Consider the following 65,879-nt stretch of genomic DNA (forward strand, 5'->3'; position numbering starts at 1 on the left):
TGTATTTTAATCAGATTGACTGTGATTGTGCTAAATTGATTGCGCCAAAAGTCTTACGTTTACTTCACAATGCATTCATAGTTTTTATTTAAAACCATTAAGCCTATGATTATTTACATAGAACATATGTTGTGTTTTATCAAAATTTTAGAGTCAATTCGATGAACGAAAATTACATTAAATTACTCTGATGATGTGGAATGATAGAAACAAATTGTGATGTAGGGGTTTGATGATTTAATCTAATTACAGTACTGAAGAATTGCAGTATACACATATACAATCTGAACTAAAGATAAAAGTAGACTTGAGTGAGCACAGTAATCCCACGTCCATGTCCAATTAGTAATAAATGCATAGATATGAACCTATATTTGTTGCAAAGTTCTCTGCACATCGTTTATTATCCATATATATATTTTGAACAGCATGGACAGTTCTTTTATAAACCAATCTGTGCGAGAATGATCTTACCATTTTGTGTAAAAGTTTTGATATTTATCTAGTTTGACTAGTTCGCGTTATTAGCGTTCTTATCCAATCATTTCGGTCACTTCACAGGATCGCGTTCGTTCCGTGATAGTCTTCATGTAATTTTCAGCTTTTTGTCTTTTAAAGTTTGTTTTGTGGAGTGAGCTTAACAACATTTCGCATATTGTACGCCCCTCCTCGAGATCGGAAGGTGTTCCACGACGAATGAAACACTTGATGAGCCCGAATTGTCCTTGGAGTTTAAAGTGGTTGTGATCCTCTTCCATCTCAACTGCACGCTTGAAGTGCCTTCTTGCTTTTTCGATGTCGTGTTCAATGAAGAACCTTGCAACCTGTACGTGAAATCCTGGAACAGCCAGCCAATGACAGATGCGTCTCTCCTCTAGAAGTTTTTCCAGTTGGTTGGCATATTCCACTCCTTCTTCGTAATAATGCTCTTTGTCGTCCGGGTTTTCGGTGTTTGCTATTTTTGTGGAATAGCATTTGAGAAGAAGCTTCAAACACATGGCATTGTGATGAATACGTTGATATTCACTTACTTTGACAATCCCATAAGCGAAATACTTCGAGTCTGTTGCCATCAACATTTCTTTGTACTGGTCAATGATCCTGTCCAGGACAATTTTGTTGTCCTTCGCGTCCACTCTGCTCCTTTTCCGGTCTAGTAGGCAGTGATACAATAGCCCATTTCTTCGTGTGATGAGACTTTGAACAGAGAGAAACTGAGGATAATCCCTTTGCAATAATATGCCGAGAAGATATGCAAACCGCAGATCATTCCAGCACACCAGTGATAATTTGTGCTCTGTCTGACTTTGGTAATACAAGTTTCTGCCATTGTTGTACAGTATGATTATCATCATTTCCACAGTATATACTGTTCGTAGCATTTCAAGTGGCATCGCAAGATTATTTTCAAGCAGTTTCTCATAGAGCTCCTTACTCAGTCGCCCTTGCTGATATTCCACATGCTTCAGGCTCCCTGGAAAATTGGCGACTTTTCTTAGATGGTCCATTTCATGTTCGCTTCTTTTCGTTTGCATTATGATATCGGTTATCACATCTTCTTTAAGTGTTTTGGAAGCACTGACTAGACGTTCGTACAACTTTTCGACTCGCGAATCCTTCTTTCTGGCACTTTGTGTATGGTTTACATTTTCCTCCTCAAGTTCCATTTCTGGGTGAGAAACTTTTACCTTTTTGTGTTCTGGCCCTTCGGTTATTTGACAACTGGACGGATAGGCCTGGTAGTGTCCACTGTCCAAACGACAGAAATATTTTTTACTGTCATCAATATATTCCGTGCAATTCACTGACTCCCTTTCGTCGGTGTTAAAAATATATGAGTGTAGATTACGTTCATCAATGAACTCGAAACAGAGAGTCTTTGCTTCGTACAGGTGCTCGTTTGCGAGCAAGCCCTCGATACCACCAACACGGAACGTCACTCCTATCGCTGCATGGATAGCACACATTAGAAACGTTATTTCTTTGGTTCGTGTTATTTTAACCGCAGCAAGCGCAACTTTGGCAGCATGCGGGAGACATTCTAAATTGTTCTTGAAGGATTCTTTATGTCTGCAGTCAATGTTGATGATCTTGCAAAAGAAGCAAAGCAAATCTCTAATAGACGATTCTTTTTCTTCACGAGTCAGTCTAAGTCCTAGAACCAAAGCTGTCACTGCATGGATTGAGATGGTCTGTGATTGGTTAGACGATTCAATTTCACCAATACAGTACTTCCGAACGTTTGCTATGAAGTCGAAGATAACTGTGTCTTTATCTCTGTCATCGATGCTTTCTGGGAGAAGCTCCCTTAGGAGGCTAAGTGGAATTTCGTTATGATGCAGAAAAGGTATGAATCGTAGTAACGACTTCACGTGAACTGACGAAGACTCTACTTGTTCCACAGCCAACATCTGTGCTGATACTAGCCCTTTGTCGTATTCCTGTGACGTACATGCGATTAATTCTTCGACATTTTGCAGGAAATTCCCTTCTGAGAGAAGTTCTACATATTTCTTCACCGACATGCCCGTGAAAAATATGTACGAGTTCGCTAGAACTAAGCCGTAGGGCAGGTGTCCCATTTTCTCCGCTAGGTCCTGAATGTCTTTTTCAGAGTTCTTCATTTTGACGTGATCCTTAAAAAATTCTAAAACCTCTGATTGTGACACTCCTCCAATCTTCACAAAAACATCATTTTCTGTACACTGCTTGTAGAACTTGGCGTAGCTCGTGGAACATATAATATCTTGACATTTTTTTCCCTGTGAAATGAGTGGATGATGCCCTCCACGACCTTACACGTTGCCTCGGCCACGTCGTCAAATATGAACAAATACTGCCTCCCGGTCCTCTGTCCCATCTCGATAAGTGACATTGCAACTTCTGCCATATGTTTGATGTAGTCACTTTTTGCCTCCGTCTCTCTTTCAAATTCCATCTTTGACGACTCCAGGAAACTTCTAAAACTCGCCAAGAGATCATCATCTGTTTGACACATTAGTTTGCACGTTGTATGGTTTGCCTCTTTCCGAAACTTGGTTGCATACCAAATGCAGGTTTGAGATTTCCCTGAAGCGGATATTCCTGTAACAATCAGACGAATGCATTGTAGATATACGAAAGTTATGAAATTCTATAAACCAAATTATTCTAAAGTAAATTAAGAAATATCCACCAATACTTCATTTATAACTTCATTAAGAACAACAGTTATTTTTCAATCTAACCTGTGAGAATGGCCATCTTTTCAGCTATTAAACGCTGTTCGACTTCACGACACTTTGCCGTCTCTATGAAGTTTGGTACTAGTCCCTGCCACATCAGACTGTGTTTAGCTATAAGAGTAAATGTGTAGTGTATCAAATGCAAGCAAAATAAACTGTTCACATAATGTACTCGTACTGAAATTATAGTTTCATTATAGATCATATCAACTTTATTAACAAATCCACATGGAATCGGGTAGTCTGGTAGACCGGGTAACTTCTCACAGCATGCTATTAATTAGATTAAATGTGTAAGTAACAGTGTGTTGATTGCACTCAAAAGTCCCACAACCCCAACCCCCAATCCTCGGCCTTTTTTAGATAAATTCTTTTTGCAAAATTCTGTTTCGTTCTAGCTTGGGTTAACAGAATAAAATTTGCCTGAATACATTACAAGTTTGCCTCAACAGAACAAGTGATCAAGTAATGGTTTAAAAAGTGAAACAGAAACATAGAAAATGGCTAGGGAAATAATAATACATGTGCTTGGTATATTACCATTTATTCAAAATGCCGCACTCTTAACATAGCCAGTATATCGTACTTAAATTTTGTTGAAATGCTCCCGATTTATTATGAAAACATTATTTCAATATCAACCAAGCTGTATATCATAATGAAAATGACATAACCTCGATATCGCATGCGTTTTATTTTATATTGTATTTACCTGTGCTGATCTTTTTGTTCACATATCTTAACTCGATCTTCAAGATCTTTTCTCCTGATCTTTGACAGAAGTCGTTTGAGATAATCAAGGCGAGTGCGTCCCACTAATTCCTTACTCCTTAATGTCGATATGAGTTCTATCCCAGTAGTGATTCGTTCTCGTTCAGAACTTGGGATGTCTTCATTTAATAGGAACAGCATGCTTTTCACATTCTCTGAAAATTTAATTAAGATATATTACTATAATTATTTTTTATTTCTTTTCATACTTCATCCGACTTTTTGATTAGCAGATACTTTTGTTCATACACGATGGAGAAAATATCCGAGAATGGTGCGAAAACCCGACGTTATCATGACCTCACAATAGAGACGTCGACGTTGCGCATTGATTTAAAAATAAATAATCCATGGGAAAATCAATGGAATCGTATGTTTAAACGTATTCATTGTCATTACGTTGTCTGGAAAATTAATTATAAGCATCGATGAAACTCGTTTTTCTAACTTTTGTGAGAATCCGCTACGTGGATTCACACAGTTCCGGTAAAATCACAATTTACGTCAAATAGATAACTTTGAGTCATTTAATAATAGCTCAAAATCAAGCACACCCCCAGATTATTTTTATTAAATATTACAAAAAAGTTAGACATCAGTTTGAAAACAAAATTTCTTTCAAGTATTGTCGACATCAGACGGATGTTGTCACAGTTGTAACCATAAGACGGATGCCGTCGGAAATGTCGACATCACGCTTTTATCATTCAACCAATCAAATTAGGATCTATAATATGTGGCAATATCCTGAATCAGGTGTATCAGCATTAGGTTATAAATAGGACTGTAGTAGATGGTAGAGCTATTTTCATGAAGATCATTCTATTTAATGAAGGAAGTGAATGTTACTGTATAGTTACTATTCGTTGGGATTGACAATCGCATATAGTCGATATTCGCGGCAAAGTAAATTTCAACTCAAGTACTAGTGGATTAAATAGAAAATAACCCAGGAAAGATCATGTGGTTTATTTATGCTTTAAATTGACAGAACACAAACTCTATTCCCACCGCGAATCGGTGTCACAGAGAAACCGTGAGACTAATAAACTGTACAGTATATTAGGGCATACAATGTAAGTCTAGTATCTACAATGTTAAAGATGCTATACCGTTGACAAAAGGTATTTTTTCTCTATCAAAAACAGGGGAAGAGGAATTAGTACTTTTATTAGTTACAAAATTACTTACTTAAAACCATTCAAATTTAAGATAAACAAACTTATTAATTAAGTCCCGACTAAATTCCATGACACAACAGGAATCAGTTACTGATTGGACATGCATCAGAAGTAAAATAAATTATTTTGTATTATTTTTTTTTAATTAGTCATATATTTATATTATATTAAATATCGGTTATTGGTCAAAAGATGAGTATCATTTCTGCTCTGTCGGCATTGCTGAAGATCCAAACAACATAAAATAAGGCACAAGTTCGTTCCCCTTACCAACACCTTTCCTCAAACATGTCCAACAAAACAAAAAAGAACTGTTTTAATACCTGCCGTCAGTTCATCTGCCACATCGTAAAGGACCTCGTTATAGTCATCTCCGCGCTCTGAGTTCTCCATCTTTAGTTAAACTCTCTGGAAATCAATAACACCAATATTAATTTAAAGTGTTAAGTTAGTTCTATACCAGACTCTCAACGTTCCTATTTTGGCGCAATAAAATTTTGACGAGAACGTAATTTTGACCATTTTAGAGCAAAGATGAATTAGCACAATAAATACATTTTAGTGCAACATTTCTGACACGAAACTAATACTACTACCGCTAAAATGTGTACGTTTGCAGTATCTCATTCCTTTCCACTGGAGAAAATATACTACATGTATTACCTATCTAAGCCATTAATTTTCCTATTTTCAATGATTTTACTACAGTTAATACAGTACATCGGGTAGTAATTACCATTTGCGTATTTTTGTTATATGGCTATTCTAAACAAAACAAATCATTCTCGTTGGAGTTTGTAATGATTTCCATCGTCATTTATTATATTAAGATGATTAGAATTGAAAATTTTATTTGTTTTTGCAAAAATATTGTACATGAATCAAAATTATTTAGTGGTATAAATGACCATCAGGAAATATACGGTATACATGTTTATATCATATTTACACCTGACAAGCGAATGCGTCACATCAAAGGTATCAAGTATAGATTTTGTCTCAGGTTTTTAGGTATGGCCTTGTAGTTTACACAGTTTTAAATCTGTAAAAGTATAAATCACATGCAAATAGCGTGTTCGAGCGGTAAATGTATATGCCTATAATGTAGTTGGAAGACTAAGCTACCCGTCTCGAATGTCAAAATTACACTAAACATTTCAAAGTTGAATGATACATTATCTCGACGTCTTATTTACATAACAATACAACCCTCAAAATGCCAATTCAATCTATAGAACAGTCACGCTTACATCTTATATATGTATCAGGCATTTACATGTAGTCAGAGGTTTCAGAAGCTCAGCATTGTTTACTGACATGAAAATGCATGTTTTTTCTCTCTCTCCAATATCAAAATCTTTTTACTATTAGTCGCCTGCCGGTGAAACCGCAGGGGAATATAATGTTTTGTTAATCTGTCTGTCTGTCCGGATTAGGTTTCCAGATGATAACTTAAGAAGGAATTGATGATTTTTGATCAAACATTTTGAATACGCAATGGTAGTATATGGGGAAACCAGCTTGGGATTGAATTTGGGGTCAAAAGGTCAACTACAAAGGTCACTGTTACTAAAATTAGATTGTTTAAAATTCCGGACAATAACTTGACCAACAGAATGTGTTATAACTTCATACAATGATAGCAAAGGAGGTGACACAGCTTGGGAATGAATTTGGGGTCAAAAAGTCAACTATAAAGGTCACTGCTGCTAAAACGTTTCAATTTTCCAGACGATAACTTGATGAGAAAACATCAATGGATCTTGTTCAAACTTCATACAACGATAGCATAGCTTGGGATTGAATTTGGGGTCAAAAAGTCAACAAAAAATATTACTGCTACTTAAAATAGATTGTTTCACAAAATATAAGTTTCCAGACGATAACTCATCAAAAGATTTTGATCAAACTTCACATAATGGTAGCATATGATTAAAAACAGCTTGGGATGGAATTAGATGTAAAAAGGTCAGCTAAAAAGGTCACTTTTACTAAAAATAGATTATTTAACAAATTTTAGTTTCCAGACGATAACTCAAGAACCCATCAAAAGATTTTGATCAAACTTCACATAATGGTAGCATATGATTAAAAACAGCTTGGGATGGAATTAGATGTAAAAAGGTCAGCTAAAAAGGTCACTGTTACTAAAAATAGATTATTTAACAAATTTTAGTTTCCAGACGATAACTTGCGAAAACATCCACGGATTTTGAACAAACTTCATACAATGGTAGTATATGAGAAAACAGAGTTGAGAGGTCAACTACAAAAGTCAGTGTTACTTCAAATATATTGTTTAAAGTTTGTTATAGTTTCCGGACGATAACTTGAGAATACATCAACAGAATGTGTTCAAACTTCATACAATGATAGCATAACTAGGCAATAATAAAAACTTGCCATAGATTAGAAAATGTAATTGACGGCAGGGGACGTGTGTTGCTTGCGTATCATAATCTAAGAGCTCGTTTCACTAAACTTGGGAGACTTTGGACGGATATGTTTCGTTTTCTCAGTAAAGAATGTTAAAGAGCATGGATAAATGTCTAGTCTCCGTTTTACCAGCCAATTAGCGACAAGTTCTAAGTGACTGTCAAGAACAAATATCTCGGATATCCGGTATTACTTCTAATTTCTTATTACAATGTATTTTATTTCATTTCTTTTTTAGTGGGGTGAGGGGATCAGAGGTTGGATGTAAATCCATTTGGATAGCATTAGGATTTGGATTGCATGCTAGACTCAAATTGAAACTACAGAACAGCCTTTCGTCTCCAGCAAGTCATTTATATTTGTGATCTGTATCAGTCTGCCTGTAGTTCAGCAGGTCATTCGGTTGCAAATTTAATCAAGATTAGATAGAAACTATCTCCTAGGAGAGGTTTTGATCTTCCATGTGTATCTCACAAAGAAGTTATCGCGGGTACAAATAGGGTAACAACATGCTGTGTATAGATAAAGGGAATAACCCCGAAAAAAAACTCGTGATTATATGCTTTATAGTATAAGATATTCACACCTGATTTAATCTAAATCAATTTGAATCATTTTTTTCTAATTCTCGGGAAACAAGCATGGACAAATGTGTAAAAATTAATTAATCTAAATAAATTATTTAAATGAAAAAAAAAACCCGAAAAAACACGACACAATAAAAAAAGAAACTCCGAAGGAGTGTCTCCTTCATTGATGTACATGTAAAGGCATTTAAAGCCTTATATGGAAACCCGGTCAACGGAATGTATTGTGCTTTGACAAAATTGCGAAAAAATATGGTGACATATGCCACATATTAAAGGAAAATGACCCTCCTGTATATACTGTCTAATACATGCGTCACTGCTATTTTTTCTTCTAACTTCAGTGCAACCATATCATATTTGGTCCCAAAATTTTGATTATGTACAGCGATATTTCCAGTCTAAATTTCAGAGTAATAGTCTCGAAGGTTGGAAATACTCCATTTCATTTGATATAGAGGAAACTAATGCGGTAACCATACGTTTCCGTAACTTATCAAGTGTTTGAATTATTGTCATTATTATATAATAAGCTAACTTACTAGCAAAGAGAATAAACACATTTTCATTTCATCTTTATAAATGTTTACCATTAAAAGAAGAGATCAGCAACCATAGAATTAATGGTAACAGAGTACAGACTGTTGTTCAAATGTATCAAAGTAGACTATCCGAATAATTAACATATGACAAATTAAGCTATCTATATTTATATAAATGTGGCGAGGACATTTATTATCAATATACCTTAATATCATTGTATGTATATATTAGGTTTGATATGACGGTAGTAAATATTGTAGTATTGTAGTGATTGTTGAGTTCATGATTCCGGTGACACCGGATAATATTTAAAATCTTATGATATGCTCACCTATTTATTGATACACGTCTGTGGGTTTGTTGTTGTTTTATTTTATTTTTTTTTCACATAAATGATGTGATCATAGAGATTTTTATTTATTTGCAACTAATACAGTCAGCTCTCAGTGTTTCATATTGAGCATAGCTGTCCTTAATACATGATCAATACCAAATGTTACGTAAACCTCAGTAATAATGTGTTTACATTGTACCTGTCTGTTATATAGGAAATCTACTTAAATCGATGTTAAATAAATGGATATTGCAATGAGTTGACAAAATCTCAACATGGAGTTCATAGACACATGCATGACATTTAAGTAAGAGGTCAAATGTAATAGTGAATTGCAGTGAATTGGTTTAACCTCATTTCGTCTGTTATGGACACATCGTTTACATACCGGTGTCCTTTATAAAAGGTTTAATTACATGTAAAAATGATTGCACAGTCTAGTCCCAGTTTCATGAACATTCTTTACCTACATGTATAATGAAGTCCCCTTCACTTCAAATCCAAGACATTACATTAAATTATCAATAGCTAATCACAGCTTCTGTAATGTTTGCCTATGGCAAAACTTTAAATTAAAGAATTTCGTGACACTGGGCCATGCATGGTGAAGACTAAACTACCAGTGGTTACATATGTTCAATGATATACTTACATGAGGAGGATATGTACTGAAGCCGTGGATTAGAAGTTACATTCCCTGTATCAGAATCTCACTCATAACTGTTGGTGTGATGTCGTGAAATCACACATTACCACAAAAGCATTTCGTAAAAATATTTCAGGGAGAAAAATGGCCAAGCCATGGGTGTGGCAGACTTTTCTTGATTCCCTTCCTGTAAGTGTTTCCCGCTACACGATATCTATCCACCGCTAGTCCTAGTCCACTACATATTCCTTCTCTCCTGTTGTTTTAATGATATCTGTCTGAGTCGAGGTCACTCTATTTAACAATGAAGCCGGTCCATACAGCTTCCGTGTCAGTGTGCCATTTCTTACCCTACCAGGGTCCTAACCACACATGATGAACCTTTATGTTCTAACTATAGTGTGTATATGTGTCACACACGTGTGGTGATAATGTTACACCATAAACTAGTTTCACTTTAAATATAGCACTGATGTCTACACAATTGGACGGTCTGTCTGGACTGCGGTATAGATAAAAGTTGGTTCAAATTATTTAACCTCATATCGTGCAACATATGTTGTACATTAAAGTAAAATAGATTTATGTCACCATAAATAATTTCAAAAATGTATTTTGTTTCTATTACTTTTAACTTTTGTACAAACAAAGTATATTTCAAACGCTTTAAAAATATAGACGTATAGATGACCATGTTATATTAGGAACAAACTGTAAAGTAATCGCCGTTTATGTACATTCAGAATTCGGTACCTTGACGTCGACGGGAATAAAGCACTGCGAAAATACTTCCTTAAATTGATTACCCGATATATGTTTTTTTTATCAATAGCTTCAAAGGAATAGCAAACACTTGTAACTTAGAACGTGTGTTTCTACCTAAAATAAAACCCCAAGCAATTTCCGTTTGAGTTAGATGTAATACTATGCATTTACCTTCTCTGATATAATCTAGCTATTTAAACACTCTCCCAACAAAAGTAGAAAATTCATTCATTTGGTGGTATTAAATCAGATGTTCCCGTCCAGCTTTGGTTTAATGGAGGAGGGGAGCCTAGACACATGGCTGAGTATCTGTGGCTTATTAGGAATAATACATGTGTGTACGAAGTACAAACAAAGCCTGAAATCTAGACAACTTTGTATTTGTAGTGAGATAAGTTGACCTTCTTTATAGAGAGCTTTTATATTTAGAATGTGAAAATCACCGAACTATTTTAGGAAAAAATTAGGGTTTATATTTAGCTAGTATATATTTAGCCTAGGAGAATTCCTTAAAATCTTTCCTTAGATTCCATATGATTTAGATGTATGTAGGTTCTATATTTGTAAGTTTTATTTAAGTAGGTGTGGATGGCGTTAATGCATGAGCTTATCAATGAAGGAGAATAAAAACGGCTGTGGCCTTTGGACAATATGGAGTTTTTGGAGAGTTTTGATAGGGAGGGTTCTAACTTGAATCTTGACTTAACTTGGGATTTGGAGATATGTGTACACAGGCAATATTCACGTGATTTTTTATCGTGTGAAGAAATATTGTCTTTGTTCTTGTGATTTTGAGAAATCATAGATTTTTGGTGGGACTTCAAAAGATGACGAGTTAGAAGTCTTAAAATGTATCTAGCTTTTATTTAGAAATGGTTTTTGTCGCCTTGTACATATTATAACACTGTAAAATGTTGTAATTATTATGTAAATACTATTTTAAGTGACTTTGTCATGCTTCGCAAGAACGTTACAAGTTTTATCCAAATGAATATCTCTTTTTCCAGCTCATATCATATCCTACCAGGTATATTTACCAGCACAAAAGTCAATAATGTTTTTATTATATGGTCAGATAAATAAAATAAAACAACGCTTAATACATACGAATGTATTCTAAATTTATTCAGCTTTTAATAATAAATCTGCATAAATATTTCAAAACTTAATTTCGACGAAATATTTAAACAAGGTCGCATAGACTGTAAACATCAATATACAAAACTGTAATCACTATAGCCTTATGCTTTGTTTGTAAATATGTTTGTGTATCTATGTAGACATGTTTTACCTCCCCTGCATATTGTATAAATTTCAAAATAGGTAAAATATACCTTTGCAAACTACAGCCTATTTAGTCCAGTAAAGATAGGGTGTTACCCCAAAATAATTGCAACAGATTTTTTTTTTGTTTTTCATACAGATCTGACTTTGTTTTATACAAGAAAAAAAGTCGCCACATATAAAAATTTGGGAAAGTGTTTTTCTTGACCCCCAAAAAATCAGAAAAATAGGGATATTTGCATAATTTGCCAACTTTGAAGCCAAATATAAACTTACATGGTTATCATGAGATACTAGAAAATTACTGTATGGCAAGAATGTTATAAGGACAGCACAGATTGCCAAAAATCTAAGTTGAAATCAACACAGGGGAAAAGTATGACAGCATGAAAATTGCATAATTATGTCCTTGTAACAGCCAAATATGCTTTTGTTGGATTGTTAAGATAAAAAATTGTTTTTATCAACAATACCATTGATACTCATTTTGGTGGATTCTTTTTAAATAAAACTTGTTGATTAAAGGCTTTAAAAGTAAAACGTTTTACTTTTACTACCTGAGATAACATGGTTGCTCAAAGTTGGTATTTTGGCCTTTTCCAAGGATATTTTGAATTCCAAATTGAATAATATGTCTTTTTTATTCAATAATTATTCAGTAAGTACTGTCTCAAGTGTTTAGATAGTTATTAATTCAGATTGTATGTAGGCTAAACTCACCTAAAAGAGACAACTATATCACGATGAAAACAATTGGCCTTCAAGAAGGAGAACACTGATACCAAAATATAACGTATATATATCCTCATGCGCTGAAATAAAAAAAAACATCATCATGAAATACATTGCGAATATAAACAAACATTCACGCATAAGGTAAAGAGATCTAAACTTAAACTGTGATAATATAACCAGACGTTTCGGAGATACAAGCGTTAGGTCTGTCACCTGCGATACCAGCGATATAAATGTATACTTATTCATTGACATGAACTTTTCAATCTGCTAAGGTTGTGTGTAAATGAAGAAAGCCTTAGTCGACCTATTAAACATGAATTTTATTTACTTACATAAAAATAGAATGCAAAAAATATATATTTCATCAATATTGATCGCAGGAAAGCATACATAATACTTGTTTTGTTCCAAAATCCTCAACAAACGGCTTGATTGTTATTACATGTATTTAATCAATTAATTAACACCTACCTGAATGAATATTTTTCATTTTTTCTGTATATAGATTCAGCATTTCTCGAATTCTATTACAGCCACCGATATTTTCAAAACTAGACTGTAATTTCGAAACGTTGTGTTTGCTGACGATTTCTTTCCTAACGAAGAAATCCAGCACGTCCTTGCCCGTAGCACATCTCTCTAAACCCTCCGTCTCCTCAAGGTTGTCAAAAAAGCTTCTTCCAAGAAATTTCAGTTCATCACGTTTTTCTGCGTGTAAAAGAGCACATCAATGAATATTGAAATATCGACAGCATTGCGTAAATGTGATATTCATAACAGGTAAAGAGATTTAGAGACCGGATACAGCAAGCCAGCAATGCTTTTCGGGGTATTGTAATTAATCATTTTGGCGCTATCAAATTTTAGAGAAAACGCGATCTGGAACAGGTTAGCGCAGTGATGAATTCGCACAATCGATGTAATAATTATATAAAAGGTATACCGAAAATACGATTGGCGCAAAAATCACTAAAATAAGGTAACCGCTAAAGTATGCAGGTTTACAGTAAATAGGTTAGATAAGCGGTATTTTGTATTACTGTATTAAGAGAGCCACTTACTGTCTGTTAATTCGTTGCTTATATTTTGGAGCAATTCTTCGAAATCACTTTCTGACGGCATTTTGAATCGTTTTTCCTAGTTGAAGCGCTAGACCTGAAACAAAAGTAGAATATAATGTAATTCAATAGTTGAATAAATCGGTTGGTGACGTGCCTAATTCCATTTAAATAGTACACATGCACACACAAAAAACAACATAATCCTTTGTCCCAGTTTGGTCGTACTATTGCTTCAAATATCTTTCTACAGTTTTGAACAGATTTCACACGTGAGTGTGACGACAATTTCTACCGAGGATACGAAACCCGTAATAAAGTCAAGGTTATCAAAATTAAACGTCCAGAATATCCCACTAGGCTCTAAAATGCTGTTTGTTGTTCATTCAGTTATTTTATTTTTTATAATTTCTTGTTAATTTCTAGATGTAAAGTTTTCTTAATTTTTTTTTATTATATACTTCATTTTTTTAACTAGTAACTAATCTTTCTAGTTATTCACTATCAGATGGTAAGAAATCTCTCCTCGCTAGAGGGCTTAAGTTTGTCCCGGACAGGGTTAGGATAGACAAGCTGAAACTTTTAGCAGATTTAGGATGTTGGGAGAGGAGAATGCGGTTAAAAGAGTTTTTCTATGACCGTGAAAATGTAACAGAACCACATACGGAGTGTAGTTTATGTTTGTAGTGAAGATAACTTTACTCCAAATAAAGGTAGAGACGCGTGGCTTGATCTATACATAGAGCTTGTAAAGAATGGTATTGTTAACAATTTGAAGAAGAAAGATAAGTTGAACATTTCTCCTGATGAACAACAGTCATTCCATTATCAAGACCAGCAGACAAAGGCTCTGGGATTGTTGTAGTTGACAAGACTGAATATATACAGAAGTTGCAAGATGATATGGATGGTAGTGACAGTTATATAGAAGTGAGTACAAACCCGACCCAGCATGCATTTAAGTCAGTTAAAAAGTTGGTGAATAAAATGAGCAGGGATGGGGTGATAACCAAAGATATGCATCAGTATCTCATTCCGAAGCATGTAAATCCGGGAAGTCTCAAAGGGAATCCAAAGTTACATAAAGCAGGTAAACCGTATAGATCTATAGTCAGTGGGATAGGAACACCAACAGAGAGGATAGCACAGGTGATGGAACATGAACTTGAAGAATTCGTTAAAACGTTATATTTGGGATACAACTGATTTCATAAATAAGTTGGCAAGAGTTGAAACACTTTTACCAGATCTAGCAATACTATTTTGCTTTGATGTATGTAAGTTATACCCATTCATTCCCAGAGAAGAAGGACTCGATGCATGTGAAGAGGCGCTCAATTCAAGAACTGATGCGATAATAGGAGATTTCAGAAAAGATGGCGATGACGTCACACAAAGGTACATCCGGGCGCTCAAAGGTACAACTCCGTATATCTGTACACATAAACATGGTGGCAACACAGCCGCTTGGGATGTTTGTTTACATTTTATTGTAATAAACAGTACGGCAATCCGAGAACTATTGCGTTATTTTAATTTTTAAAAGTGTAAATAATAATATTTAACAATAATATATAGATATAAACATCTGGTATTCATATATTTCACTCTGTTTATACTCCATTTTCGACCGCCACGAGAAAAAAACAAGGTCGCCATTAGACCTACACATGTACGTATAAACATTGACAGAATATTAAAAATATCAGCTTGAAATTATCAATTTAATTCCAAGTTTCCCGAAATATCATACTGACATTTTAATAAGCGATTACTGTTTTCTAAGTCTTACTTGGTAAACACCTTACGATGTGTGATTATGACCAAACTAAAATTTACCCCAAGCGCACGGCAGCCATTACGTTCAGTACTGCCAGAAACATATATACATATGTATATATATATATATATGTATATATGTTTCTGGTACTGCCGAGATTCAGAATTTCGTCATTTTTCAGAGTCACAAAATTACGTATTCTGGATAACTTTTTCGTCAGAAATTTTGGAATTTTGTTAATGACATACAAATGAGTCAGTTTATAGTTACTTTTTATCATATTTTAAAACAAAACTTCGAGTAATTTAGGATTCTCGAAGCCATGCGCAATGTGTCCTGGTCGGCATTTACAGTACTACGATCTAGCTATATTGTAGTCTATCTAACATATATTCAAATTATTTAAAAGTAACATCACTTCAATGTGGGACTTCACATAGCAGCCCATGGAATAAAAGTGACTAAAAAATAAAAAAAAAAACCAAAAACACTCTACAGCATGAAATTGAACGATTTCACCATTTTATTTTTTCGAGATATCGGCAGCCATACTGTACGTGCACGTACATATAGATCTGCATTTACGTGTAACACAGTAGCTTATACCATTCCTTTAAAACAAGATATACATGGAAAATAACAAAATATATATTTTTACAAGTACTTATTGTGATATGTGTTGGTAATTACGTATTAATGTTATTAATTTCCCAACAATGGGCTGTGGCCTGAGGTGATCTACCAGCGAAGCCATGCACGAGCGGCCGTGGTCTGGCCAGGTGGTTCACATTCGTTATATTTATATTAAATAGTGTTGTGAATAGAAACAAAATACATTGAAATCAATTCTCTATTCATAACTTTTTTCACTACATGGATTTCTACGTGTGAACAAACAACGGGTACTTGTGACGGCCCGGCACCGCTTCGCAAGCTGGCTTCAACACTAAATCTACAGATATATTTAGCAAAAAACAATTGTAAATATAAAAATATAAATGTCTGTAACCTCTGAAACAATCAGAAAACATTCTAAAATCAGAATTTGCAAGTATGGAAGTGTATACTTTTGTCAACGTATCGATTGTGTAGCAGGGATGTACGTATCTGTTATTGTTTTTATTAGTCGCCATACTGTGTTTGTACCTTTGAGGACCCGGATGTAAACTTTCTGTGACGTCACGCCATCTTTTCTGAAATCTCTTATACCAACAGATCATGCTATGGAGATGATACGGACGGTATTGGCCAATAACAATTTTAGTTTGGGTGATAAAAACTACCAACAAACTAAAGGAATAGCTATTGGATCTAGATTGAGCAGGAACTTTGCATGTTTAGATATGCGTAAATGGGATGAACAGCTTATGAAGTATGAGAACCAACCAGAATTCTACAAACGCTTCATTGATGATGGATTTGGGATATGGTTAGGTAGCCCAAAAGAGCTGGAAAAATTCGGTCTGCACAAATGAGGATTGTATTTGATCAACCGCCGTTACTGGCATACCGTAGGGACAGCAATTTGTGTCATAGTAAAACCAAAGGTGAGATATATGTAGACGCTGGTTGTGATTGTGCCATATGCGATCAAATGGAGAAGAATGTTGTGTATGACACAAGCCGTTCATACGAATATAAGTCAGTATCATCAGCAAAATGTTCCACACAGAATGTTGTATATGTTTTGATTTGTAATAAGTGCAATGTAACTGTGTATGTTGGTGAAACCGAAACATCGGTGAAGGAAAGGTTCACTGAGCATTTACGGGATGTGCGGATATTAAACCAATAAACCGGCATTTCTGGAACCACAAACGAACTGATGAGAAGATTGCGATTTTGAAGACATTGTCTAAGAATATGAAAGAATACCGGCTTTTACAAGAAAAACAATGGATAAGGTTGTTGAACACAAAGACTCCAAAGGATATATTTACATATGCCCCTATATAGTCAACGGATGGGAGTTGCGTTCAAATTAGCGTAATCGCAATGACGTATGAATACTAACGCAGTATAGGTTCGGACTACTTCTAGTTCACGCTTCGATAAGATTTTGCGGATTTCAAAATAACAATAAAGAGTTTTTGTAAGATCCAATTAAATATTTATTTGACATCAAAACAAAAGATGTGTTCAAGCATTGTAACGGTAATAAACTACAAAATGAATCGCTGGTCGGAGCTACAACCGGGGGGTTTTCCTCAGGAATGTTCGGGGAATCCCTTAGTTACGTCAGATGTACATGTGTGTACGGTCACTCATCTCATCTAAATATACAGAATTTTTGATTGTCGGTGAACAATTCTGGGAGCGTCTAAGCGGTTTTTGTTTAACTTCGTTCTTTAAATAGTTAATATGTTGTACACAACTTTTCTGATATAATAATATTTTTATCAACAGGAACCATGCTACATACATGTACGGTTTGATAATTTATTTTATTACAAACCAACATAAACCAAAATTGTATAATTCTTAACCAAATATCGACATCTAATGAATATCTTTCAGTTTCTCCATATACCATAAAAAGTGTATCAAATTGTCTCTACTAGGATATGTTTCCTGAGGTTTACCTGTGCTCTCAGTGTATTGATAGTAAAACACACCTATTCCACCCTGGCCAACCTGTTACCCTACCTGTTTCTCACCTATAATCTCAAAAGTTGGCTAGACTGGAAGACACCAATTACTGCAAAACACTTCTATATATAGTTTTCTCTGTACACCAGAGCAATTACAAGGTCATCTAGTAATTCCTGCATTGGAATATACACGTGTCTGATAATGCATGGCTTCATATATGTATTACTTATAATTGTGTTTTATTCATAACTATACTTTGGAAAATCTAGATTCGATAATTTTCTAATTTTTTTTCTATATCTTAAATATCTTTTAGCATATAATTAAAATATAATAGTCAGAGAGTGCTATGTTAACACGAAGAATTAGGCGGTCGCCAGTGGCACGATAATTTAAAAGTTGCAAGGAGAGTAAAATAAAAAAAAAATACGAATAATAGGAATAATATGTGCTTTGCACGTAGTAAATTACTTTTCACCAAACAGATTAGCTATTAACTTCTTTCAGGAGTTTTAATATTTTTACACATGCCTTTTTACTTGTTCGTATTTTTATGAATGATTTTCAATTCCTTTTAAGTGTCCAAATTGAAATGTTGGTATATTTACATGACCTTTTTTGTAGTGAGACAATAGGTTTACGACGCGCAAAAAAAAAAACAACTAAAAATACTGAAAGGTTGTTTACTTAGCCCTGTATCCTATTTCCAGAAAATGGGGTATTTAATTTGAAAATACTCTGAACACCTCAAAAATCATCCGATCTGAATATTTTTAGCTTACATTGAAGACAATTCCTTACTGGTTACTATGGTATATGATATGATGAGATTATGGGCGAATTTGATTTCATATCGAAAGTTGAATTACGAGAATTCGTGTAAAAATCGTTAGTCGGAAAAGTACACGCTACATCCCCAGGTAACGATTTCCTAATGAGCACAGACCGAATAAAATCATCATCCATTCAACGAATGCATCCCTGAAATATTCAGATCGAAATTTTTTGTGGTGTTCAGAGCATTTTAAAATTAATTACCCCATTTTCTGGAAATGGGATACAGGGCTATTTTTAGTATTTTTTTTTTTGCGCAGCGTAAACCTGTGATGAGACTAAAGCAATATCAATCTTTCTTTTGTGACTGTGTATGATTTTTTTTTCCTTTTAAAAATCATATCATATTTTTGTAGTATATCCCATTACCACTCCAAAAATAAGAAATATAATAGGCGATATAAATTGCACACTGTAAAGCACTCAAAGCACGTGTTCCACATTATCCATAATGAAAACATTGATTTTGCTTGTTCCTTCTGTATGTAAACCTTTCAATACATACTAGTTTACCTCGACATGTAGACTAGTTTATCTTAGGTCCAGATAAACACATCTACAGTACGTGTGTAAACAACATTGTATATACAGAATCCCAAATAAGTAGATTTGGTTATTCAAACTGCAAATGTCACTTTTGCCATTGATCTTGAATTTAGTATTTACAGATATGTTTTGAATATTTACTCTATAGTTCATATCTTAACACATGCCTGGATTTAATGAAGAAAGGTTAACATTAGATGTGGGATATGAAGATAAACGATAACATGTCTATCTGTTATTACCCTTCAAATGTTCTATATAAAAATGTAGGACTGATTTGATATACAGTGTAACAATAACAAAGCTGAATTTACTACGTTGATCCTGTTTTCTGGTCGATGTAAAGAGATGTGTAGTCGCTGGTCGTGTTTAAGCGAGGGTAGTTTAATAGAGTTAAACTATCTAGAAATATGCTGGTGTCATCGTTTCGAACAGAGAGTCTTCTAGATACGTATATATATCTGGAGATAATTATTTTAGCACACAAAAACTAATTTGGAGACCATTATAATATAATGAATAATACGAAAACGTTGATATGAACATATTATGTATATTACCTTAATTTGTTAAATATAATAAAACACGCAATGGTAACAAATAGGAATTGTAGATGTATTAAAAGGTTAAAGAGCTAGTGAGACTGCCAAAAGGTTTCATCCTTTTAAGACATTACCAATGTGTGACTATCAAGTTCTTTACTGTAATGGCAATGATGGAATCTAATTGATATTTGCGACAACGTGTGATATACATTGTATGCATTATACATTATATATGTATCTTATTAATACTATTTAAGAGAATATACGAAATTTTTTTGTGTATTATCGTATCAGAATCGATCAAAACCATTTGAAAGCATGCCTACCCACCTGTGAAATAAATATTTCAGCACTTGTTACTTTTGGTAGATCATGGACTATTTCGTTTAAGTTAATCTGTACAGTCCATCGTTAGATTACTTATCTTATCTGAAAGTCAATGAAATACAAACCGAGGTAAATGATTCAAATTGGGATACTTAATGGTGATAAATGGTGAATTTCCAAGAAAAATACGTATTGTACATTCCGTATTCGGCAAATCCGAGTTTGAACTTGTGAAATATCCTTCCATTAAAATCATATGGTATTGTGTATTGGTTTTCCATGTTATTATTATCGTTGTACGGCTGATGACGTAATACCAGTGCTCGGGCGTTATGATGATTTCATCGCCATCGCCATCGCCATTAGTCCATTACATTAAGACTCTCGTTTTTGGTCTGAAAAGTAACGATAAATTTGCGAAGAAATAATAAGTAATTTAAGTCTGTACAGTACCTTCTACATGGTGTTGTATGGTCTCTGGTGAATCCTCACTTCACCTGCCTAGACAAGTTCATACTGTGTTCGGTCGATCAACGAGGTTATCTTTTACAAATAATGTAGTAAAAATCTCTTAGATTCGTGATGATAATGTAAGTCCAAAATCCATGCAAAGTGTGTTCGTCATAACATGAACGTCACAAGCTTTAATTTTATCTACTTCTGGTGTCAGAAATAACTCTAACCGTAACATCATACTTTTTTTTAACACATTGCTGCTTTAACGATGAGCTCTCACGTATTTCCATTTTCTGTCGTGTATGAGTTATGATACTTACGTTTATATCAAAGCATCAAGTACTTAAAAAGCATAAATTATTTGTATCGTTTTCTCAGAATTATTCAAATAAAAATAAAAGCATTATAAATAATTAGTAAGAAGTTTAAAATGCTGCAAGTGAAGTACTTTATAATTTGGTGTTAATGCAAAACTCTTTAACAAACCAGAAATAAAACCTGTTTGCAGAGAATGAAAATCAAGTAAGGTGTATGAATCTACTACCTACACAGAAAAGACCGTGAACCTGGGGGAGGAATCATTATTTATCGCAAAGATAATATAGTTATGAAAAGAAGATATACAAATGCTTTGGACTGAGGTTACCACAGGTGGTAATAAGTCTTTATTAGGTTGTATTTACAGACCACCTGGTAGCAATGTAGATTATGTAGCGTGGAAATTTATGTCACGCTTAGTTTTTATTAGTTGTTAAAGTTAAAGTTTATTTGTATTGTTAAAATAAGAGTTTTATGCTATTTAGTTCATAGTTTTAGTTTATATATATGCAGTATGTATAGTGTATATGGACAGTTAGGGGCCAGGTGGCCACGCGCACGTGCCCATCTGGGGTCGTTACGTATAAGGGAGCTAGGGCACCGCATTCCGTTTTCCATATAAGGAGTTGTTTACGACTAGGGCTGTGTATTAGGGTCCAGTTTGATGGACAGGTTGCGTAAGGTGTTCGTATTAATAGTAACAGAGAGCTAAATTTAGGTAGTGGTCACTCCGGCCAGCCAATTAGAGTTAGGTTGGGAGGGGGAATGGAAGTAGGTAGAAATACGTAATCATATTAAGATTCAGCCAATGAACGTGAGAATGAAGATGGAAGGAGCGAGGTTTTAGCCAATTAGAGGATAGTATGAAAGTGGTATAAAAGGGGGTGCACGTGACGAAACGAGAGAGGACATGGAAATTTTGGGACTTACTCCACGCATCTCGGGATAAGTTATTTTAATTCGGATTACTTTACTACACATGTATCAGTGATGTGATATATACGGATTACTCTATCATTCTTAGTGTGTGACCATGGGATTTATACTTGCATTTGGGATGTACTGAATACTTCGCAATTATGGATATCACCTAGCAGTGACAGTGTACCAGTGTGTGTGTTCCTAATGGATTTATTGTGAACTATATTACATTTTGCACGTGGATGTTTATGTGAATAAATTATGTGAATTTTAGAGTGATGTTTTCTAGTTTTCCCTGCCGTAGTCACTTTCCATCACGGACTTACGATATACAATAGCGTCTCGTCATAGCCTTAAGTGCTATCATATTTTGGAGAAACGCTACAATTATTTGGAAAATTTTGATACAATGTTTTGTGATATAACTAATAATATAAATTAGATATAATATTAACGGAGACATAAATGTGTGGATGGGTGGATGACTTGTGATCGCTATTTGCGAATGGACTTTTTTGGTCTGTATCCATGAGTGGAAGGAGTAACTTTCACATAAACAATTTTCACCTAAAAACATATATCGAATTATACATCATCTAATTTACAAACGTTGATTATCTAAATCTTCTCATGTTAGTTGTTCAAATACTATAAATTGATTTTTAAAAGAGTATATTTTGTATATAATGTTAAATGCATTGTGTTATCTGGGGAGAACCTGTTGACGCTTAGCCTAATGTTTGACCGCTTTTCATATTTTGTATGAAATAAAATTTTATCAAATTGAAATTATGAAACTCGTCTCGAAGTATCAATTTAGATTAACTCAATTAGGTACTAATTATATATAAATTTCCGTGATATTACTTACTTTTATAATTAATCAAATTGAGTTTTGGCGGATTGATATCCTATCTAATAGTTCAGTTTGGCCAATGACTGTGCCACTTTTAAAATATGCCCGGAAATTGCATGTATGACGTCATAATACTTCATACAATTTTTTCGGTCTATGGAAAAACAATATCTAACCAATAGAAATGAGTATAACATAAGAAATTAAATTGGTATGAAATAAACACTCGTTTTTGGTCGATATAGCGGAAATGGAAATCCTCTAGAACAAACGTCATGACGTCATAACCTGCAACACGATCTGTCAGATGACGGGAATACACAAAAGATGGCCAACTGCAACCGCTTCGTTTTCTTTAATCACACAGTTTTCAAAGTTTTCCCGGCGACAGAGATACTGTAAACACAAACTCCTACCGACCATGCATATCTTTATAAAGAAATAAGAAAGAACACAGATTTGAAAGGTATAGTACAGATCGTTTTAGTAAGTGCATTCTGTTTTTAAATATTTATACAGGTTTATTAAAAATTGAATAAATTCAGAACACATTTGTATTAGGCTTTGTTTTGTTTTACTTCTCTGGCCATATTATGGACTTTTGTGCTGGTAAATATGATGTGATATTCACCAGCACAAAAGAACATAATTGTATATTATTCAAATATCTATATCCTATGTATAAGATGTAGGTTTCAAACTCGCAACCAAGCGCTTTATATAGTGGAAAAAACTGAGAAAAAAATCAGATGAGCCTATATAACAGGGTTGGGTCTTTCAGAATGTTTACCTGGTCAAGTACATTTTAAATCTAATATAAGTAGTCCTTTATATGTCGTCGACATATACCTACGTATACAATGATTGAAGTCAATTGGTCATAAAGAATTACAGGCCCCATTTTACTATTCCATTCTATAGCTGTTACTCTTATGTCATAATGTCGCATAAAGTAGCGGCGATGTTATTTTTACAAACTTTTGGTACGAATCACGGAAAAGAATAATTTGTCAAATCATTGCTGGAACACATTTCGGTCTTCCTCTTGCTACTCTTCACTCTACACGATACAAGTCATTCATGTAATGGAACTGCAGAACTTAATTGCATTTTTCGGTACATAATAATTTTTCATTAACATCAGCTGTTCGCGAAAAAAGCGTCACATTTCCCCCTAAACTAGCAAAACCATATGCTTTTGGTATCGACCTCATCAAAATGCTTTCATTATTTACAGTCGTTTTGTGCTGGATTGTTTTTTAATCGTTTCAATGCTTATGAATAAACTTAAGGTCAGTTTAAGATAAACTTCGATATCTGAAATGACCATGCCCAAAGGAATCCCAGTAAAGTTTGATAAGTTATTTGATCACTTTCAGATTCCAATTATATTATATTCAAAATATATTTGGAAAATATCATTTTTTAAAAGTTTGTCTTGAATAAAGTAATAAAGTTCAATAATAAACTGGGAGACATTTACAACTTTATTGAACCACGTTAGTATAAAAGCAGCATAATATATTATCTTACATCAAATTTGCTGTCAATAAATATATTTAAAAAAATTACATTCATCAATCAATGTACATGTATATCAAAAGAAAATAGACTTTTGGTACCAAATAACAATAAGCGATAAAACTGTGAATCACTTATTAACAGTGTTACCATAACACATTATTATTTTATAATATTAAATTCAAAAGGAAACATTAGTTAAAACAAATATCTACATCATTATAACAAATATTCTTTTTTAAAATATAATTCCTCTCCGAGGTACGTAGCTGTATGTTCTGAGTCAATAAATATAATGTTTGTTTACCATTAGACGATATTGATACTAAGAAGTGTTGAAGGTATATGACAGGTTGATATTGTAGTGCAAATACAGTTGAAGAACTATAAAAATAGTCTTGAACGACAATCGTCTACCCTATATTTTTATCTTGTGATTATCTTCCGACGATTCAAAAGAAAGAATCTGGATTAAAGAGGTAGCTGTGACTCATCCATAACATAAGAATATCAGTGGGACACTGATTCGCTCATTACAATATCAGTAGATATATTGTTTCGTATAGTCATCTGTATGTGCCAATGCTTAGCGTTTGAACCACGTAAATAACTTTATACCGTCTATCGCAAACCCCTTCCTTCCTTGAAAGAAATAAAAAAAGGATATGGTTGTTATTACAGCTAAAAACAGTACGCTGACACATTCTGCCATGTATGTATCATAACACTCATTTTAAAAGAGATATAATCATAGAATTTATAGCAAATAAGAAGGTAAAAATTTCACTAACCAGGTGATTAAGCCAATCACCTTTTGAACAACCAGGCCCAGGTGGTAAGTTATTATGGTGTAGATGTTTTAAACCAAGCTTTTCTGCTCCAAGGCAAGTCATTCAGTTTCACTTCCTTCGCCTTCATGTACTACACGCCGCTTTTTGACGATCAGCCTTTTGACTTCATTTGAGGTATCCACTGCTTTTTGGTAAATTTTCCTGAAATTGGATTCGTGCAGAGATCTGACCAGCATCCCGCATATGTCGGCAGCCTCTTCGAGAGAAGTTTTGGTACCGCGACGTATGAGACAGTCAATCAGTCCAAATTGACCCTGCAGAGCAAAATGAGATAATCTTTGCAAATTATACTCTTTCTCCATCTTCACGGCAAGTCTGAAGTGCTCCTCAGCCTTTTCCGATTCATTTTTGAGAAAAAACCTTGCTACTTGGACATGGAATCCTGGAAGGGCAAGCCACCGACACATGTGTCTGTCACCTAGAAGTTTTTCCAGCTTGTTGGCATGTTTCTTTCCATCCTGAAAGTGACGACTTTTGTTCTCGTCATCAGCTGCGTTCGCTATTCTGGTAATGTAACACTTGAGGAGAAGCTTCAAACACATTGCGTCGTGATGCAGACGTTGGTGTTCGCTAACTTTAATGATGCCGTACTCATAGTAATTCGAGTCTTTTTCATTCAGCATATCTTCGTATTTGGAAATGATCGTGTGTAGGATATCATCTTTCTCTTTTCCTGATTCATTGACATGTTTCCTACTGACCAAACAATGGTACAAGATACCATTTCGTCTCGTGATCAGACTCTGCACGGATGGGAATTCTGGATATCGCTCCCGCAATAATTTCCCGAGCAGGTATGCCAGACGAAGTTCATTCCAGCTAACAAGTGATAACTGGTGATGTGATTTACTTTGGTAGTAATGGGCTCTGCCACTGTTGTACAGTATTGTTACCATCATTTCCACAACAGTTACTTCCCCTAGCTTATCTCGAGGCATCGCTTGTTGTTTGTCAAGCAGTTTTCTGTACAATTCATTGCTGAGTCGGCCTCTTTTACGTTCATCAACATGTTTCTTGTCTCCAGAAAACTCAGCAACTTTTTCCAAATGATCTAAATCATGAACAGTTCGTTCTGTGTGTATAACGATGTCTGGTATCAAGTCTTCAGGGAAGTCTTTCGCTACATTTACTAGATCTTGGAACATCTTTTTAGTTTGCAAATCTTTCATTTTTGCGTTTTGTCGATGCTTCTCCATCTCGCTGTCCCTTTCATCAGTTCCAGCATATTTGTTTTGTCTCGAATAGATGACAAGAAAACCTTTTCTGTCATCCTCAATGTATTCCATACCGTCTAATGCTTCCATTTCTTCTGTCGTTATCATAAGCGTCTCGGGATCAGTTTTGATTAGCTGAAACCCAAGTTTCTTTGCTTCGTTTAAATGTTCGTCTGCTAGCAAGCTTTCCACTCCACTCACTCGAAAAGTTACCCCAATGGCGGCATGAAGAGTACACATTAGAAACATGCATGCTTTCTTTTTGTCTAATTTCAATTTAGTAGCACACAGAACAACTTTGGTAGCGTGAGGCTGCAGTTCTAAGTTGCTGAGCAGAGTTAGATGAAGCCGGCAATCAATGCTGATATTTTCGCAAAAGAAACAGAGCAAGTCCCTGATGGTCGACTCTTTCTCTTCTCTGGATAATCTCAAATCTAATACCAATGCTGTCACAGCATGTATGGAAATAGCTTGCGTCTGGTGCTCAAATTGAATTTCACCGCTTAGACAATACTTTCGAATGTTCGCTATCAGCTCGAAAACGACAGTGTCTTTATCTCTGTCGTCCATGCTGTCTGGAAGTAGTTTTTTCAGAAGTCGGATAGGAATTTCGTGGTGGTGCAGGAAAGGTATGAACTGTAATAGCATCTTCATATGTACTGACGATGTCTTTTCCACTCCTTCGATTGTGAGCATCTGAGCAGATACTAGCCCTTTGTCATATTCTTGTGAGGTACCTCTCATTATTTTCTCTACTTGTTTAAGAAACTCTTTGTCCGTGAGTTTGTCTATGTACATCTTTACCGACATGCCAGTCGTGTACATATACGAGTTCGCAAGAACCAATCCGTAGGGTAGATATCCCATTGTTTTTGCCAAGGCCTGAATGTCTTTTTCGGAATTTTTCTGTTTGATTGGTTCCTTGAAAAACTTTAAAGCCTCTGATTCCTCAACTCCCTCAACATCCTCAAAAACATTTTCATTTTGAGTACACTGTTCGTAAAACTTAGAGTAGTTGGTAGAGCATAACATTCTGAGATTTCTTGCTTTGTGAATTTGATGAAATGAGTGAATGATTTGCTCCACTACCCCGCATGTCTCTTCAGTAACATCGTCAAAGATGAGCAGATATACTTTGCCATCCTTTTCGCCAGTTTTTATTAAAGATATAGCAACTTCCGCCATGTGTATGACATATTCACTTTTTCCTTCATTCTCTTGTTCAAATTTCATCTTCGAAAATTCCAAAAAGCCTCTAAAGCTCGTTAATAGGTCGTCTTTACTTTTACACAGAAGCTTGTATGCTATGTGTTTAGCGTGTTGTCGAAAGTCGCTTGCATACCAACAACATGTTTGGGATTTTCCTGCAGCGGGTGGTCCTGCAAGAAATAGTGTAATGTATAAGGATAAGTTAAAGACGACCGGAAAACACTTTTACTTACATATTTGTTGACTATTTTATCAGAGTAAGGTATGATAAGATATATAAATATCAGATCTGGTAAGCCAATTTAACATACCCCTGAGTATCGCCAAATGTTCTTTCTCTACACGTTCTTTCACGTTCTTGCATGTCAGTGTCTCAACAAAATTGGGAACTAGTTCTTGCCACATGGATCTCTCCTTGGCTGAAACAAACAGAAAACAATTGGCCTTCAAGAAGAAGAGAACATTGATACCAAAATATAACGTATATATATCCTCATGCGCTGAAATAAAAAAAAAACATCATCATGAAATACATTGCGAATATAAACAAACATTCACGCATAAGGTAAAGAGATCTAAACTTAAACTGTGATAATATAACCAGACGTTTTGGAGATACAAGCGTTAGGTCTGTCACCTGCGATACCAGCGATATAAATGTATACTTATTCATTGACATGAACTTTTCAATCTGCTAAGGTTGTGTGTAAATGTCGACCTTAGTCGACCTATTAAACATGAATTTTATTTACTTACATAAAAATAGAATGCAAAAAATATATATTTCATCAATATTGATCGCAGGAAAGCATACATAATACTTGTTTTGTTCCAAAATCCTCAACAAACGGCTTGATTGTTATTACATGTATTTAATCAATTAATTAACACCTACCTGAATGAATATTTTTCATTTTTTCTGTATATAGATTCAGCATTTCTCGAATTCTATTACAGCCACCGATATTTTCAAAACTAGACTGTAATTTCGAAACGTTGTGTTTGCTGACGATTTCTTTCCTAACGAAGAAATCCAGCACGTCCTTGCCCGTAGCACATCTCTCTAAACCCTCCATCTCCTCAAGGTTGTCAAAAAAGCTTCTTCCAAGAAATTTCAGTTCATCACGTTTTTCTGCGTGTAAAAGAGCACATCAATGAATATTGAAATATCGACAGCATTGCGTAAATGTGATATTCATAACAGGTAAAGAGATTTAGAGACCGGATACAGCAAGCCAGCAATGCTTTTCGGGGTATTGTAATTAATCATTTTGGCGCTATCAAATTTTAGAGAAAACGCGATCTGGAACAGGTTAGCGCAGTGATGAATTCGCACAATCGATGTAATAATTATATAAAAGGTATACCGAAAATACGATTGGCGCAAAAATCACTAAAATAAGGTAACCGCTAAAGTATGCAGGTTTACAGTAAATAGGTTAGATAAGCGGTATTTTGTATTACTGTATTAAGAGAGCCACTTACTGTCTGTTAATTCGTTGCTTATATTTTGGAGCAATTCTTCGAAATCACTTTCTGACGGCATTTTGAATCGTTTTTCCTAGTTGAAGCGCTAGACCTGAAACAAAAGTAGAATATAATGTAATTCAATAGTTGAATAAATCGGTTGGTGACGTGCCTAATTCCATTTAAATAGTACACATGCACACACAAAAAACAACATAATCCTTTGTCCCAGTTTGGTCGTACTATTGCTTCAAATATCTTTCTACAGTTTTGAACAGATTTCACACGTGAGTGTGACGACAATTTCTACCGAGGATACGAAACCTGTAATAAAGTCAAGGTTATCAAAATTAAACGTCCAGAATATCCCACTAGGCTCTAAAATGCTGTTTGTTGTTCATTCAGTTATTTTATTTTTTATAATTTCTTGTTAATTTCTAGATGTAAAGTTTTCTTAATTTTTTTTTATTATATACTTCATTTTTTTAACTAGTAACTAATCTTTCTAGTTATTCACTATCAGATGGTAAGAAATCTCTCCTCGCTAGAGGGCTTAAGTTTGTCCCGGACAGGGTTAGGATAGACAAGCTGAAACTTTTAGCAGATTTAGGATGTTGGGAGAGGAGAATGCGGTTAAAAGAGTTTTTCTATGACCGTGAAAATGTAACAGAACCACATACGGAGTGTAGTTTATGTTTGTAGTGAAGATAACTTTACTCCAAATAAAGGTAGAGACGCGTGGCTTGATCTATACATAGAGCTTGTAAAGAATGGTATTGTTAACAATTTGAAGAAGAAAGATAAGTTGAACATTTCTCCTGATGAACAACAGTCATTCCATTATCAAGACCAGCAGACAAAGGTTCTGGGATTGTTGTAGTTGACAAGACTGAATATATACAGAAGTTGCAAGATGATATGGATGGTAGTGACAGTTATATAGAACAGAGTACAAACCCGACCCAGCATGCATTTAAGTCAGTTAAAAAGTTGGTGAATAAAATGAGCAGGGATGGGGTGATAACCAAAGATATGCATCAGTATCTCATTCCGAAGCATGTAAATCCGGGAAGTCTCAAAGGGAATCCAAAGTTACATAAAGCAGGTAAACCGTATAGATCTATAGTCAGTGGGATAGGAACACCAACAGAGAGGATAGCACAGGTGATGGAACATGAACTTGAAGAATTCGTTAAAACGTTATATTTGGGATACAACTGATTTCATAAATAAGTTGGCAAGAGTTGAAACACTTTTACCAGATCTAGCAATACTATTTTGCTTTGATGTATGTAAGTTATACCCATTCATTCCCAGAGAAGAAGGACTCGATGCATGTGAAGAGGCGCTCAATTCAAGAACTGATGCGATAATAGGAGATTTCAGAAAAGATGGCGATGACGTCACACAAAGGTACATCCGGGCGCTCAAAGGTACAACTCCGTATATCTGTACACATAAACATGGTGGCAACACAGCCGCTTGGGATGTTTGTTTACATTTTATTGTAATAAACAGTACGGCAATCCGAGAACTATTGCGTTATTTTAATTTTTAAAAGTGTAAATAATAATATTTAACAATAATATATAGATATAAACATCTGGTATTCATATATTTCACTCTGTTTATACTCCATTTTCGACCGCCACGAGAAAAAAACAAGGTCGCCATTAGACCTACACATGTACGTATAAACATTGACAGAATATTAAAAATATCAGCTTGAAATTATCAATTTAATTCCAAGTTTCCCGAAATATCATACTGACATTTTAATAAGCGATTACTGTTTTCTAAGTCTTACTTGGTAAACACCTTACGATGTGTGATTATGACCAAACTAAAATTTACCCCAAGCGCACGGCAGCCATTACGTTCAGTACTGCCAGAAACATATATACATATGTATATATATATATATGTATATATGTTTCTGGTACTGCCGAGATTCAGAATTTCGTCATTTTTCAGAGTCACAAAATTACGTATTCTGGATAACTTTTTCGTCAGAAATTTTGGAATTTTGTTAATGACATACAAATGAGTCAGTTTATAGTTACTTTTTATCATATTTTAAAACAAAACTTCGAGTAATTTAGGATTCTCGAAGCCATGCGCAATGTGTCCTGGTCGGCATTTACAGTACTACGATCTAGCTATATTGTAGTCTATCTAACATATATTCAAATTATTTAAAAGTAACATCACTTCAATGTGGGACTTCACATAGCAGCCCATGGAATAAAAGTGACTAAAAAATAAAAAAAAAAAACCAAAAACACTCTACAGCATGAAATTGAACGATTTCACCATTTTATTTTTTCGAGATATCGGCAGCCATACTGTACGTGCACGTACATATAGATCTGCATTTACGTGTAACACAGTAGCTTATACCATTCCTTTAAAACAAGATATACATGGAAAATAACAAAATATATATTTTTACAAGTACTTATTGTGAAATGTGTTGGTAATTACGTATTAATGTTATTAATTTCCCAACAATGGGCTGTGGCCTGAGGTGATCTACCAGCGAAGCCATGCACGAGCGGCCGTGGTCTGGCCAGGTGGTTCACATTCGTTATATTTATATTAAATAGTGTTGTGAATAGAAACAAAATACATTGAAATCAATTCTCTATTCATAACTTTTTTCACTACATGGATTTCTACGTGTGAACAAACAACGGGTACTTGTGACGGCCCGGCACCGCTTCGCAAGCTGGCTTCAACACTAAATCTACAGATATATTTAGCAAAAAACAATTGTAAATATAAAAAATATAAATGTCTGTAACCTCTGAAACAATCAGAAAACATTCTAAAATCAGAATTTGCAAGTATGAAAGTGTATACTTTTGTCAACGTATCGATTGTGTAGCAGGGATGTACGTATCTGTTATTGTTTTTATTAGTCGCCATACTGTGTTTGTACCTTTGAGGACCCGGATGTAAACTTTCTGTGACGTCACGCCATCTTTTCTGAAATCTCTTATACCAACAGATCATGCTATGGAGATGATACGGACGGTATTGGCCAATAACAATTTTAGTTTGGGTGATAAAAACTACCAACAAACTAAAGGAATCGCTATTGGATCTAGATTGAGCAGGAACTTTGCATGTTTAAATATGCGTAAATGGGATGAACAGCTTATGAAGTATGAGAACCAACCAGAATTCTACAAACGCTTCATTGATGATGGATTTGGGATATGGTTAGGTAGCCCAAAAGAGCTGGAAAAATTCGGTCTGCACAAATGAGGATTGTATTTGATCAACCGCCGTTACTGGCATACCGTAGGGACAGCAATTTGTGTCATAGTAAAACCAAAGGTGAGATATATGTAGACGCTGGTTGTGATTGTGCCATATGCGATCAAATGGAGAAGAATGTTGTGTATGACACAAGCCGTTCATACGAATATAAGTCAGTATCATCAGCAAAATGTTCCACACAGAATGTTGTATATGTTTTGATTTGTAATAAGTGCAATGTAACTGTGTATGTTGGTGAAACCGAAACATCGGTGAAGGAAAGGTTCACTGAGCATTTACGGGATGTGCGGATATTAAACCAATAAACCGGCATTTCTTGAACCACAAACGAACTGATGAGAAGATTGCGATTTTGAAGACATTGTCTAAGAATATGAAAGAATACCGGCTTTTACAAGAAAAACAATGGATAAGGTTGTTGAACACAAAGACTCCAAAGGATATATTTACATATGCCCCTATATAGTCAACGGATGGGAGTTGCGTTCAAATTAGCGTAATCGCAATGACGTATGAATACTAACGCAGTATAGGTTCGGACTACTTCTAGTTCACGCTTCGATAAGATTTTGCGGATTTCAAAATAACAATAAAGAGTTTTTGTAAGATCCAATTAAATATTTATTTGACATCAAAACAAAAGATGTGTTCAAGCATTGTAACGGTAATAAACTACAAAATGAATCGCTGGTCGGAGCTACAACCGGGGGGTTTTCCTCAGGAATGTTCGGGGAATCCCTTAGTTACGTCAGATGTACATGTGTGTACGGTCACTCATCTCATCTAAATATACAGAATTTTTGATTGTCGGTGAACAATTCTGGGAGCGTCTAAGCGGTTTTTGTTTAACTTCGTTCTTTAAATAGTTAATATGTTGTACACAACTTTTCTGATATAATAATATTTTTATCAACAGGAACCATGCTACATACATGTACGGTTTGATAATTTATTTTATTACAAACCAACATAAACCAAAATTGTATAATTCTTAACCAAATATCGACATCTAATGAATATCTTTCAGTTTCTCCATATACCATAAAAAGTGTATCAAATTGTCTCTTCTAGGATATGTTTCCTGAGGTTTACCAGTGCTCTCAGTGTATTGATAGTAAAACACACCTATTCCACCCTGGCCAACCTGTTACCCTACCTGTTTCTCACCTATAATCTCAAAAGTTGGCTAGACTGGAAGACACCAATTACTGCAAAACACTTCTATATATATAGTTTTCTCTGTACACCAGAGCAATTACAAGGTCATCTAGCAATTCCTGCATTGGAATATACACGTGTCTGATAATGCATGGCTTCATATATATATTACTTATAATTGTGTTTTATTCATAACTATACTTTGGAAAATCTAGATTCGATAATTTTCTATTTTTTTTCTATATCTTAAATATCTTTTAGCATATAATTAAAATATAATAGTCAGAGAGTGCTATGTTAACACGAAGAATTAGGCGGTCGCCAGTGGCACGATAATTTAAAAGTTGCAAGGAGAGTAAAATAAAAAAAAAATACGAATAATAGGAATAATATGTGCTTTGCACGTAGTAAATTACTTTTCACCAAACAGATTAGCTATTAACTTCTTTCAGGAGTTTTAATATTTTTACACATGCCTTTTTACTTGTTCGTATTTTTATGAATGATATTCAATTCCTTTTAAGTGTCCAAATTGAAATATTGGTATATTTACATGACCTTTTTTGTAGTGAGGCAATAGGTTTACGACGCGCAAAAAAAAAAAAACAACTAAAAATACTGAAAGGTTGTTTACTTAGCCCTGTATCCTATTTCCAGAAAATGGGGTATTTAATTTGAAAATACTCTCTGAACACCTCAAAAATCATCCGATCTGAATATTTTTAGCTTACATTGAAGACAATTCCTTACTGGTTACTATGGTATATGATATGATGAGATTATGGGCGAATTTGATTTCATATCGAAAGTTGAATTACGAGAATTCGTGTAAAAAATCGTTAGTCGGAAAAGTACACGCTACATCCCCAGGTAACGATTTCCTAATGAGCACAGACCGAATAAAATCATCATCCATTCAACGAATGCATCCCTGAAATATTCAGATCGAAATTTTTTGTGGTGTTCAGAGCATTTTAAAATTAATTACCCCATTTTCTGGAAATGGGATACAGGGCTATTTTTAGTAATATTTTTTTTTTGCGCAGCGTAAACCTGTGATGAGACTAAAGCAATATCAATCTTTCTTTTGTGACTGTGTATGATTTTTTTTCCTTTTAAAAATCATATCATATTTTTGTAGTATATCCCATTACCACTCCAAAAATAAGAAATATAATAGGCGATATAAATTGCACACTGTAAAGCACTCAAAGCACGTGTTCCACATTATCCATAATGAAAACATTGATTTTGCTTGTTCCTTCTGTATGTAAACCTTTCAATACATACTAGTTTACCTCGACATGTAGACTAGTTTATCTTAGGTCCAGATAAACACATCTACAGTACGTGTGTAAACAACATTGTATATACAGAATCCCAAATAAGTAGATTTGGTTATTCAAACTGCAAATGTCACTTTTGCCATTGATCTTGAATTTAGTATTTACAGATATGTTTTGAATATTTACTCTATAGTTCATATCTTAACACATGCCTGGATTTAATGAAGAAAGGTTAACATTAGATGTGGGATATGAAGATAAACGATAACATGTCTATCTGTTATTACCCTTCAAATGTTCTATATAAAAATGTAGGACTGATTTGATATACAGTGTAACAATAACAAAGCTGAATTTACTACGTTGATCCTGTTTTCTGGTCGATGTAAAGAGATGTGTAGTCGCTGGTCGTGTTAAAGCGAGGGTAGTTTAATAGAGTTAAACTATCTAGAAATATGCTGGTGTCATCGTTTCGAACAGAGAGTCTTCTAGATACGTATATATATCTGGAGATAATTATTTTAGCACACAAAAACTAATTTGGAGACCATTATAATATAATGAATAATACGAAAACGTTGATATGAACATATTATGTATATTACCTTATTTTGTTAAATATAATAAAACACGCAATGGTAACAAATAGGAATTGTAGGTGTATTAAAAGGTTAAAGAGCAAGTGAGACTGCCAAAAGGTTTCATCCTTTTAAGACATTACCAATGTGTGACTATCAAGTTCTTTACTGTAATGGCAATGATGGAATCTAATTGATATTTGCGACAACGTGTGATATACATTGTATGCATTATACATTATATATGTATCTTTATTAATACTATTTAAGAGAATATACGAAATTTTTTTGTGTATTATCGTATCAGAATCGATCAAAACCATTTGAAAGCATGCCTACCCACCTGTGAAATAAATATTTCAGCACTTGTTACTTTTGGTAGATCATGGACTATTTCGTTTAAGTTAATCTGTACAGTCCATCGTTAGATTACTTATCTTATCTGAAAGTCAATGAAATACAAACCGAGGTAAATGATTCAAATTGGGATACTTAATGGTGATAAATGGTGAATTTCCAAGAAAAATACGTATTGTACATTCCGTATTCGGCAAATCCGAGTTTGAACTTGTGAAATATCCTTCCATTAAAATCATATGGTATTGTGTATTGGTTTTCCATGTTATTATTATCGTTGTACGGCTGATGACGTAATACCAGTGCTCGGGCGTTATGATGATTTCATCGCCATCGCCATCGCCATTAGTCCATTACATTAAGACTCTCGTTTTTGGTCTGAAAAGTAACGATAAATTTGCGAAGAAATAATAAGTAATTTAAGTCTGTACAGTACCTTCTACATGGTGTTGTATGGTCTCTGGTGAATCCTCACTTCACCTGCCTAGACAAGTTCATACTGTGTTCGGTCGATCAACGAGGTTATCTTTTACAAATAATGTAGTAGTAAAATCTCTTAGATTCGTGATGATAATGTAAGTCCAAAATCCATGCAAAGTGTGTTCGTCATAACATGAACGTCACAAGCTTTAATTTTATCTACTTCTGGTGTCAGAAATAACTCTAACCGTAACATCATACTTTTTTTTAACACATTGCTGCTTTAACGATGAGCTCTCACGTATTTCCATTTTCTGTCGTGTATGAGTTATGATACTTACGTTTATATCAAAGCATCAAGTACTTAAAAAGCATAAATTATTTGTATCGTTTTCTCAGAATTATTCAAATAAAAATAAAAGCATTATAAATAATTAGTAAGAAGTTTAAAATGCTGCAAGTGAAGTACTTTATAATTTGGTGTTAATGCAAAACTCTTTAACAAACCAGAAATAAAACCTGTTTGCAGAGAATGAAAATCAAGTAAGGTGTATGAATCTACTACCTACACAGAAAAGACCGTGAACCTGGGGGAGGAATCATTATTTATCGCAAAGATAATATAGTTATGAAAAGATATACAAATGCTTTGGACTGAGGTTACCACAGGTGGTAATAAGTCTTTATTAGGTTGTATTTACAGACCACCTGGTAGCAATGTAGATTATGTAGCGTGGAAATTTATGTCACGCTTAGTTTTTATTAGTTGTTAAAGTTAAAGTTTATTTGTATTGTTAAAATAAGAGTTTTATGCTATTTAGTTCATAGTTTTAGTTTATATATATGCAGTATGTATAGTGTATATGGACAGTTAGGGGCCAGGTGGCCACGCGCACGTGCCCATCTGGGGTCGTTACGTATAAGGGAGCTAGGGCACCGCATTCCGTTTTCCATATAAGGAGTTGTTTACGACTAGGGCTGTGTATTAGGGTCCAGTTTGATGGACAGGTTGCGTAAGGTGTTCGTATTAATAGTAACAGAGAGCTAAATTTAGGTAGTGGTCACTCCGGCCAGCCAATTAGAGTTAGGTTGGGAGGGGGGATGGAAGTAGGTAGAAATACGTAATCATATTAAGATTCAGCCAATGAACGTGAGAATGAAGATGGAAGGAGCGAGGTTTTAGCCAATTAGAGGATAGTATGAAAGTGGTATAAAAAGGGGGTGCACGTGACGAAACGAGAGAGGACATGGAAATTTTGGGACTTACTCCACGCATCTCGGGATAAGTTATTTTTAATTCGGATTACTTTACTACACATGTATCAGTGATGTGATATATACGGATTACTCTATCATTCTTAGTGTGTGACCATGGGATTTATACTTGCATTTGGGATGTACTGAATACTTCGCAATTATGGATATCACCTAGCAGTGACAGTGTACCAGTGTGTGTGTTCCTAATGGATTTATTGTGAACTATATTACATTTTGCACGTGGATGTTTATGTGAATAAATTATGTGAATTTTAGAGTGATGTTTTCTAGTTTTCCCTGCCGTAGTCACTTTCCATCACGGACTTACGATATACAATAGCGTCTCGTCATAGCCTTAAGTGCTATCATATTTTGGAGAAACGCTACAATTATTTGGAAAATTTTGATACAATGTTTTGTGATATAACTAATAATATAAATTAGATATAATATTAACGGGAGACATAAATGTGTGGATGGGTGGATGACTTGTGATCGCTATTTGCGAATGGACTTTTTTGGTCTGTATCCATGAGTGGAAGGAGTAACTTTCACATAAACAATTTTCACCTAAAAACATATATCGAATTTATACATCATCTAATTTACAAACGTTGATTATCTAAATCTTCTCATGTTAGTTGTTCAAATACTATAAATTGATTTTAAAAGAGTATATTTTGTATATAATGTTAAATGCATTGTGTTATCTGGGGAGAACCTGTTGACGCTTAGCCTAATGTTTGACCGCTTTTCATATTTTGTATGAAATAAAATTTTATCAAATTGAAATTATGAAACTCGTCTCGAAGTATCAATTTAGATTAACTCAATTAGGTACTAATTATATATATAAATTTCCGTGATATTACTTACTTTTATAATTAATCAAATTGAGTTTTGGCGGATTGATATCCTATCTAATAGTTCAGTTTGGCCAATGACTGTGCCACTTTTAAAATATGCCCGGAAATTGCATGTATGACGTCATAATACTTCATACAATTTTTTCGGTCTATGGAAAAACAATATCTAACCAATAGAAATGAGTATAACATAAGAAATTAAATTGGTATGAAATAAACACTCGTTTTTGGTCGATATAGCGGAAATGGAAATCCTCTAGAACAAACGTCATGACGTCATAACCTGCAACACGATCTGTCAGATGACGGGAATACACAAAAGATGGCCAACTGCAACCGCTTCGTTTTCTTTAATCACACAGTTTTCAAAGTTTTCCCGGCGACAGAGATACTGTAAACACAAACTCCTACCGACCATGCATATCTTTATAAAGAAATAAGAAAGAACACAGATTTGAAAGGTATAGTACAGATCGTTTTAGTAAGTGCATTCTGTTTTTAAATATTTTTATACAGGTTTATTAAAAATTGAATAAATTCAGAACACATTTGTATTAGGCTTTGTTTTGTTTTACTTCTCTGGCCATATTATGGACTTTTGTGCTGGTAAATATGATGTGATATTCACCAGCACAAAAGAACATAATTGTTATATTATTCAAATATCTATATCCTATGTATAAGATGTAGGTTTCAAAACTCGCAACCAAGCGCTTTATATAGTGGAAAAAACTGAGAAAAAAATCAGATGAGCCTATATAACAGGGTTGGGTCTTTCAGAATGTTTACCTGGTCAAGTACATTTTAAATCTAATATAAGTAGTCCTTTATATGTCGTCGACATATACCTACGTATACAATGATTGAAGTCAATTGGTCATAAAGAATTACAGGCCCCATTTTACTATTCCATTCTATAGCTGTTACTCTTATGTCATAATGTCGCATAAAGTAGCGGCGATGTTATTTTTACAAACTTTTGGTACGAATCACGGAAAAGAATAATTTGTCAAATCATTGCTGGAACACATTTCGGTCTTCCTCTTGCTACTCTTCACTCTACACGATACAAGTCATTCATGTAATGGAACTGCAGAACTTAATTGCATTTTTCGGTACATAATAAATTTTCATTAACATCAGCTGTTCGCGAAAAAAGCGTCACATTTCCCCCTAAACTAGCAAAACCATATGCTTTTGGTATCGACCTCATCAAAATGCTTTCATTATTTACAGTCGTTTTGTGCTGGATTGTTTTTTAATCGTTTCAATGCTTATGAATAAACTTAAGGTCAGTTTAAGATAAACTTCGATATCTGAAATGACCATGCCCAAAGGAATCCCAGTAAAGTTTGATAAGTTATTTGATCACTTTTCAGATTCCAATTATATTATATTCAAAATATATTTGGAAAATATCATTTTTTAAAAGTTTGTCTTGAGTAAAGTAATAAAGTTCAATAATAAACTGGGAGACATTTACAACTTTATTGAACCACGTTAGTATAAAAGCAGCATAATATATTATCTTACATCAAATTTGCTGTCAATAAATATATTTAAAAAAATTACATTCATCAATCAAATGTACATGTATATCAAAAGAAAATAGACTTTTGGTACCAAATAACAATAAGCGATAAAACTGTGAATCACTTATTAACAGTGTTACCATAACACATTATTATTTTATAATATTAAATTCAAAAGGAAACATTAGTTAAAACAAATATCTACATCATTTATAACAAATATTCTTTTTTAAAAATATAATTCCTCTCCGAGGTACGTAGCTGTATGTTCTGAGTCAATAAATATAATGTTTGTTTACCATTAGACGATATTGATACTAAGAAGTGTTGAAGGTATACGACAGGTTGATATTGTAGTGCAAATACAGTTGAAGAACTATAAAAATAGTCTTGAACGACAATCGTCTACCCTATATTTTTATCTTGTGATTATCTTCCGACGATTCAAAAGAAAGAATCTGGATTAAAGAGGTAGCTGTGACTCATCCATAACATAAGAATATCAGTGGGACACTGATTCGCTCATTACAATATCAGTAGATATATTGTTTCGTATAGTCATCTGTATGTGCCAATGCTTAGCGTTTGAACCATCGTAAATAACTTTATACCGTCTATCGCAAACCCCTTCCTTCCTTGAAAGAAATAAAAAAAGGATATGGTTGTTATTACAGCTAAAAACAGTACGCTGACACATTCTGCCATGTATGTATCATAACACTCATTTTAAAAGAGATATAATCATAGAAATTTATAGCAAATAAGAAGGTAAAAATTTCACTAACCAGGTGATTAAGCCAATCACCTTTTGAACAACCAGGCCCAGGTGGTAAGTTATTATGGTGTAGATGTTTTAAACCAAGCTTTTCTGCTCCAAGGCAAGTCATTCAGTTTCACTTCCTTCGCCTTCATGTACTACACGCCGCTTTTTGACGATCAGCCTTTTGACTTCATTTGAGGTATCCACTGCTTTTTGGTAAATTTTTCTGAAATTGGATTCGTGCAGAGATCTGACCAGCATCCCGCATATGTCGGCAGCCTCTTCGAGAGAAGTTTTGGTACCGCGACGTATGAGACAGTCAATCAGTCCAAATTGACCCTGCAGAGCAAAATGAGATAATCTTTGCAAATTATACTCTTTCTCCATCTTCACGGCAAGTCTGAAGTGCTCCTCAGCCTTTTCCGATTCATTTTTGAGAAAAAACCTTGCTACTTGGACATGGAATCCTGGAAGGGCAAGCCACCGACACATGTGTCTGTCACCTAGAAGTTTTTCCAGCTTGTTGGCATGTTTCTTTTCCATCCTGAAAGTGACGACTTTTGTTCTCGTCATCAGCTGCGTTCGCTATTCTGGTAATGTAACACTTGAGGAGAAGCTTCAAACACATTGCGTCGTGATGCAGACGTTGGTGTTCGCTAACTTTAATGATGCCGTACTCATAGTAATTCGAGTCTTTTTCATTCAGCATATCTTCGTATTTGGAAATGATCGTGTGTAGGATATCATCTTTCTCTTTTCCTGATTCATTGACATGTTTCCTACTGACCAAACAATGGTACAAGATACCATTTCGTCTCGTGATCAGACTCTGCACGGATGGGAATTCTGGATATCGCTCCCGCAATAATTTCCCGAGCAGGTATGCCAGACGAAGTTCATTCCAGCTAACAAGTGATAACTGGTGATGTGATTTACTTTGGTAGTAATGGGCTCTGCCACTGTTGTACAGTATTGTTACCATCATTTCCACAACAGTTACTTCCCCTAGCTTATCTCGAGGCATCGCTTGTTGTTTGTCAAGCAGTTTTCTGTACAATTCATTGCTGAGTCGGCCTCTTTTACGTTCATCAACATGTTTCTTGTCTCCAGAAAACTCAGCAACTTTTTCCAAATGATCTAAATCATGAACAGTTCGTTCTGTGTGTATAACGATGTCTGGTATCAAGTCTTCAGGGAAGTCTTTCGCTACATTTACTAGATCTTGGAACATCTTTTTAGTTTGCAAATCTTTCATTTTTTGCGTTTTGTCGATGCTTCTCCATCTCGCTGTCCCTTTCATCAGTTCCAGCATATTTGTTTTGTCTCGAATAGATGACAAGAAAACATTTTCTGTCATCCTCAATGTATTCCATACCGTCTAATGCTTCCATTTCTTCTGTCGTTATCATAAGCGTCTCGGGATCAGTTTTGATTAGCTGAAACCCAAGTTTCTTTGCTTCGTTTAAATGTTCGTCTGCTAGCAAGCTTTCCACTCCACTCACTCGAAAAGTTACCCCAATGGCGGCATGAAGAGTACACATTAGAAACATGCATGCTTTCTTTTTGTCTAATTTCAATTTAGTAGCACACAGAACAACTTTGGTAGCGTGAGGCTGCAGTTCTAAGTTGCTGAGCAGAGTTAGATGAAGCCGGCAATCAATGCTGATATTTTCGCAAAAGAAACAGAGCAAGTCCCTGATGGTCGACTCTTTCTCTTCTCTGGATAATCTCAAATCTAATACCAATGCTGTCACAGCATGTATGGAAATAGCTTGCGTCTGGTGCTCAAATTGAATTTCACCGCTTAGACAATACTTTCGAATGTTCGCTATCAGCTCGAAAACGACAGTGTCTTTATCTCTGTCGTCCATGCTGTCTGGAAGTAGTTTTTTCAGAAGTCGGATAGGAATTTCGTGGTGGTGCAGGAAAGGTATGAACTGTAATAGCATCTTCATATGTACTGACGATGTCTTTTCCACTCCTTCGATTGTGAGCATCTGAGCAGATACTAGCCCTTTGTCATATTCTTGTGAGGTACCTCTCATTATTTTCTCTACTTGTTTAAGAAAACTCTTTGTCCGTGAGTTTGTCTATGTACATCTTTACCGACATGCCAGTCGTGTACATATACGAGTTCGCAAGAACCAATCCGTAGGGTAGATATCCCATTGTTTTTGCCAAGGCCTGAATGTCTTTTTCGGAATTTTTCTGTTTGATTGGTTCCTTGAAAAACTTTAAAGCCTCTGATTCCTCAACTCCTCAACATCCTCAAAAACATTTTCATTTTGAGTACACTGTTCGTAAAACTTAGAGTAGTTGGTAGAGCATAACATTCTGAGATTTCTTGCTTTGTGAATTTGATGAAATGAGTGAATGATTTGCTCCACTACCCCGCATGTCTCTTCAGTAACATCGTCAAAGATGAGCAGATATACTTTGCCATCCTTTTCGCCAGTTTTTATTAAAGATATAGCAACTTCCGCCATGTGTATGACATATTCACTTTTTCTTTCATTCTCTTGTTCAAATTTCATCTTCGAAAATTCCAAAAAGCCTCTAAAGCTCGTTAATAGGTCGTCTTTACTTTTACACAGAAGCTTGTATGCTTTGTGTTTAGCGTGTTGTCGAAAGTCGCTTGCATACCAACAACATGTTTGGGATTTTCCTGCAGCGGGTGGTCCTGCAAGAAATAGTGTAAATGTATAAGGATAAGTTAAAGACGACCGGAAAACACTTTTACTTACATATTTGTTGACTATTTTATCAGAGTAAGGTATGATAAGATATATAAATATCAGATCTGGTTAAGCCAATTTAACATTACCCCTGAGTATCGCCAAATGTTCTTTCTCTACAACGTTCTTTCACGTTCTTGCATGTCAGTGTCTCAACAAAATTGGGAACTAGTTCTTGCCACATGGATCTCTCTTGGCTGAAACAAACAGAAAACAATTGGCCTTCTAAGAAGAAGAGAACATTGATACCAAAATATAACGTATATTATATCCTCATGCGCTGAAATAAAAAAAAAACATCATCATGAAATACATTGCGAATATAAACAAACATTCACGCATACATAAGGTAAAGAGATCTAAAACTTAAACTGTGATAATATAACCAGACGTTTTGGAGATACAAGCGTTAGGTCTGTCACCTGCGATACCAGCGATATAAATGTATACTTATTCATTGACATGAAAACTTTTCAATCTGCTAAGGTTGTTGTGTTAAATTGTCGACCTTAGTCGACCTATTTAACCATGAATTTTATTTACTTACATAAAAATAGAATGCATAAAAATATATATTTCATCAATATTGATCGCAGGAAAGCATACATAATACTTGTTTTGTTCCAAATCCTCAACAAACGGTTCTTGATTGTATTATTACATGTATTTAAATCAATTAATTAACACCTACCTGAATGAATATTTTTCATTTTTTCTGTAATATAGATTCAGCATTTCTCGAATTCTATTACAGCCACCGATATTTTCAAAATCTAGACTGTAATTTCGAAACGTTGTGTTTGCTGACGATTTCTTTCCTAAACGAATGAAATCCAGCACGTCCTTGCCCCCGTAGCACATCTCTCTAAACCCTCCATCCTCCTCAAGGTTGTCAAAAAAGCTTCTTCCAAGAAATTTCAGTTCATCACGTTTTTCTGCGTGTAAAAGAGCACATCAATGAATATTGAAATATCGGACAGCATTGCGTAAATGTGATATTCATAACAGGTAAAGAGATTTAGAGACCGGATACAGCAAGCCAGCAATGCTTTTCGGGGTATTGTAAATTAATCATTTTGGCGCTATCAAATTTTAGAGAAAACGCGATCTGGAAAAACAGGTTTAGCGCAGTGATGAATTCGCACAATCGATGTAATAATTATATAAAAGGTATACCGAAAAATACGATTGGCGCAAAAATCACTAAAAATAAGGTAACCGCTAAAGTATGCAGGTTTACAGTAAATAGGTTAGATAAGCGGTATTTTTGTATTACTGTATTAAGAGAGCACTTACTGTCTGTTAATTCGTTGCTTATATTTTGGAGCAATTCTTCGAAATCACTTTCTGACGGCATTTTTTTGAATCGTTTTTCCTAGTTGAAGCGCTAGACCCTGAAACAAAAGTAGAATATAATGTAATTCAATAGTTGAATAAATCGGTTGGTGACGTGCCTAATTCCATTTTAAATAGTACACATGCACACACAAAAAAAAAAACAACATAATCCTTTGTCCCAGTTTGGTCGTACTATTGCTTCAAATATCTTTCTACAGTTTTGAACAGATTTCACACGTGAGTGTGACGACAATTTACCTACGAGGATACGAAACCTGTATATAAAGTCAAGGTTATCAAAAAATCAAACGTCCAGAATATCCCACTAGGCTCTAAAATGCTGTTTGTTGTTCATTCAGTTATTTTATTTTTTATTAATTTCTTGTTAATTTCTAGATGTAAAGTTTTCTTAATTTTTTTTTTATTATATACTTCATTTTTTTAAATAGTAACTCAATCTTTCTAGTTATTCACTATCAGATGGTAGAGAAATCTCTCCTCGCTAGAGGGCTTAAGTTTGTCCCGGACAGGGTTAGGATAGACAAGCTGAAACTTTTAGCAGATTTAGGATGTTGGGAGAGGAGAATGCGGTTAAAAGAGTTTTTCTATGACCGTGAAAATGTAACATGAACCACATACGGAGTGTAGTTTATGTTTGTAGTGAAGATAACACTTTACTCCAAATAAAGGTAGAGATCGCGTGGCTTGATCTATACATAGAGCTTGTAAAAGAATGGTATTGTTAACAATTTGAAGAAGAAAGATAAGTTGAACATTTCTCCTGATGAAACAACAGTCATTTCCATTATCAAGACCAGCAGACAAAGGTTTGGGATTGTTGTAGTTGACAAGACTGAATATATACAGATTTGCAAGATGATAATGGATGGTAGTGACAGTTATATAGAACTGAGTACAAACCCGACCCAGCATGCATTTAAGTCAGTTAAAAAGTTGGTGAATAAAATGAGCAGGGATGGGGTGATAACCAAAGATATGCATCAGTATCTCATTCCGAAGCATGTAAATACCGGGAAGTCTCAAAAGGGAATCCAAAGTTACATAAAGCAGGTAAACCGTATAGATCTATAGTCAGTGGGATAGGAACACCAACAGAGAGGATAGCACAGGTGATGGAACATGAACTTGAAGAATTCGTTTTAAAACGTTATATTTGGGATACAAACTGATTTCATAAATAAGTTGGCACAGAGTTGAAACACTTTTACCAGATCTAGCAATACTATTTTGCTTTGATGTATGTAAGTTCATACCCATTCATTCCAGAGAAGAGGACTCGCGATGCATGTGAAGAGGCGCTCAATTTCAAGAACTGATGCGATACAAGGAGATTTCAGAAAAGATGCGCGATGACGGTCACCACAAAGGTAATCCGGGCGCTCACACACACCAGGTACCCCCCCAACTACAAACTGTATATCTGTTACACATAAACATGGTGGGCAACACAGCCGCTTGGGATGTTTTGTTTTACATTTTATTGTATAATTAACAGTACGGCAATCCGGGAGAACTATTGCGTTTTTTTAATTTTTAAAAGTGTAAATATTTAATATTTTAAAATAATATATAGATATAAATATCTGGACGTCATAGATTTCAATCTGTTTATACTCCATTTTCGACCGCCACGAGAGAAAAAACAAGGTCGCCATTAGGACCTTCACATAATTGTTCGTATATAACATTGACAGAAATTTAAATAATATCAGCTTGAAATTATAAATTTAATTCCCCCAGGTTTCCGATATATTCCATACTGACATCTTTAATAAGCGATTACTGTTTCTACGTCTTACTTGGTAAAACTCCTTTACGCCTGTGTGATTTATGACAAAACTAAAATTTACCCCAAGCGCACGGTAGCCATTACGGTTCAGTAACTGCCTTTCCAGAAAAATGATTGTACATTTGAATTATTTATATATCTATGATTATATGTTTCGGGTACTGCCCCGAGGATTCAGAATTTCGTCATTTTTCAGGAGTCACAAAATTAGTATTCTGGATAACTTTTTCGTCAGAAAATTTTGGAATTTTGTTAATGACATACAACTGAGTCCGTATATAGTTTACTTTTCTATCATATTTCGAAACAAACTTGTGTAATTTAGGATTCTAGACGCCTATGGCAATTGTGTCCTGGTCGGCAATTTACAGATACTACTGATCTAGCTTATATTGTAGTCTATCTAACATGTATTCAAATTATTTAAAAAGTAACATCACTTCAATGGGGGACTTCACATAGCAGCCCATGGAATAAAAGTGACTAAAAAATAAAAAAAAAAAACAAAAACACTCTACAGCATCTGAAATTGAACGATTTTCACCATTTTATTTTTTCGAGATAGTCGGCAGCCATACTGTACGTGCACCGTACATATAGATCTCTGCCTTTACGTGTAACACAGTAGCTTATACCATTCCTTTAAAACAAGATATACATGGAAAAATAACGAAATATATATTTTTACAATACTTATTGTGATATGTGTTGGTAATTACGTATTAATATTATTTAATTTCCCAACAATGGGCTGTGGCCTGAGGTGCTCATACCAGCGAAGCCATGCCACGAGCGGCCGTGGTCTGGCCAGGTGGTTCTCACATTCGTTATATTTATATTAAATAGTGTTGTGAATAGAGAAACAAAATACATTGAAAATCAATTCTCTATTCTATAACTTTTTTTTCACTACATGGATTTCTACGTGTGAACAAACAACGGGTATCTTGTGACGGACCCGGCACGCTTCGCAAGCTGGCTTCAACACTAAATCTACAGATATTATTTAGCAAAAAACAATTGTAAATATAAAAATATAAATGTCTGTAACCTCTGAAACAATCAGAAAAACATTCTAAAAATCAGAATTTGAAAGTATGGAAGTGTATACTTTTGTACGTATCGATTGTGTAGCAGGGGATGTACGATCTGTTATTGAGTCGCCATATTGTGTTTGTACCGGACCCGGATGTAAACTTTCTGTGACGTCACGCCATCTTTTCTGAAATACTCCTATACCAACAGATCATGCTATGGAGATGATACGGACGGTATTTGCCAATAACAATTTTAGTTTGGGTGATAAAAAACTATCAAACAAAAATAAAGGAATAGCTATTGGATCTAGATTGAGCAGGAACTTTGCATGTTTAGATATGCGTAAATGGGATGAACAGCTTATGAAGTATGATGAACCAACCAGAATTAGAATTCTACAAACGCTTCATTGATGATGGATTTGTGTTAATGGTTAGGTAGACCCAAAGAGCTGGAAAAAAAAAAAAAAATTCGTGTCTGCAACAAATGAGGTTTTGTATTTGATCAACCGCCGTTACTGGCATATACCGTGGGACAGCTAATTTGTGTCATAGTAAAACCAAAGGTGAGATATATGTAGGACGTGGTTGTGATTGTGCCAATATGCGATCAAATGGAGAAGAATGTTTGTGTATGACACAAGCCGTTCATACGAATATAAGTCAGTATCATTAGCAAAATGTTACACACAGAATGTAGTATATGTTTTTGATTTTGTAATAAGTAGCAATGTAACTGTGTATGGTTGGTGAAAACCGAGAAACATCGGTGAAGTGAAAGTTCACTGAACATTTACCGGGATGTGCGGATATTAAAACCAATAAACCGGCATTCTGGAACCACAAACGAATGATGAGAAGATTGCGATTTTGAAGACATTGTCTAAGAATATGAAAGAATACCGGCTTTTACAAAGAAAAAACAATGGATAAGGTTGTTGAACACAAAGACTCCAAAGGATATATTTACATATGCCCCTATATAGGTCCAACGGATGGGGAGTTGCGTTCAAATTAGGCGTTAATCGCCAATGACGTATGAATACCTACGGGGGCACCCCAGTATAGTATTTCGGACCTACTTCTTAGGTTCACGCTTCGATAAGATTTTGCGTCACAAGTTGACGGATTTCAAAATAACAATAAAAGAGTTTTTGTAAGATCCAATTAATATATTTATTTGACATCAAAAACAAAAGGATGTGGGTTTCGAGCATTGTAAAGACGGTAATAAACTAGCAAAATGAATCGCTGGGTCGGTGAGCTACAACCGGGGGGTTTTCCTCAGGAATGTTCGGGAATTCCCTTAGTTTACGTCAGGATGTACATGTGTGTACGGTCACTCATCTCATCTAAATATACAGAATATTTGATTGTCGGTGAAACAATTCTGGGAGCGTCATAAGCGGTTTTTGTTTAACTTCGTTCTTTAAATAGTTAATATGTTGTACACAACTTTTCTGAATATAATAATATTTTTTATCAACCTGAACCCATGCTACATACATGTACGGTTTGATAATTTATTTTATTACAAACCAACATAAACCTAAAATTCGTAGTAATTCTTAACCAAATAATCGACATCTAATGAATATCTTTCAGTTTCTCCATATACCATAAAAAGTGTATCAAATTGTCTCTACTAGGATATGTTTCCTGAGGTTTACCTGTGCTCTCAGTGTGTATTGATAGTAAACACACCTATTCCACCTGGCCAAACTTTTACCCTACCTGTTTTCTCACCTATAATCTCAAAAAGTTGGCTAGACTGGAAGACACCAATTACTGCAAAACACTTCTATATATTAGTTTTCTCTGTACACCAGAGCAAATTACAAGGTCATCTAGTGATTACCTGATATATTATGTTGTGTTTATTTCGGTATAAATGCAGATAATCACTAAAAATGTTTCAAATTCAGAGGTAGTTAAAGGAAAAACGCTATGACGGTACATAAAAAGTATGTTTTAAAGTATAAAAATAATGAAATAATTGTATTCCAATCACATGTGCTGAATGTTCATTCATATACATAATTCCTGCATTTGGAATATACCACGTGTCTGATAATGCATGGCTTCATACATGTATTACTTTTAATTGTGTTTTATTCCTAACTATACTTTGGAAAATCTAGAGTCGGTTATTTTCTATTGTTTTCTATATCTTAAATATCTTTTTTAGCATATAATCTAAAAATATTAAAGAAAGTTGCAAGGAGAGTAAATAAAAAAAAATACGAATTTAATAGGAATAATATGTGCTTTGCACGGTAGTAAAGTACTTTTCCACCAAACAGATTACAGAAGGAAAATTCAATTAGCTAGTAAAGTTTTATGTGCCGTAACTTGGCGAAGATTTTGACATGTTAGTTTTTTCATTCACTAATCTATTGAAACCATAAAATTTGATGAATAAGCTGTGAATATCAATCAAATGACTTCAGATGTGTTGATAAACGTTAGTTGAAACACAGCATATTATGCCCTTTTTTAAAACTGTTGATTTTTTATACCTTATGTATGTTTATTATGGAAAGTTACCTGCAGAAATCACTTTTTACAATGACTAATCACGCTATAAAAATGTTAAATGAAATTGTAGATCACGATTTGGCTTCTGTTCTGACGGTATGAACTCAATTTCACCTCACTCACAGATGTTATATAATGATTTTTGGCAGTACTGCCAAAATCATTTTCAGCTCTTATATGTATATTCGTAAAAATTAAAGCGTATAAGCATTTGAAAATACTATAACTCTCAAAATGTTGGTAACTTTTGGTAATAAATAACATATTTAAAAGCTTATCTTGATTTTGTGAGAACTGAAAAATACTTCAAATATAACTTTAACTTCTTTCAGGAGTTTTAATATTTTTTCACATGCTTTTTACTTTGTTCGTATTTTTATGCATGATTTTCAATCTCCTTTTAAGTGTCCAAATTGAAAATGGTGGTATATTTACGTCATGACATTTTTTTTGTAGTGAGACCACAGGTTTACGACGCCGCAAAAAAAAAATATTAAAAAACTAAAACATACACCTGTATCCGATCCTGAATATGTTTAATTGAATTTTATTTCATATCGAAACCTTGAATTACGAGGTTTCGTGTGGTTAATTGAATTTTTAATTATCGAAAGTTGAATTCGAAAATTCGTGTAAAAATCGTTAGTCGGAAAAAGTACACGCTACATCCCCAGGTCACGGATTTCCCTAATGAGCACAGACCGAATTAAAATCATATCCATTCAACGGAATGCATCCCTGAAATATTCAGATCGGCATTTTTTTGTGGTGTTCAGGGAGCCTTTTAAAATTAAGTACCCATTTTCTGGATGATGCGGATATCTGGGCTAATTTTTATGTAGTATATTTTTTTGCGCAGGCGTAAACTCGTGGTGTAGACTAAAGCAATATTCATGTCTTTCTTTTGTGACTGTGTGTGATTGTTTTCCTTTTTAAAAATATATCATATTTTCCTTATTTGTAGTGTGCTGCGTGTGTAAAGTGGCATGGTATGTGTTTTGGGTTGTGTTTGGTTAATTATATTATTTAAGAATGGCGTTGCATATGTAGTGTGCTGTGTGTGTAAAAGTGCATGGTACTGTGTTTTGGGTTTGGTTTGGTTTAATTATATTATTTAAGAATGGCTTTCCATATATGTTAGTGTGCTTGTGTGTGTAAGTGCACGGTATGTGTTTTGGGTTTGGTTTGGTTAATTATATTATTTAAGAATGGCTTTCCATATATGTAGTGTGCTGTGTGTGTAAAGTGCACGGTATGTGTTTTGGGTTTTGGTTTGGCTTAATTATATTATTTAAGAATGGCCTTCCATATATGTAGTGTGCTGTGTGGTTGTAAAGTGCATGGTATGGTGTTTTGGGTTTGGTTTGTTTAAATTATATTATTTAAGAATGGCCTTCCATATATGTAGTGTGCTGCGTGTGTAAAGTGCATGGTATGTGTTTTGGGTTTGGTTAATTATATTACTTTTTAAGGAATGGCTTTCCATATATGTAGTGTGCTGTGTGTGTAAAGTGCACTCGGTATGTGTTTGGGTTTTGGTTTGGTTAATTATATTATTTAGAATGGCCATCGTCCATATATGTAGTGTGCTGTGTGTGTAATAGTGCACGGTATGTGTTTTGGGTTTGGTTTGGTTAATTATAATTATTTAAGAATGGCTTTCCATATATGTAGTGTGCTGTCGTGTGTAAAGTGCATGGTATGTGTTTTGGGTTTGTTTTTGGTTTTATATTATTTACGTCTTATTAACAGTATATGTTGTGTGCTGTGTGTTGTAAGTTGCATGGTAAGTGTTTTCCTTTTTAAAATTATATCATTTAAGTTTTCCATATATGTGTGTTTTTTCATAGTCATTTGATGGACTGTCCATCATATGTTGTGTGCTGAGTGGTGTAAAGTGCAAGGTTTGTGTTTTGGTGTGGTTTATTTTATTATTTAGAAATGCTTTCCATATATGTTGTGTGCTGTGTGTGTAAAGTGCATGGTATGTGTTTTTGGGGTTTGGTTGGTTTAATATAATTACGTCCTATTAAAAAGCAATAGTCATTTAAAGGACATCCATGTATATTGTTCGTAGTGTCGTGTATATGTGAGAGTACGTGGTGGATGTTTTAGGGGACAGTGGTATATTCGTGTTGTGTCTTAATTGTATAGTAGAATTTTTGACATCTGTATTGACGTCTTAATGGGTAGGGATGATTTCGAATGAATTTCCAGAAATAAAAATATTTGCAAAAAAAAAAAAATGTCAAGCAGTGACAAATGTATACATATGTGTGGCCTGATTGTTAGATTCTATGTGATTCTGATAGTGTGCGGACTGGAATATTTGGTGATTTATTTGCGTAGGATGACTATATAACTGTTTAAAGTCATATGTGCTCCGTAATTTTCATAGCTTACGATATTTTATTAGGAAATTAAATCTTATTGACCAAAAGGAATGTCATTTGATTATCAGAAAGCAGACATTGCCTATATAGATCATTCTCATACAAACCAAATCAAAAAGACATTTATATATGTTATTCCACACCAAATGTTTACCATTATTTTGAAATTTACAATACTTTTCAGTACACAGTTTTGATTTATGTATATAAAAAGTGCTCAGTGAATGTTGTAGTACTTGCCAAAAATGCATTCCTATTTACAGCTACAGTGCAGCGAAATTGTCAACTAAGTGTCAAACCATGAGGGCCAAATTGTGGTATTACAATTTCATTTCAGATTTCTGTCTTATTTGTAATTGTAAAAATGACTTCCGCTGTTATATTTTCATCTAAACCTGCATAAGGTCTATTAACCAGAACTTTCACAGTGCTTAAATTCTGTAGTTTTGGTACTAAATGTTTACTTGTGTAAAAGGTAAACAATATTTATAAGTCCTTTTGGATGATTTTCACATGACTTAGATTCATGCAAACTTATGGTTTTCAGTAAATTACCGATTAAAAATAGCATGTCAAAATTTACATCTTGTTTTATGGCGACATATAACAAAAATAAATTAGGATATAATTCATAAATATAGACCCATTTTATAATGTTTTAATGTTTAAGGTTCATAAAATATAGACCATTTATAGATTGTTCAATGTTTAATGTTAATAAAAATAGGACCATTTTTTAAGTTCAATGTATTTTATTCATACTATAGAACATTTTTTTAATGTTCAATGTTCATAACTATAGAACATTTTTAATATTTATTGTTATTAAATATAGACCATTTTTATAAATGTTTTGATTTACTAACTATAGAACATTTTTTAATGTTCAATGTTCAAAAATATTGACCATTTGATAATGTTCAAAAAAAAAATGTTTTCATAAATATAGACCATTTTATAATGTTCCATGTTATAAATCTTTGACCCATTTTACTAATGTCAATGGTCAATAAAGTATAGAACATTTTATATGTTTAATGTTCATAACTATAGATCATTTTACTTTCTAAACTTCAAACGCCATTGGAAAGTTTGAATCAAGACTATGTTCATATATGTTATTGTCTTCGGAGGACATGAAAGATTAAAACTTTAATTGTTTACACTCACTTAGGTTATTATTCCGAAGTATATTACGTGGAGTTGTAAGCCCTATAGTAAAATAGGGTACTCGAAAAGCTCTTGCGGAAAATTGTTAAACCCTGATAAACTTTATCAACCTGTCGAAAAAATAAAGTACAAAATACTACCTATCATTACACTTACATGATTAGTAGTCCTACCACTTCATTGTCTCATTTGGTGATTTAACCATAGTGAAATGTTCAGCCTCAGTTTCAGCAGTTTGCGGTCTTTGTCCTTCAAGGTTCTTTAGATATGTTGGGAAATGTTCTTTTGTATACCAGTCCTTGTATCAGATACTAAGTGTTGTAGGTTTGGTTATCACTATGATGTGCTCATATGATGCATCGACGAGTTTAATCTGGAAATTCCGAGAAAACTAAACAAGTGTCAGATACTAAATTGGAGCTATATTTACTTGGGTTAAATAAAATTATCTTCATGAGCTCACTCACTTCAATTTACGTATGGAAACATTGATCCGTATACACTTACATGGTATGGGAATTGTATGCATTCTAACATTTCAACTTTGTTAAGATATTGATATATAAAGCCTCATCTGGTATTTAAAAGTATATATCAAAATAAACTAATAAGTACACATGTAAATAAAAGTATTGTTATTTAAGCTATATAATAATCAGGGAAATGTCATTAGGAATGTGCCCGATGTTTCGTTGTACAAATCACGGTATCACCAGTCAAGGAATGCACTACATCAGTAAGTGTGTAATTATATATGGCCTCGACAAATTCCGAGAATAGTAAATCATGATCTAAATATTATGATAAGTTACTGATAATATTTGATAAACCATCAACATAATGTTCATAGTCAATTTTCTGGGGGTTTTTTTAACCTTAGGATAAAGGTAACTTTACATTACTAATATTATCAAACATTCTGAATTAATAAATTAGATTTGACGTATAGATTTATGATTTGGCATCGACATTTTACGATATACAAATGGCAAGTAATGTTATGCTGAAAGAGGACTTATTTCTGCTTTAAACGTGCTTTTAGTTTGATAAACAGTGTGTATTGTGTTAGAGGACCATGTTACAGCTCGTTACATAAAGAATCATGTTATAACCAATCAGAGAGAGTACACTGTTCTAGCTACATGTTTATTCTTATAGGTTAATCTAAAGCTCGATTATTTCTGAATTTTGTTTGTTTGTTTGAGTTTTAAGGCCCATCGACAATTGAGGTTCAATTTAGGGGCAAATTACTGGGCGAGTATTTGTATCTAGCGATAATTAACAGGATTATATCGAAAATTTTCAGGATAAGAAAAAGGCAAGTAAAAACTAAAACACAAAATTGTTAATGTTTGATTTAATAAAAAGAGCTTGCATTGGATTAAAATTGTTGCGGCTAAAAACACATGAGGGAAAACTCATTGCACAATGTTGCATGAGACAATGAGTGATACGTTGGAAATAATGATAAGATGAGGAAAAAAACGTTTCAAATTATGTTAATTAAATTACCGATCACTTTGAGATTAGTTGAAAAAATACGATTTATGTCTCACGGACATGGATCCATGTGTACATTTCCGAGGACATTCGTAATACCTTATCTAGTAAGTGTATTCAAATCATACAATGCACTACCATATGTTCAATTGTTAGAGGAGCAATTCACATCAAATAGATAGGATTGTGTAAATAATAAAATATGTGTGTCAGTTCGGTGCCGAGAGAGAACAAATTCCTCTCTTGCACGGTCTCTCCGACCCGACAGTTTAGGATTATGTGTAGGTCGTTATAAAACAGTTATAGTTTGTTTCGGTAGACTATTCGAAGACTGCACATGTTCATCGCGTTGTGTGATATTGATGATGATAACGACGCGTCCACGCTCGCTCATGTTAAATTTTTACATCGTATTAGTATAGTTAAGTATTAAATGATGTCCATTCGTAGGTAACTGATTTGCTACAGGAACAAGCTCGTTGATTTTTAAATCTGAAATCAATATTGACACTTAAGTTTTAGGTAAAACTGACAAATAACGATCAAGCTCGCTAATTTTTCGATTTTCATCATATTGCTCACAAATTAGAAAAGTATTGTTAGTTATAGGAGATAGCGGATAACTGTACTTATGTGGGAGACGTGAACTGTATCGAGGCCCGTCTGAGCCGAGACTGTTACTACTCCCCGACATATGTACAAGTTCTTCGGCTTTTCTCTAACTTAAAACATAGCCGAGTCTTTTGTAATTAAGTACACTTTTATTTCTATATAAACCGTTTTTTGCCTTATTCTATCAGCTCAGGTAACACATGCACATTCAACCTCATTGACAAATCCAATATAGAAAATGCCAAACATAGAATTACCTTTGCCTGGGTTATATGTGATGAATAGCCTTCATGAACGAAATGCATGAAGTTTGGGTTGAACAAATACAAATCTGTATATTCACTTTCACCATTTCCACCGACAGTTATAGAGGGATATTAGGTTCTCAATTTAAGCGACATAATAAGGTGGATTTAGTGACTTTTATTACTAAAAGGCATTTATTTCCATTGTTTGATGTGGTAAAAAATGACATATGAAATATGACTTGCAATTTAGGCATTAGTTTGAAAGCTTCTTGCTAATATAGTGTCAGCTAGTGTGTTACTATATATGGCCTCGGCAAATATGTACATGTCTGTACTAGTTTGGACAACGACGTCAATTTCCTTGTTTTCCCCCCTTAGTTATACGTTCCGTACATACTGTAATATAATAATTGAAAAAAAAATGTTCCTCGTGATAAACCATCAACATTATGTACATGTCATCTACTTTTATTGACAGACAAACTGATACAATTAGGAAAGAGACGATTTTCTGTTATTTTCATGCGTTTGATTTAGACAACAGTGTATATTGTGTTTAGAGGGCATGCGAAAGCTCGTAAACAAAAAATCATGTTATACAATCAGAGGATTATCAGGCTCACACTGTAATCTTATAGGTAATGATATAAATCACACTCACTCGCATTATTTCTGTTCTCTTAATCATATCGTTGAGTAGATATGATGATAACTTAAGCTACGCGCTCGCTCATTTTTAAAAAAAAACTAAATCTTACTATCATATGTTTCTCAAATCATATATAAAGTTATTTATAAACTACTGAGTAACCTTAGGTAAATGAAATTATGTAAGATAATTCGTATGGGAAACTGAACAAAATAACGACCCAAGTTTTTGCTAATTTTATCCAATCATTTTTCAGAATATTCACACAAAATCTATATTTTATTGTACTTATTATACCGGTTGTCTTTTGCGAATCGCAATTACTTTTAATACCATTTATAAAAACGATAGTCGGGCTACTTTTTTTCACTGTATTTTTTTCAAAAACATATATTGACAACGTATCGTGTTTAAGTATTTAATTTTTTTTAATTGTTTTAGCACACATTCAACAGAGCCCCATACTCATTTAAATGACTATCTTTTAATATACAACTTGTTAAATTTATAACTGATTATTATAAAGATATTCATATTTGGTGCATTAAAATCAATTGCACTTGTTGTGTTTTCCGTAAGAGCGTTACTATAGCGAGGATTAATCAATCCAGGGTTCAAAATAGAATTTTGGGGAAACCTGTGATTCCAATTCTGGATTTTTACAATACCAGATCTATTATTACACACTACTTTATAGATCTGTAGTTTATAGTGTGGTGGAAATCGGTGATCTGTTATTTTAATCAGATTGAATGTGGATTGTGCTAAATTGATTGCGCCAAAAGTCTTACGTTTACTTCACAAATGCATTCCATAGGATTTTTATTTGAAAAAACCATTAAAGCTAAGATTATTTACAAGGAACATATGTTTGAGTTATATCAAAATTTTAGAGTCAATTCGGATGAACAACAATTACAATTAAAATTAACTCTGATGATGTGGGAATGATAAGAGAAAACATATTTTTTTTTTGGTGTCGTAGCGAGAGAGAGCGGCTTTGATGATTTAATCTAATTACAGTACCTGAAGAAATGACAGTTATACACATATACCAATCTGAACATAAAGATAAAAGTAAGAACTTGAGAGAGCATACAGAGTAATGTCCCACGTCCATGTCCACTTATAAAAAATTGACATAGATATGAACCTATATTTGTTGCAGAATTTCTTATGCACATCGTTTTGTTTTATTATCCATATATATAATTTTTGAACAGCATGAGACAGTTTCTTTTTATAAACCTAATCTTGTGCGAAGAAATGATATTAACCCATTTTGGTGTAAAAGTTTTGTTATTTATCCTAGTTTGAATAGTTCCGCGTTATTTAGCGTTTTCCTTATCCCAATCATTTTCGGTCACATGCGACTTCACAGGATCGCGTTCGTTTTCTCCAGACATGAGTCTTCATTGTAATTTTTCAGCTTTTTTATTGTCTTTTTAAAAAGTTTGTGTTTTGTGGAGTGAGCTTAACAAACCTATTTCGGCCATATTGTAAACGCCCCCTCCTCGCGATCGGGAAGCTAAAAAAAAAAACATTGACCTGGGCGCAAGAACACGTGTCCAGCACGATGAAACACTTTGATGAGCCGCGATATGTGTCCCTTGGGAGTTTAAAGAGGTTGTGAATCCTCTTCCACATCTCAACAGCACGCATTTGACGTGCCTTCTTGCTTTTTCGATGTCGACAGGTTCGAATGAAGAACCTTGCAACCTGTACTTGAAAATCCTGGTAAAAAGCACAGCCATGACAGATGCGTCTATTCTCTAGATGTTATTTTTCGCTGTTGGTTTGGCATATTCCACTAACGTTCTTCGTCATTAATGCTCTTTGTCGTCCCGGTTTTCATTCCTGTGTTTGCGCTATTTCTTGTGGATATAGCATTTGTGAAGAAGCCCTTCCATAAACATCATGGAATTGTGGGATGCAATGACGTTTATATTCTCACATTACTTTTGACAATCCCATAAGCGAAAATACTTCGGAGTCTGTTGCCATCAACATTTCTTTTGTACTGGTCAATAGATCCAGCTCCAGGACAATTTTTGAGTTGTCCTTACGCGTCCACCCTGCTCCTTTTTCAGGTCTAGTAGGCAGTTGATACAATAGCCAATTTTTTCGTGTGAAGAACGCCTTTGAACTGCAGAGAACACTGAGGATCAATCCCTGTTGCCAATAATTTGCGACCCGCTGAATATAAGCAAACCGCAGATCATTCTACAGCCACACCTACGCAAGATGATAATTTGCTACGCACATGTCTGACTTAGGTCACAAGTCAACAAGTTTCTGACCATTGACCTTTCTGTACAGTAAAATGATTTTACATCATTTCCACAGTAACATCGTAACTGTTCAAACGCCATTCTCACACACTGGCATCGCAAGATATTATTAGATTTTCAAAGCAAAGATAGTTCCCTCAGCGTGCAGACTCACTTCTTATACCTCCAGAACTCGCAATTTGTGCCTGATATTCCACCCAAAATGCTTCTGGACTCCCTGAAACAATGGCTCAGATAGCTATTTTCTTAGATGGTTGCCATTTCATGTTCGCTACATTTATCGGTTGCATTATGATAATCGGTTATCACATATTCTTTTAAGGTGTTTTGGAAGCGTCACTGACTAGTCGTTCGTACAATCTTTTCGACTCGCGAATCCTTCTTTCTGGCACTTTGTGTATGGTTTACATTTCCTCATCAAGTTCCATTTCTGGGGTGAGAAACTTTTACAATTTTTGTGTTCTGGCCCTTCGGTTATTTGACAACTAGACGGATAGGCCTGGTAGTGTCCACTGTCCAAACGACAGAAATATTGTTTACTGTCATCAATATATTCCGTGCAATTCACTGACTCCCTTTCGTCGGTGTTAAACATATATGAGTGTAGATCACGTTCATCAATGAACTCGAAACAGAGAGTCTTTGCTTCGTACAGGTGCTCGTTTGCGAGCAAGCCCTCGATACCACCAACACGGAACGTCACTCCTATCGCTGCATGGATAGCACACATTAGAAACGTTATTTCTTTAGTTCGTGTTATTTTAACCGCAGCAAGCGCAACTTTGGCAGCATGCGGGAGACATTCTAAATTGTTCTTGAAGGATTCTTTATGTCTGCAGTCAATGTTGATGATCTTGCAAAAGAAGCAAAGAAAATCTCTAATAGACGATTCTTTTTCTTCGCGAGTCAGTCTAAGTCCTAGAACCAAAGCTGTCACTGCATGGATTGAGATGGTCTGTGATTGGTTAGACGATTCAATTTCACCAATACAGTACTTCCGAACGTTTGCTATGAAGTCGAAGATAACTGTGTCTTTATCTCTGTCATCGATGCTTTCTGGGAGAAGCTCCCTTAGGAGGCTAAGTGGAATTTCGTTATGATGCAGAAAAGGTATGAATCGTAGCAACGACTTCACGTGAACTGACGAAGACTCTACTTGTTCCACAGCCAACATCTGTGCTGATACTAGCCCTTTGTCGTATTCCTGTGACGTACATGCGATTAATTCTTCGACGTTTTGCAGGAAATTCCCTTCTGAGAGAAGCTCTACATATTTCTTCACCGACATGCCCGTGAAAAATATGTACGAGTTCGCTAGAACTAAGCCGTAGGGCAGGTGTCCCATTTTCTCCGCTAGGTCCTGAATGTCCTTTTCAGAGTTCTTCATTTTGACGTGATCCTTAAAAAATTCTAAAACCTCTGATTGTGAGACTCCTCCAATCTTCACAAAAACATCATTTTCTGTACACTGCTTGTAGAACTTGGCGTAGCTCGTGGAACATAATATCTTGACATTTTTTTCCCTGTGAAATGAGTGGATGATGCCCTCCACGACCTTACACGTTGCCTCGGTCACGTCGTCAAATATGAACAAATACTGCCTCCCGGTTCTCTGTCCCATCTCGATAAGTGACATTGCAACTTCTGCCATATGTTTGATGTAGTCACTTTTTGCCTCCGTCTCTCTTTCAAATTCCATCTTTGACGACTCCAGGAAACTTCTAAAACTCGCCAAGAGATCATCATCTGTTTGACACATTAGTTTGCATGTTGTATGGTTTGCCTCTTTCCGAAACTTGGTTGCATACCAAATGCAGGTTTGAGATTTCCCTGAAGCGGATATTCCTGTAACAATCAGACGAATGCATTGTAGATATACGAAAATTATGAAATTCTATAAACCAAATTATTCTAAAGTGAATTAGGAAATATCCACCAATACTTCAGTTATAACTTCATTAAGAACAACAGTTATTTTTCAATCTAACCTGTGAGAATGGCCATCTTTTCAGCTATTAAGCGCTGTTCGACTTCACGACACTTTGCTGTCTCTATGAAGTTTGGTACTAGTCCCTGCCACATCAGACTGTGTTTAGCTATAAGAGAAAATGTGTAGTTTATCAAATGCAAGCAAAATTAAACTGTTCACATAATGTACTCGTACTGAAATTATAGTTTAATTATAGATCATATCAACAAATTTATTTGAATCACAGCCTGCTATCAATTAGATTAAATGTGTAAGTAATAGTGTGTTGATTGCACTCAAAAGTCTCACAACCCCAACCCCCAATCCTCGGCATTTTTAGATAAATTCTTTTTGCAAAATTCTGTTTCGTTCTAGCTTGGGTTAACAGAATAAAATTTGCCTGAATACATTACAAGTTTGCCTCAACAGAACAAGTGATCAAGTAATGGTTTAAAAAGTGAAACAGAAACATAGAAAATGGCTAGGGAAATAATAATACATGTGCTTGGTATATTACCATGTATTCAAAATGCCTCACTCTTAACATAGCCAGTATATCGTACTTAAATTTTGTTGAAATGCACCCGATTTATTATGAAAACATTATTTCAATATCAATCAAGCTGTATATCATATGAAAATGACATAACCTCGATATCGCATGCGTTTTATTTTATATTGTATTTACCTGTGCTGATCTTTTCTTCTTTCTGTTCACAGATCTTAACTCGATCTTCAAGATCTTTTCTCCTGATCTTTGACAGAAGTCGTTTGAGATAATCAAGGCGAGTGCGTCCCACTAATTCCTTACTCCTTAATGTCGATATGAGTTCTATCCCAGTAGTGATTCGTTCTCGTTCAGAACTTGGGATGTCTTCATTTAATAGGAACAGCATGCTTTTCACATTCTCTGAAAATTTAATTAAGATATATTACTATAATTATTTTTTATTTCTTTTCATACTTCATCCGACTTTTTGATTAGCAGATACTTTTGTTCATACACGATGAAGAAAATATCCGAGAATGGTGCGAAAACCCGACGTTATCATGACGTCACAATAGAGACGTCGACGTTGCGTATTGATTTAGAAATAAATAATCCATGGGAAAATCAATGGAATCGTATGTTTAAACGTATTCATTGTCATTGGCATCGATGAAACTAGTTTTTAACTTTTGTGAGAATCCGCTAAAATCACAATTTACGTCAAATAGATAACTTTGAGTCATATGATAATAGCTCAAAATCAAGCACATCCCCTAATCATTTTTATTAAATATAACAAAAAAGTTAGACATCAGTTTGCAAACAAAATTTCTTTCAAGTATTGTCGACATCAGATGGATGTTGTCACAGTTGTAACCATAAGACAAATGACTTCAGAAATGTCGACATCAGACGGATGTTGTCACAGTTGTAACCATAAGACGGATGCCGTCGGAAATGTCGACATCACGCTTTTATCATTCAACCAATCAAATTAGGATCTATATATGTAGCAATATCCTTGAAATCAGGTGTATCAGAATTAGGTTATAAATAGGACTGTGGTAGTGGTCCGGTCGTGCCGTTAGACGCTATTTTACATGATAGATCATTCTATTTAGATGAGGAAGTGAAGGTTAAATGCTATTAGGTTACTATTCGTTGGGGACTTGACAATCGCATATGTCGATATTCGCGGCAAAGTAAATTTCAAATCAAGTACTAGTGGATTAAATAGGAAAATAACCCAGGAAAGATAATGTGGTTTATTTATGCTTTAAATTGACAGACACAAACTCTTTTCCCACCGCGAATCGGTGTCACGAGAAACCGTGGGACTTATAAAATCTGTTACAGTATTTAGTGGCATACAATGTAAGTCATAGTAATCTACAATGTTAAAGCTGCTATACCGTTGACAAAAAGGTATTTTTTCTCTATCATAAAACCAGGGAAGAGGATTTTGTACATTTTATTTGTTACAAAATTCCTTACTTAAAACCATTCAAATTTAAGATTTAACAAAATTTATTAATTTAAAGACCTACGAATAAATTCCCATGGACACAAACCAGGAATCAGTTATCGATTCGGACATGCACCAGAATTAATATAGACTTATTTAGTATTAATTTGTTTTTTATTTAGTCATACTATTTTTATTATATTATATATCGGTTATTGGTCAATTAAGATTAGTATCATTGCTGATCTGTCGGCTATTGCTGAAGATCCAGACACATAAAATAAGGGGGGGAGCCCCCCACCCCCCCCCCCAAAAAAAAAAAAACATGTTCGTTCCACCTTACCAAATCCTTTCCGCAAAACTTGTCCAACAAAACAAAAAAGAACTGTTTTAATACCTGCCGTCCAGTTCCTCTGACACATTCGTAATGGATACTCGTTATAGTTATCTCCGCGCTATGAGTTTCTCCATCTTTAGTTAAAAACTCTCTGGAAATCAATAACAGCATTATTAATTTAAAAGTCTTTAGTATAGTTCTTTACCTGACTCTAATAGATCCCTATTTTGGCGCAATAAAATTTTGACGAGAACGTGATTTTGGACCATTTTAGAGCAAGGAAAAAAAAAAAAAATAAAAAAACAAGAAGATGTTTTAAGCTCAATAAATACATTCTTTTTGTGCAAACATTTTCTGACACGATATCTAATACTTCACTAAAAATGTGTACGTTTGCAGTTTCCTACATTCCTTTCCACTGGTGAAAATATTCTTCATGTACTATTTAGCCATGAAACTCAATGTTCCATATTTTCAGCTATATGATTTTACTACAGTTACTACAGATCCTCGGGTATGTTATTTAACCACTTTGCATCTTTTTGTTTTCTGGCTTATTACTAAACATCACACATTATTTCTTCGTTGGAGTTTGTAATGATTTACCATCGTCATTTTTTTATAGGTTAAGATGTTTAGAATTGAATCATGTAATATTGTTTTTGCAACAATTACTGTACATGAGATTCAAAAATTATTTAGTGGTATAATTGACCATCAGGAAAATATACGGTATACATGTGTTATATTTACTATTTAACAACGCACAAGGCGAAATGCCGTCACATTCTAAGTATCAAGTATATATTATTTGACTCAAGTTTTAAGGTATGGCCTTGTAGTGTTACACAGTTTTAAAATCTGTACAAGTATAAATAACCTATACAAATTGCGTGTTCGAGCGGTAAAGTGGTATATGCCTATTATTGTTGTTAGGAAGACTATAGCTACCCGTATTGAATGTCAAAATTACTTAAAACATTTCAAATGTTGATATGATACATTAGTCTCGTCGTCTTATGTAACATAATAATTTACAAACCCTCAAAATGACTGAATCTCCATTCTATAGAAAAGTCACGCCCCTTACATCTTATAATATTGTCATCAGGCAATATTACATGATTGTCAGAGGTTTCAGATGTACAGCATTGATTTACTGACAGGAAAAATGCATGTTTTTTCTCTCTCTCCAATATCCAAAATCTTTTTTACCTGATTCTATCGCCTGCCCGTTGAAAAACCGCAGGGGCAAGATAATGTTTGTTAATCTGTCTGTATGTCCGCATTCAGCCCCCCCCCCCCCCCCTCCCCCTCCCCCCCCCCCCCCCCCCCCCCCCCCCCCCTCGTGTGATATGACTAAGAAGGAATTGATGCATTTTGATCAATACATTTTGAATACGCAATGGTATTATATGGGGAAACCCAAGCCTTTGGATACTTTGAATTTGGGGTCAAAAAGGTCTAACTACAAAGGTCAATTGTTTACTAAAATTAGATTGTTTAAAAAAGGCCGGATTCCGACAATAACTCTTGGACAACAGAATGTTGTTATAACTTAATAACAATTATAGCAAAAGGAGGTGACAACAGATTTGGGAAATGAATTGGGCGTCAAAAAAGTCAAACTATAAAGGTTCACTCGCTGCTAATACGTTTACAATTTTCCAGACGATAACTTGATGAGAAAAACCATCCAATGGATTCATTGTTACAAAAGATCAATACAATACGATAGCATCGCTTAGGAATGAATTTGCGGGCAAAAGTCAACAAAATATATTACTGCGACTTAAATTAGATTGTTTCACAATAATATATAAGTATACAGGACTCGAGAACTCAGAGTTCCCAAATAGGATTTTTAGAATCAAAACTTCACATAATGGTAAGCATATGGATTAAAAACAGATTGGGATGGAATTAGATAGTAAACAGGGTCAGCTAAAAAGGTCACTGTTACTTAAAAATAGATTTATTTAACAAATTTTATTGTTTCAGACGCTAACTCAATAAACCATCAAAAGATTTTGAAATCAAACTTCAACTAATGGTAGCATTTGATTTAATAAACTGCTTGGGATGGAAATTAGATGTAAATAGTATCTAGCTAAAAAAGGTCAATGTTACTAAAAATACGTTTATCTAACAAATTTTAGTTTTCAGACTATAACTTGCGAAAATCTATCCCACGGATTTTGAAAACAAACTTCATACAAATGGTTTCGTATATGAGAAAACAGAGTTGAGAGGTCAACTACAAAGTCAGTGTTACTTCAAATAATATATGTTTAAAGTTTGATATAGTCTCGGACGATAACTTGAGACTAAATCAACAGACTGTGTTCAATCTTCTACAATGATAGAAATAGGCAATAATAAAAACTTGCCATAGATTAGAAAATGTAATTGACGAGGGGAAGTGTGTTGCTTGCGTTATCATAACTAAAGGAGCTGTTTCACTTAAACTTGGAGCTTTGGACGGATATGTTTCGTTTTCTCAGTAAAGAATGTTAAAGAGCATGGATAAATGTCTAGTCTCCGTTTTACCAGCCAATTAGCGACAAGTTCTAAGTGACTGTCAAGAACAAATATCTCGGATATCCGGTATTACTTCTAATTTCTTATTACAATGTATTTTATTTCATTTCTTTTTTAGTGGGGTGAGGGGATCAGAGGTTGGATGTAAATCCATTTGGATAGCATTAGGATTTGGATTGCATGCTAGACTCAAATTGAAACTACAGAACAGCCTTTCGTCTCCAGCAAGTCATTTATCTTTGTGATCTGTATC

At 34.5% G+C, this 65,879-nt stretch overlaps 3 protein-coding genes and 1 pseudogene across 3 annotated transcripts; all 4 read right to left on the reverse strand.

Annotated features, from left to right (window-relative positions):
- Positions 1-6: 6 nt before the first annotated feature.
- On the reverse strand, positions 7-13,777 carry LOC138312232 (uncharacterized). The gene is given in 5 exon segments (XM_069253220.1): positions 7-2,738; positions 2,741-3,084; positions 3,228-3,335; positions 12,981-13,217; positions 13,571-13,777. Coding segments are annotated over 5 exon segments (2,955 nt in total). The 5' UTR covers positions 13,632-13,777; the 3' UTR covers positions 7-533.
- Positions 3,933-10,328, reverse strand: LOC138312231 (astrocytic phosphoprotein PEA-15-like). The gene is made up of 3 exons (XM_069253219.1): positions 9,729-10,328; positions 5,500-5,584; positions 3,933-4,150 (listed from the first exon to the last, which is right to left on the reverse strand). Exons 2-3 carry the CDS (start codon positions 5,567-5,569, stop codon positions 3,933-3,935), a joined length of 288 nt encoding a protein of 95 aa, XP_069109320.1. The 5' UTR covers positions 5,570-5,584; positions 9,729-10,328.
- A 10,476-nt stretch (positions 13,778-24,253) lies between the features above and the next one.
- LOC138312233 (uncharacterized) lies at positions 24,254-29,268 on the reverse strand. The gene is made up of 4 exons (XM_069253221.1): positions 29,023-29,268; positions 28,433-28,669; positions 27,849-27,956; positions 24,254-27,707 (listed from the first exon to the last, which is right to left on the reverse strand). The coding sequence occupies exons 1-4, from the start codon at positions 29,081-29,083 to the stop codon at positions 25,153-25,155; spliced, it is 2,961 nt and encodes a 986-aa protein (XP_069109322.1). The 5' UTR covers positions 29,084-29,268; the 3' UTR covers positions 24,254-25,152.
- Positions 29,269-40,513: 11,245 nt separating this feature from the next.
- LOC138312235 (uncharacterized) lies at positions 40,514-61,703 on the reverse strand (annotated as a pseudogene).
- Between the last annotated feature and the right edge of the window lie 4,176 nt (positions 61,704-65,879).

The sequence above is a fragment of the Argopecten irradians genome, unplaced genomic scaffold (genome assembly GCF_041381155.1).
Source record: "Argopecten irradians isolate NY unplaced genomic scaffold, Ai_NY scaffold_0257, whole genome shotgun sequence".
NCBI lineage: Eukaryota > Metazoa > Mollusca > Bivalvia > Pectinida > Pectinidae > Argopecten > Argopecten irradians.

Excerpts from the sequence above, each read along its gene's own strand:
- LOC138312231 (XM_069253219.1), bottom strand. The coding sequence starts at position 5,569 with ATGGAGAACTCAGAGCGCGGAGATGACTATAACGAGGTCCTTTACGAT. Across the intron at positions 4,151-5,499 it reads GGCAGATGAACTGACGGCAG|AGAATGTGAAAAGCATGCTG; the intron begins GTATTAAAACAG and ends TTAAATTTTCAG.
- LOC138312233 (XM_069253221.1), bottom strand. The coding sequence starts at position 29,083 with ATGCCGTCAGAAAGTGATTTCGAAGAATTGCTCCAAAATATAAGCAAC. Across the intron at positions 28,670-29,022 it reads AAGCAACGAATTAACAGACA|AAAAACGTGATGAACTGAAA; the intron begins GTAAGTGGCTCT and ends TTTTACACGCAG. Across the intron at positions 27,957-28,432 it reads AATGAAAAATATTCATTCAG|CCAAGGAGAGATCCATGTGG; the intron begins GTAGGTGTTAAT and ends TGTTTGTTTCAG.